Genomic DNA, 72089 nt, shown 5'->3' with positions numbered 1-72089 from the left:
AGCAATGTATGGCTTCTGTGTGCAACTTTGTGCGCAAAAAAGTGACTCAATAGCAAAAGAGCTTGTTTCAGCATAACATTATTTTCCATTAAAACGTTACTTTTAATTGCTTCAGAGGAGATTAAAAGCAGACCACTGTAGGGTACAAATGGCAGTGGTTTGAGCATTGGCCTCCTAAACCCAGGGTTGTGAGTTCAATCCTTGAGGAGGCCACTTAGGGATCTGGGGCAAAAATTGGTCCTGCCTAGTGAAGGCAGGAGGCTGGACTCGATGACTTTTCAAGGTCCCTTCCAGTTCTAGGAGATTGGTACATCTCCAATTATTACCTCTTTTAAAAGATGTTTGCACATAAATGTATAAATTGTCCTCTTAGAACAAATACAGAACTTGCTAGTGCCACCTACTGGTGGAAAAGTAAAACTGACTATAACTCTTGCTACAGCAAATGCTGAAATTGTTAAAATCAGTTCTTTGAATTGCAAATTATTGTTCTTAATTTTCATAGTACTAAAAATGGCATAAATGGAAAAACTACTGGCCAAATTGCCCCCTCATAAAGGAAAACCTGCAGTAGGAGGAAACCCCAATGTGGCTGCCCTTGAGGAATTTCTCCTGACTTGTTATATTGGGGTGGGGGAGGAAGGAGGGCAGGATCCCCTGAGAGGAAGAGGCCCTGGGTCCAGGCCTTTGGGGATGAAAATCACTAGAACATTTAAAGATTTTATCAGTTACAAATAAGGAACAAAGGAAAGTAGCCTGCAGATTTAAACACAGTTTTGAGCTCCAATGTAGTTGGAGTCCTAAAGTATCAGGACTAAGAAGCTAATGTAGGTAGAATGGGTCTAGTTAAAGAGCTGGGCCCTAGATATGCATAACAGAAGTGCCACTTTGTAAACAAAGAAATGTATGTCTAAAGTAAGATCAACATTAAATATGGAGAGGGGACTCTGAACTGCCTGGGAACAGACGAAGTGAAACTCTTCTAGGGATGGTCAGAAATGTTTTGATGAAATGTTTTGATCAGTGGAAAATGCTGATTCATTGACGCCAAACTTTCTGTGGAAATGTATCGGTTTCAGTGTGAGAAAAAGAAAGCCCCACTCCAGAAGAGGCAATAGTCCAGAGCCTGGGCAGTCACCTCTGATGTGGGTTCAAGACCCTACTCTGAACTGGGTAGTGCATAGACTTGAACCTGTGTCTCCCACATCTCTAGGGAGTGCCCTAAATATCAGTCTATTGGCTGTTCTTGAGCAGGTCTCTCTCTTGCTTTGGTTTTGTTCTGTTTTTAGTTTTGAAAGGTCTGTTTTATTCCACCTATTTCAAAACACTTCACAAAACAGAATTCCTGTTTTCGGGCCAGCCCTGCTTTCTGCCCAGTTGAGAATGGGACTTGAACAAGAGCAAGTTGAAAGACAAGTTCCATAATGTTTTTAAATGTGTTTAGTTTTCCTTCAAAAACCAAATAAAGGCAAAATGATAAAAGAAAGGAAGAGGGCAAAGCTGTGAGTTACCCATGGGATCGCTGAGCAAAACTAAAAATACAATAGCCTGTATAAAACACAAGAAGGAGAAGTGTATATGGAAAAGTGTCTCTTTCACAAACAGGACTAGACTAGACAAACAAAAAAAGACAGCTTTTCAGCCCCAAGTCGATGAATAAGAGCATGACAGCTTTGAACACATAAAAATAATGCAATGTCATTGGATTTGTGTCCAAGATACGTGCCACTGTTTGTTGATGCCTGAAAATGATTATGAAACAAGAATAATAAAAAATTGTGTTTCTTTGGATGATGAATCTTGAGACTGAAGATATGTATGGCTGAAAAGGAGATCCATCATGATGAGTTATTTTGCTAATAATTGTAAATTTTGGCATTAATTTATTCCTTCCCTATTTCTGAAACTTCCTGTGCCAGTTTCTCAGTTTACCTCACAGAAGATGTATTAGTCTGCAGTGGTTAGAATGAAAAAAGATACAGAGAGATTTAGTTTGATTAGATAGCTGTCACTTTTCATTTAAAAAAAGATTGGTTCTGACAAAGGCCCAGGGAGGGGAATGCTTTATTCTGCTTTCACTTACAATGCATTACAATGGTTTAATCAGTAGAGTTAATCATAATTTAGGACTAGATCCTGCAATGAGGACATGCAAATATGATTATCTACACACTTACTTAACTTGAAGCACTCATCTTGAAGTCAATAAGACCATTCCAATACTAAAGGTTTAGCACCTGCTTAAGTGCTTTACTGGAGCAGGAACTAAGTGCACTGGGACTCCAAGCAAGCACATCGGTCTGCTCTAAATGCAGGATTGGGATATTACACTGCAGTGAGATCAGAATCAAGCCCTGCTGGCTGGGTAAATTTTGAATGTCCCTGTCCCAAAGAACTAAAGACTTTGGGGAGTATAATATAGTTGCAGGTATTGTCTTATTGAGGTCAATCAGGCTACTTCCGAATTTAAGTTTAAGCCTGTACTTAAGTGATCTTCTGGATCAGGGTAGGCAAACTAAGGTGCAACAAATACTCCTGTTTTTTTATGGCCCTTCAGACATTTTAATCCAGCCCTCGAGCTCCCGCTGGCGGGCAGGGTTGGGGGCTTGGCCACTCTGCGTGTGCCATGGTTCCACATGGATCCCAGAAGCAGAGGAATGTCCCCCTTCTGGCTCCTACATGTAGGGGCAGCCAGGGGGCTCCACATGCTGCTCCCACCCCAAGCGCCACCCCCACAGCTCCCATTAGCTGGGAACCACGGCCAGTGGGAGCTGCAGGGGTGGTGCCTGTGGATGGGCCAGCGTGCAAAGCTGCCTGGCCGCACCTCTGCATAGGAGCCAGAGGGGGGAAATGGCACTGATTCCAGGAGCTGCTTGAAGTAAGCGCCCCGTGGAGCGTACACCCCTGACCCTCTTCTGTGCCCCAATCCCCTGCCCCAGCCCTGATCCCCCTCCCGCCTTCCTAACTCCTTGGTCCCAGCCCGGAGCACCCTCCTACACCCCCAACCCCTCATCCCCATCCCCACCACACAGCCTGCATCCCCAACTGGATCCCTCACCTCCTCTCCACACCCCAACCCAGGAGCCCAAGTTAAAGCCCAGAGCCCCCTCCCGCACCCAGAACTCCTCATTTCTGGCCCCACCCCAGAACCTGGACCCCCAGCCAGAGTTCTCACCGCCTCCTGCATCCCAATTCTGTGAGCATTCATGCCCCTTCATACAATTTCCATACACAGATGTGGCCCTTGGGCTAAAAAGTTTCCCCACTCGTGTTCTAGATGTAGGTCGCTGTGTTTGTTTTCATCACTATGGCTACCATAATGTTTTCTGAATTTTCTGAAAAAATGGGACCACTTGGATGGGACATAATCTAATAGAGGAAGGAAAGGAATTTGGAATCACCAAAACTCTTTCATTTGAAAACCTCTTCCTTTCTTATTAATCATATTATATGATTGCGAAAATAGGGGGAGGGAGTTCTGTTAGTTGTGTCACCCTTTGATGATGAAACTATTGTTATGTATCGGTTTTCTTGCTAATCAGAGGAAGTTAGACACGATGAGTCATCTTATAGCTGATGTCCACAGTTGCTATATAAACAGGGCTAGCTGAGAGACATGTATGTAGCAGCTATAGAGTAAGCAGTGTTAGTGTTACAAGGCACAGAAGTGACAATAAGAATGAAGACCCTTCTGCTTCTGCTGTTATTATACGTAGCATCCTCCACTGCAGTTCCTGTGGCTCAAGAAACAGAAGATGAAGACAAAAACATCCAACTTGTGAAGGTAAATATTTGCTATGAATTTCAGACACCCTAAATTAAATGGCAGGAAGGAACCTTCTTATCGGTTTTACAAAATTTTACCTTATAATTGTCAAACTGCAGTTGTATTTCTTATTTTTTAGAAACAGTCCTGATGTTCAAGAGGTACCAAGTTGCAGAAGTTTTAAGGGAAATATTTCCCCTTGGCACCAGCTTAGTTTTCTCTGAATTATGACTGTCATAAGTGATATAATAAAGTAATAAAATACTACAGAAACATGGCATTAATTATGTTATCTAGCAAGCAGATTGTGTTGTTCTATAAAAACATAGGCCCCAATTCAGCAATTTAACTCTGTGCCTAACTTTAAGCTCATAAATAGTCTCATTGTCTTCAATGGGTGTACTTAAAATTAGGCACATGTTTAAGTATCTTGCTGAATCAGAGCCTTAATGGAGCAGCAGAACAAAAAATAACTAAGTTATATAATCCTTGTTAAGATGTTATAACACTTTTTATTTTTTTTTAAATGGGTAACTAATGTTAGGCTCCTAAATTATTTGGTTGATAAGTAGATGGCTTCAAAAGTGCTGAGCATCCAGCATCCTCCATTGGTTTCACTGAAAATCATAACAGTAGTGGCTGAAGGATAGATCCTATTAGCCTTTACTGATTTGAGCAGCCCCAGAGAAGTGAATTGAATTACTCATGAGAGAAAGGGCTGTGGGAAGAGGTTGTAATATACAAATTTAGAGTAAATAACTGAAGAGTAAATTTTAGATTTTTAAAGATACATGTTGCAAAAGCTTTCATTGTAAAACAGGAAATCTAGAGGTCCGTCAGAAAATTGAACTGTATTATCTCTCACTGTTTAAATAAATCCCTGCAGAAAGTGACCTGTCTTGACTCCTCGAAAACACAGACCCTAGGCACATGGGTGTAATTTTGGAAATGTTTAAACTGTTCTGCAGGACCTAATGAATACAAATGACCCAAAGTTCTGTTCTTGTTTTTGTCAGACTTACCTACAAAATTTCTACAAGCTTGAAACAGACAAGCAATCTCACTTTAAGAGTAAAAACATTAAGCCTCTAAGTGAAAAACTCAAGGAAATGCAGGCATTTTTTGGGCTGAAAGTGACTGGGAAACCAGATCTTGATACTTTGGAGGTGATGAAGAAGCCCAGGTGTGGTGTACCTGATATCGGTCAGTATGTCCTCACTGATGGAAATCCAAAATGGGAAAGAAAGAATCTGACATACAGGTAACCTTTGTCTAAAGAATTTATTGAGCAAAAGAGTTAAGGCCAAAATTTTCATACGATTTGCCGAAAGTTTCAAAGTTAGGCACTGAATTCCATATTTAGACAGCTAGATAAGTGTTCTGTTTTTAAAGGGAGGATGAAACCACCATTAAAGTCTTTGGGAGTTGTAAATGCTCAGAATTTGAAAATCAAGTCACTTAATATGCTGCCAAAATGTGGCTTTAAGGTGTTTAACTTTAGGCTCCAAATTTCAAATATTTTGGCATAAAACATTATATTCTATGTAAACTAGAAGTGTAGATACCAAAAAGTGTATATTACTTTTTGGGTTATTTTAAAGGATTGTGAGCTACACACCAGATATGAATCCAGCAGATGTGGACAAAGCAATCCAAAAGGCATTTAAAGTTTGGAGTGATGTGTCACCACTAACATTCAAAAGGATCTATGATGGCAATGCAGATATAATGATGTCTTTTGAAACTGGAGGTAAGAACGTTATACTAATACAAACATTAGCCTTCATCAGTTATAGAAGTGCTTGGCAATAAGAATTGAGTTAATTATCCTTTTTTTTAGATCATCGTGACAATTCCCCCTTTGATGGACCTAATGGACTCCTGGCTCATGCCTTTCAGCCTGGCAATGGTATTGGTGGAGATGTCCACTTTGATGAGGAGGAATATTGGACAAAAGGCTCAAATGGTAGGAGCTTCATTACTACCCCTGTTTATACAGGATCAGATTGTGCAATCTTTGCTCATGTGAAGTTGTAACTTAGGCCCGGACCCACAAAAGACTGGGCTATAGGATATTCTGATGTGACTCTCTTTCAATGTCCCCTGTTGAAGCTGATCCACTGGGTATAAATAATTAAATATTAATAGGGTGGTTCAGAGGTGGGAAGCCCATGTTCAAATCCCTTCTCATCAGGCAGAGGAGGGAATTGAATCCGCATCTTTCACCTCCTGAGTGAGTGTCCTAATCAGAGGGCTAAAACTTCTCTGGGAAGATTCTGCCTCCTCCTCGTTCACTGGCCATTTTGTGTGACATTAGGCATGTTCTGAGAACACCTACTGGATTAGCCCCCACAGGTGTCTGGGCATCTGCCTGAAGCAGCCCTGTGCCTGCCCAGAGGTATAAACATAGGATGTCTAGGGGACTTTTACAGTGAAAATTTCAGTGCTGGGGGAACGTAGGTGCCTAGAGAGTTAAGTGCAGCTGAACAGGGATTTTGAGGATCTTAGTGACACCTAAATTTTGGATTTAGATGCCTAAAGTGAGATTTAGGCACCTAAGTCCTTACATGGACTGACCCTTACTCTATGAGCTGTTCCTTTGATGTCAGGGTGTGAATGAGGGTAGCAGAATCCGGCTCTCTGACTGGTTTTTCCTCTATTGCTTCTTCAGCAAACTTATCTGAGGGAAACGGCTCTGAAGGATGATATGTTTTGATGAGGTTCAGATTGGGTTGTTTCAGTCTGGCACGTTTTATGATGGGTTACACTAAAGAAATTGTGGTGCTTAGAAAAGTTAGTTTTCTTTGGCAGGAAGGAACATTAGTCCATGCTGAAAATATCACAGACTCTTCAAGACAGGGACGGTGCCATTCTATGCCCAGGCCTAGCACAGTGGGGTTTGATACTGACTGGGCTCTTTGGGCACCACTACAATTCTCCTCTCATATACTTTCATGTAAATAAGGGAGAATTTTATTAAAGTCAGTGACCCTCCATTTATTTCAATGGCATTTTTCCTGATTTACACCAGTCTAAGAAGGAAAATTGGGGCATTTTTGAAGGGTTGGGGGGTTACAGAAAGGGCAAGGGAAGCACTAACTGGGGCCTGATTGGTTTATATGTCCATATAAAAAAATCTTCTCCTTCTACATTTATTTATATTATAATGTTTGCGGATTACTGAAAGAATCTCGAGTGCCTCTACTGTGCTTGGGGCCAGCATGTATAGGTACTTAGACAGCTGTACTACAGATTCAAACACAGTTCATCTATTTTAAATGTACATTTTTTTTAATTCCTCAGGATACAACTTGTTCTTTGTTGCTGCCCATGAACTTGGCCATTCACTGGGTCTGTCTCATTCTACTGATCCTGGTGCCCTGATGTACCCCACCTATTCCTACACTGAGCCTAACGAATTTCGCCTTCCTCAGGATGACATTAATGGCATTCAAAAGGTCTATGGTAGGAAAAATAAACGTTTAGTCATATGCTGGGTTAATTTCACTTTTATGAAGAATGCTGCTTAATCAATAATAAATGTATATTTTAAGAAATATTCTACTAATCCTAGAAACATTCTAGTGTTGCTGCACACAGCAATTCTAGTTTTGCTGAGCGCCTGTTAACTAGATGTGGGCGATAGCCCTGAAGGTGGTTTCACTGAAGTTCAGCTCCTCTGCATGCCCATTCTTGCACACTTCAGTAGTTTTGTAGGAACTAAGCCTCACCTGTGCTGAGTTTAGGAGCTCTACAGACCTGAAGTTACCTGACAGAACCCTGATTAATGACCACTTCCCTACAATTTTTCATGAGAAGATATTGCGTGTCCACCAAGTCCTTCATAATGTTGGTTTTCAGCTGTATTTCTCCATATTATATAAAGCCAATTTTTCTTTAATCTTCATGTAGGACAGTCAGATACCCCTGTTCAACCAACCGGACCCACAACGCCAGTAACTTGCGACCCCAAACTGACTTTTGATGCTGTCGCTAGCATGCGTGGAGAACTGATGTTCTTTAAGGGCAGGTAACAACAAAGAACTTCTGAGTTACTTCTTTGAACTGCAGTACTTACAAGGAAACAATATTTCAGATCATTTAATTCCCATGAGGCATGAGGGGAAACAGTCACTTAGAAATGTAGCGCTGACAATAAAAATCACATACAAAAGGTGGCCCAAATTCTCTAATGATGGGTGCCTAGATTTACCTAACATTTCTCTCAGGCATGACAAAATGCTTTAGCTGTTTCCAAAGTGGCTGCATCAAATGGTGAGATGGCTAAAGGGCACCAACCATTGTACTGTAGTTGCTAAGGAATTCTAATTGTTTTCAATGGGAACTATGACCCAGATTCTGCTATACACAGCTCTGATCAGAGGAGAGGAACTTAAATGTCGGAGGTCTATTGGCTAAGGCTGGTGAAGATGAGTCAGGACTCCTCTCATAGATTCTATTCCAACTACTCTGCCACTCTAATCAGTGGAATGATAGGTGTGTTATCAGTCTAGATTAGTTGAAAAGAGGGCAGCTGCAAACTCATGTTTTGCAATGGTATGTTTATGTGACACACTGGGCCACTACTTTGTCATGACCCCACCACATTGTAGGTCATTGGCAGGGATAGAACCGGTGACCTCCAGCACCAAAACTACTAAAGGATTAGTTCTAGGAGATAGCAATCATAGCAGACTCTTTTCCACACTGTGGCTCAAACACTAATGGGAGACAGAATCAGACACACTTCACCTTTGTATTACATTTATGGTAGGTGCAGGAACAGTTTATAATACGCAAATTTTATTTAAACCAGGTATTTCTGGCGCAAGCATCCTCAGATGACAGAGGTTGAACTCAATTTCATTTCTTTATTCTGGCCAAATCTGCCATCTGGAATTCAAGCTGCTTATGAAAATGTTGAAAGGGATCAAGTTTTTCTTTTTAAAGGTAACGGAATCTGACATTTGTTAGTTCTTCTGATACATGAATTTACTGGGAATACTTTGCTCCACAGACTGTGCAATTCTCCTTAGGTGACACTGCACGAAACGACTCAAATGTTCAAATTACAAAAGCCCCCAAAATGTGTGAATAATGAAATTAAAGGTTGCTCATCTATTTAATATAAATGTTCTGAAAAGCAAGATATGAAAATGGCTTAACTTTTCCTTCAAATCTAGTTTTATCATAGAAAATAACATATGGCGATTAAGAAGCACTTTGTCTAAATTCAAAATGTACTGTGGACTAGGGCACTAGCAGCCTTGAATTAATACACTAATTCTCAGTAGTAAGTCAAAGAACTAGCAGCTGTTTTGAAAAGCATTCAGCAGAGTATTGGTTAATTATTGTTGCCGCATCCAAAGGTCTGCTAGGCACCTTACAGAACACAGAGAACAAAAAACCTCCAGAGCTTTTAGCATCTAGGCGAAGACAGGACATACAGGTGAACATAATTACTAGAGGTGGTCAAAAAATAAAAACCTATTTCTGTGAAAAATGTCAAAACTGTTTTTCTCTGGAAGTGTTAAAAGGGATACAAAATTTTCCACAATCCCCATTCCTGACCCAAAATGTTGACAATGCTGACACTTGTTTGTGAAAAGCTTTGTTTTAGTAAAAAGGCCGTTTGTTGATGAGAATAGATGTCTGTTTGAAATAGCTCAACCAGCTCTCATAACAATACCCTTAAGTGGGGAGAGGGAGAGAGAGAAAAGAACAAGGTTTTATACATAAGATCACCTGATCATTTAGATAAGACATATGCACTTATTAATAGTTAAGTTTCTGTATATACATCTACTTAGACATGTATATGCCTCCATCACCAAAGTATCTGAACACATCCCAAGTATTGTTAATCTTCTGCATCCCAATAAACTGCTCTTGGAGGATTCTTTAACAATTTGTAGAATTCAGGGAGTCTTCTCCCAAAATGTATAATGTGTATAAGTGTATGCGAAGGGTTCTTCTTGGACTCATTGCTCCAAGGTCTAATTCCTGACCATGAAAGACATCTCCCCTAGGATTTATGCTATGTTTAAAATACAAAGATCAGTGCCATTCCTTAATTTACTGAAAGTAAAGGGGAGAATGAAATATCAGAATCACTACTCAGCTATACATGTCTCTTGAAAATTAAGTTGCTTTGTTATCATCATTGTAATGAAAGTACTAAGCCAGAAGCGATTATCTGATGTTGCTTAGTATGAGCAGAAGCTGCTGGTGAAACATTTAATTCTATTTTTTCTTTGCAGAGAACAAATATTGGGTCCTCAGTGGGTATGACTTAGTGTATAACCACCCAAAAAGCATCTATGACTTGGGCTTCCCAAAAACTGTTAAGAGAATTAATGCAGCTTTCAGTGATGAGAATTCAGGGAAAACATACTTCTTTGTAGGTAACAAGTACTGGAGGTAAGATTTAATGTTCAACAGACTTAATGTATATTCTCTCTTTAGGCATGGAGGATTAATATGGAAATATAAAATAAAATGTAATAAGGACTAAACCAATTGGATTCCACAAAACTGAATAGGGGTCAATGGAAGTTAGTTTTAAAACTTAGGGAGTCTGATAGAAAATGCTAATCTTTCTATAGGTTTTTTCCAACCATCCTGTAGAAATCTGTGGCCGGGATTAATTACATTCTAGAGCAGGGATCGGCAACCTTTTGCACGCGGTCCACTAGGGTCGGGCCAGCTTGTTTACCTGCCACACCCGCAGGTTCAGCCGATCGTGGCTCCCACTGACCGCGGTTCACCACTCCAGGCCAATGGGGGCTGCAGGAAGCGACGGACGGCACATCCCTCAGCCCACGCCATTTCTCGCAGCCCCCATTGGCCTGGAGCGGCAAACCGGAGCCAGTGGGAGCTGTGATTGGCCGAACCTGAGGACACGGCAGGTAAACTAACCATCCTGGCCTGCTAAGGTGCTTACCCTGGCAAGCCAAGTGCCAAAGGTTGCCGATCCCTGTTCTAGAGGATGAAACACAAAACCTGTAGAAACATTGTTATCTAGTAAGTTCTTTAAGAATTACCCAAAGGATGTAATGTTCTGAAATTATACTCCTGTGTCTCTCGAACTTCAAGCTAAAAGAAGTATTAATATACTGGATTTTTGTTCCTTCACTGTGAACAGTCAAGTGGGTTTATGCTGTGTGATTATGCAGTAGTTTGTGGTTGCAGTTTGTCTATATTTCATAATAGCTCAGTAATCTTTTGCAATAAATACTCCACTGAACTAATACCTGCATCACATCACAATGGCTCTTCGGCTTCTCATCTGAAAACAGTTTAGAATTCAGTTGAATGGACTCTTGGAATCACAATATCAGGGGCATGGGGGAGCCACTCCAAAATTTGCCTTTGCCCCCCGGCAGCCACCCCATAGCTGCTGCTGCTCTCCAGCCATCCAGCTCTGAAGGCACAGTGGAGAGAGTGGCAGTTGCTGGCTGGGTGCCCAGCTCTGGCAGCAGCGGCGAAGTAAGCCCTGAAGGGATACTGGGGTGCCTGAGAGCAGTCCCCAGCCCGTGACCCTGCCTGCTGGGGCACGCTGCACAGGGCAGGTACAGTATCCAGGGCTACCCACAGTAGCCCAGACTGAACCGCTCTGGCCTGGGCTTCTGTTCCCAGCCCCCAAGTTGCTGCTCCCCGAGGGCTCTGCCAGCCCCCGAGCTGGGTCCCCCTGCCTGGGCAGCTCTTACCAGCTGCGAGCAGCCAGCACCCTGTACTGCCCAGCTCTGGCTTCCAGAGGAGGGAGCTGAATCAGAATCTTTCACCTCCTGAGTGAATACCCTAATCACAGGGCTAAAACTTCTCTGGGAAGGTTCTCCCTCCTCTTCATTCGCTGGCCATTTTGTGTGGCATTAGGCATGTTCTGAGCACCCCTACTGGATTAGCCCCTTCCAGCCTCTGACCTGGCCCCAGGGAAGTGCCACAGAGAGGGTAGGGCCTTGTGGCAATGTTCTATCTGGCCCACCTCAGCCCCTCCACTGGGAGCTGGTGCCACCCCTGCATAATATAATAGTAATCAAAGATACATATGACTTTTACTTAATAAATAATATATCTGCTAGGCAGTTGACACTAAGACAAATATGATTTCAGAGTCACACATACACACCTTCCGCTTCCCGGTGCTGGTGCTTCACTTTCCCAAGAAGCACTGATTGGTTAGGATGGGGTGGCCAAAGCTGTATCTAGGCAAGAAGAGTTTTATTCATTTGGAGCAGCCTTGCAAAACTGTCAAGTAAACTCACCAGCTCAGGCTCTAGCTTATCTTTACCAGACATGCAGTTTCTCCCTATCCCTGTGCATTCAGCCAAAACACCTATACATATGCACACATGCACTCCTGAGTTGAAAGCTCAATGGAAGTTTTGTACACAAACCTGAAAACAGAATAGCAAGGATTTTAAGGGTTCAGTTAGTTTAGCTCATTCTTAGTGGATTTTCTACCACAAATAGTCTCATTTATGTGTCAGGGTTTGTTTTCAACTTTTTAAATGTCATTTATTTACCATACATTGTAAATATATTTCTTCTATGCAGATACGATGAAAACAGGCAGTCCATGGATCAGGGTTATCCAAAGAAGATAATCAATGAGTTCCGAGGAATTAGCAAAAATATTGACGCTGCTTTCCAGTATGGTAGTAAGTAAAACAAATCTTTTAAAACAGTTTACTATGCTAGAATACTTGTGCTTCTCTAGGTTGAAGAAATCTTTTAAAAGACAATCATTATTCATATTTTCACTAGTGTACTAAGATCAGAAATTAACACAAATGAATATGTAGGTACCGCCAATGTTATATTTTGCTTTATAGAAATATTTGTTGGAAAACATTTCACCTATGAAATATAACCATTCAATTTATTTTTATTTCTAGGATACATCTATTTCTTCATAGGAACAAGACAGTTCCAGTTTGATCCTAACGTCAAGAGAGTTGTCAGTGTCATGAAAAGCAATAGCTGGTTTAATTGCTGATTAATTCCATTGATTTCCTTCTTGCATGTTACAATTGTTTTATATGCAGTATTATTAATCTATTAATTGATCTTAAAAAATCAGAACAATTGTACTGTTCTCTGGCCTGAGCCTCTGGGAGTTCAGTCTGAATAACTTCAGAATGTTTGAGTACTGTCATTATGTAATTTATTGTATTATTATGGGCTGGACTTCCGATTACCCATAAATATTTTATATTTGTCCTACCACTTCCTGTGTCTTGTGATCATTGCCACTGCTCAAGAGCTACACTCTGCTCCCAAGCACAGGCTAAGCAAATGGGCTGTGCCCAAGGAAATTACATGGAGTCTTAGGGGATAAAAATCTTCCCTCAACTCAAAAGCAGAGAATGGAGCAGCCACACTGCTCTAGGCTGCATTACCATCCATGGCCACTGGAAAATTTCTGTGGAGCCAATGTATCCCCTCTCTCATCAATCCATTAGTCATACTCAAACCTCTCCCGTTCCAAGCCCCAAATTTCTCTCTATGGCCAACTGCTGAGCTCTGCTTCTCTGATGCTTCATGTCATGCTTTTTGTCATACAGTGGAGCTGCATTACTCCTTCTACATTCAGGAACATTTACCGCCCAGAATTAATTCCTAAGAGAATCCACATTTTAAAAATAGAAAACAAAATGGCAACATAACTGGAGACCCTGATGCTTTATAGCCACCTACATATTACACATTCATCCATTCATTTTCAAGTAAGGTGAAACAGAGATGTTCAGAGCCATGAAAGGGAGAACAAGTAGCTTAAACTTGATACAGTTGGAAAAGAGAACTGTGATGGGATCTAAGCTCTGGACACACATAAAGCAATAGGAGAAGAAGATCTCACAGAAAAGCCAAGAAAATAGTGAATTCAGGCAAACCTAGTTGCCCAGAGTCTATTTCTACAATACTGGGGTGCAGATGATGTTTCTATGATATAGTTGTCCTCAAAAGTGCATATGTAATTTCTAGAATGGAAGAGTAATGAATACCAGATGATGAATAAATAGCAAATATTCTTGTTTAGATGCATACTTTTCTTTGCATGGAGTATGAGTATTCATACAAAGAATAGCCACTCCTCCTGGATAGGAGTGAAACCTTTCACACGAATGCTAGCAAATAGTGAAAATGAACAGCCATTCAGCATTTGAGGGAACACTTGCTGTATTTGCAGTATTCTACCAGTTCTACTAATAAACATGACATGTAGGAACTACTCTACCAAATCAAAGTAGTGATTCATGTAGTCTGGTACCCAGTCTCATTTATGGAATAAGTTGCACTTAAGATGAATTTCTATCTAATCTCAGGCATCTAGGGACTGCCATGTGTCCTGAAGCATGAGGGTTATGTTTTTTTAACTACATTGTAAAATATGGATGTTCTTCTTCCTGTGAGAACAGTACCATTAAGTGAGTAAAACACACATTGGTTAAGTAATTTTATTTACTCGGCTATCTATAGTATGTTCCTCAAGGATCTGTTGAGTTTCATATTAAAATAATTCTTATAGATTTTTCATTAATCAAAATAGAATTTAGAGATAAAAAGGAAATTACAGAAATCAAAACGAAGATGGTGATATGTAAGCGTGTAAAAACATTAATGAATTAATTTAACATAGGACATAAAAACTTATCAAACTGCAATAAACCAAAGCCCTTTATCACAAAGATGTAAATTTATTTTAATCCTGTTTCTCTCCTGTTCTGAGGAGTTGATTTAGGTCTAACTATGGATCCTTAATAGAGGTCTTCAACAATTTGCAAATCAACCATAGACCAACAAATATTATTAAAAAATCTCATTAACGATTAACCAAAAGTTATTTTAAAAACTCAGAAATGTAAGCTGTTACCTGCTTACTAAAGTATCAACTCAGTTCAAAATTGTCTTACTTTCTGGATTTCAAACACAAATACCGCATGTTAACCCACGTACATATTTAACAATTGATTTATCATATATTATATTTTTCCATATTAGTTTCCATCTTGTTTTTATGAACCCTAATATTTTATTTAATTTTTTTGGCCACTGCTTCACACTGAGAAGAGATTAGCATTGCACTGCCAGTAATGCTGGCCAGGGATCAAATCCTGGCCTCACTGAAGTCAATAACAAAACTTCCACTGATTTTAGTGGAACCAGGATTCCAGAATCTATCTGTGTGTGGAATTATTTATTCCAATGCAGGATAATTTGTCAACAGTTATTTTTTTATGCTACTTTGTACTGGTCCACAATTACTTTCATCTGCCACTTCGGTGCCTATTTTTCTAGCATTGAAAAGTCCTTATCATGTGCCTGACAGTCTTTTTTAGTCTTGACTAGCATAAATAATTTTGTGTTGTGCAAGTTCTACCAAATCACAAGCACCCCGCCCCCCACCACACACACACCCTTTCCAGATCATTAATAAACAAACATCACTGGTCCTACTATAGAACTTTGGGCACCCCTCTGTTAACCCTTTCCATGATGAATATTAGCCATTTATTCTTACTCTTTGTTTTCTGTCTTAGTCAAATCCAACCTATGATAGTACTTTAACTCTCAGCCACTCACTACTTCAATTCCTGAAGGGTCTCTTAGGAGGGATTTTGCCAAAAGTTTTGTGAAAGTTCAAATAAATTGTTCCAACCATTTCTCCATTATCCAGTATTTGTTGACTATACCCCCAAAATTCTAGTAGATTGGAGTGGCATGATTTTATTTTGCAGAATTCATATTCATTTGTCCCTATCACATCAAGTTCATTTAGGTGCTTTTGGGGGGGAGGGATAGCTCAGTGTTTTGATCATTGGCCTGCTAAATCCAAGATTGTGAGTTTAATCCTTGAGGGGGCCACTTAGGGATCTGGGGCAAAATCAGTACTTGGTCCTGCTAGTAAAGGCAGGGGGCTGAACTCAATGACCTTTCAAGGTCCCTTCCAGTTCTAGGAGATAGGATATCTCCATTTATTTAATTGTTGTTTTAACTAATTTTCCTGATACTGAAATAAGGTTCACTCACAGCATAGTCTGATTCTGGTCCTCTCTGGGCAGCTGCAGATACAGGCAACATACTGGGGAGAAGTGTGTGCAGTGGCATCTTGTTTTGTTAGGGTGTTTTGGTTTTTAGTATACATGTTGCTATGTACCCAGCTACTGGGACCACAGCAGGCTGGCACAGATTAGAGCACTATTGAGGTAGCTCTGACACAAAGAATCAAGGAGCTATAACTGGTTGCTGGTTTACATTTCTACTCTTTTTGTCCTCTGCTAGCCTGTCATGGGGGGTGGGGTAGAGGAGTCATCCCTTACTAGGTGCTCTCATAGGCTTCTACCCTGCTCTTCTTGGGGTTCCCATAGAATGGCAGGAAAGCAGGCTATGGAATACTGTCTCTTCCGTCCCCTGCCATGCAACAGGCAACCAGTGGAGGAGTTGATGAGAAACCATAGTGGAGTGGAAACAGCAGCTTCTCAGATCACTCCCATCTCACACCAGAGCTGCTGCTAATGCTATAAGGGAGAAAGTGGGGAGGTGATGCCCCTACCTCCTCCCTGTAGCTACAGGGCTAATTCAAATCTTGACAGTAATTCAGTTTTGAATACTTGTATAAAAGAGAGGCTCTTGCTCAACCATAAGTTATGTGCTTGATGCAAGAATCATTAATTCTATGGATTGTGTTCTCCAGGAGGTCAGACGAGATGATCACAATGGTCCCCTCTGGCCTTAAAATCTATTAATCTAATAAACTTTAACTTATAAATAGAAAGCGCAGCTGAAGAAACACAGCCTCCATGAATAGTTAAAGACTCATTTTCTTATGAACATAGCCATCTTCAAGGGCAACAATTCAGAGTTTTGAGGCCCTCAGGTTGGAAGTTACTGATCTAGCATAATGGACCCCCAATCTGAACTTGAGTCCTTAAGTGCTATCATAACATCAATTAATAATAATAGAGCAGGTTTTCACATTGAGGTTAAGTAACAATAGAAACTGCTCAGCAAACAATGTTATACAATGAAACTGGGATTTTGTCCATCATCCACTGACTTCCTCAGATGCTAGCTGAAAAGGACAGTGAAGCAACAAACATGAAACCAAGCGTTTCCTCAGAATGACACAGCCAGACACGGAGGATATTTGTCACAAGTTATTTTGCAAATGACGAGTGCTATCCTGTCAGAGGCTCTGCAGCTCCTGAGAAGTTCTGAACCTCTCAGCTCCCATGGACACCAATGGGACTGGGCGCAATTCAGCCCCTGACAGGTTCAGGCTCTAATTTGTTACGGTTTGTGTGATCCCTGAAATGTCCCTTCTTCTAAACTACTCAGAGATTAGTGTCTTGTGGGGAATGTGGTTAAAATGACGAACTAAGTTGTGAAACCATTTTGATTAAATGAAATAGATAGACAGACAGACAGACAGAGTACTCACATGAGACCCAGCCTACGGTGCTGAGCAATGTTGTCTCATTGTTTTCTTGCACTCCCCCATCTGCCTGTCTTAGTCATCTGTCATCTCTTGTCATATACTTAAATTGTAAGCTCCTTGGGGCAGGGATGGTTTTTTGTTCTGTGTTCCCACAGCACCTAGCGCAATAGGGTCCATGCCTAAGGCTCCTAGACACTATGATAAGTGGGCATTGCAAGTGGGCAATGGGAGGCTGATATAATGGGCCTATTGACAGCTCAATTACAAAAGAGAGATGATAGGAAGAGAGACAAGGTGGGTGGCATAATATCTTTTATTGGACCAGCTTGAAAGGAAAGAGAGTAGGCACCTGACCAAAAGAGCCAATGGGAAGGCTAGAACATTTTAAAATTGTGTGGAAAGCTTTCCCTTTGTTGTTCTGTGGTTGTTCTCCGGAGAGAGGGAACAGAGCAAAGTCAGGGCTATGACTATGCCGTAAATAGATTTTTGCCAGGTATGGAAATCATCAGATTATACCTAGAACTACCCAAATATGTAAGTAGATTAGGAAATGTCTGGGAAGACGTGATTAGGTTTATTTCTTTTATTTTCTGTAAGGCTTGTGGACTCCTCTGTGCTAACCCCAGATGCTTTTGTTTTGCTTGTAACCTTTAAGCTGAACCTCAAGAGAGCTGTCTTGATGCTTAATTTTTGTAATTGTTTCTTTTAAGATCTAGCAAAAAGCCTAAGTTTCAGATGTATTTCCTTTCTTTTTGTTTTTAATCAAATTTATCTTTTTTAAGAACAAGATTGGATTTTTGGTGTCCTAAGAGGTTTGTGCATGTTGTTTGATTAGCTGGTAGCAACAGCTAATTTCCTTTGTTTTCTTTCTCAGCTCTTCCCCAGAGGTGGGATGAAAGGGTACCCCACAAGGAGGAATTCCCAAGTGTACCTTCTTGGGTCCCAAGGGGGTTTTGCATTTGGGTGGTAGCAGGGTTTACCAAGCCAAGGTCAGAGAGAAGCTGTAACTTTGGGAATGTAATACAAACCTGGAGTGGCCAGGATTAATTTTTAGAATCCTTGTGGGCCCCCACCTTCTGCACTTGAAGTGCCAGAGTGGGGAATCAGCCTTGACACATGGTCAATCCAATGGGCTAGGAAAATGCTCTTTGTAGCAGCATTCTAAATGGATGTGAGTGGGGCAAGGTCACATTTGTTAAGACCCAAGAAGAGCAGCATGTTGCAGTAATCAACGCATAAGATGACAAGAGCTTGGATGGGAATGTTGGCTGTCTGGATATTCAAATCCCTGTTCCAATAAATATTTATACAAAGTGGAACAACTTCAATAGGACAAACTGAGTTTCACTTCCCAGTAGCCCAGGGGTTAAAGCACTCAGCTGGGAATTGAAATACCCAGGTTCAAATTCCTGGTTTGAAATCAGACAAATCGGAAACTTGGACCTGGAATTCCTATAAGCAAAGTAAATGGCTTAACCACCTAGATATTCAAGGGAAAGGGGGGGGTGTTCTCTCCTGGCAAGTCGGCTCAAAGTTCGTATGTTCCAGCAAAACGATTCCATTTTGACGAATCAGCTTTTTTGATTTAAAACTTTAATCAAAAATGCAGATTCATCAAAATATAATCGTTTTGCTGGAACTTACCAGTTTTGAGCCTACTTGCAAAGAGAGAACACCCCCCAAGTTTGATTAAAAACTTTAATCAAAAATTTCACAATCATCTCCAGTATTTACGGTCTTCAAATGGTTGCACAATCAGATGGTATTAGTTAACTTGTTTTGTGTCTTCCCATCTTGTGTTATATGATATCTGTTGCTAATTAAAGCATGTTAAACTGTGAGTCATTCTACAGCAGACTTTATGAAACACCCTATTAACCATATAAACTGAGAAGCCTGAAAGACATGTATACCAAAAGCAGAGCCTGACTCTTGTTACGCTAAGGCAGGAATGAGGATAAGAATGAAGAGCCTTCCACTTTTGCTGTTACTATATGTGGCATTTTCTTATGCTTTTCCTGTGTTTCCAGAAAAAAACAATGAAGGAGAAAATATGCAGCTTGTACAGGTAACTTCATTTTCTGAATATAAGATGCACTGAGCCCTTTCCATTTAGATTTTAAAGCATCTGCATGTTTGAATTGGTCAAGACATTGTTATCCCATGAGAATTCCCTGCACAACCAGACACAGATCTTTTAAGCGCACTTTGCTAAAATGAATAAAAATCATCATGAGTAGGAATTGTCAAGTGATTAAAAAAATGGAACGTGTGGTCTGTTTCTATTTAGCCAGATTCCTAAGACAAACAGCTGCTGGAGCACATGGAAATCAGAGGCATGAAAGCATAGTGTACGAATAATAGTGGTCCTAAGGTAATTTTTTTAAGATCTAAAAAAAAGTTGTAGCATTCATTTATTTATTTATTTGTCAGGAGTATCTAGAGAAATTTTATGAGCTTCAACCAGATCCAGAGCATCTAGCATGGAGAAGGAGCACTAGCCCCATGGTTGAAAAAATCCAAAAAATGCAAGAATTTTTTGGGTTGGAAGTGACCGGAAAGCCAGATCCTGAGACTTTGGAAGTGATGCAGAAGCCCAGGTGTGGAGTTCCTGATGTCGGACAGTATGGGTTCATTCTCCCAGGATGGAAAAAAAAACAACTGACATACAGGTAATATCTATGCAATTTTTTCTTGTGTTTAAAATGTGGTTCTTATCTGAAAAGTAGCTCAAAAATTATCCTGCGGGTATCCTTATTTATTTTCTTTTAAAAAACTTTCATAGCAAGTGTGCTCAGTTAACCCTGCCAGTCATGCAAATACACCCTGGACTCAGGGAGTCTAACTGGGTACTTTACCTCTCGGACATAATTTCTAGTAAAGATTCTGTAGGCCAAATATGAGCCTCACTTATGCTCGTTACACCCCTATTGTCTTCAAATGATGTAATCACTGGCAACTTAATATTGTCTCCAAAGTCAGTAGATATGACTTTCAATGCGCCCAAGGAGAAGATCTGTTGAACAGCAGCCATTTTGACAGAGGTCAGATATATATGATAGAACATTAGTATTATAAATATTAGAGATGGAAAAAACAAGTTATCACATTCGTGGCACACAGAATCCAAAGTGAGTTTTGAATGCTCAAGGATCATTGGTCAGGCCTCTTTTTGTATCTTCTAGTACAATATGCTGTCATTGCTGAATAAACTCTCTAGATAAACCATACGTTTTATTATTACAGCATATGCATCTGTTTCTTTATTCCTACAGAATTGTGAATTACACTCCAGATATGACACAATCTGATGTGGATAAAGCAATCCAGAAGGCATTTAAAGTGTGGAGCACTGTGTCCCCACTGACTTTCACTAGGATTTATAAAGGGATAGCAGACATAATGATTGCTTTTGGGACTGGAGGTACTGTAATAACTATGGAACTGGTAAGATGAATTTATATTGTTTCCTACAGCAAAGATATGGCGCTCTAATTTTTTTTCAACAAATTCCTGTTTAGCTCATGGTCGCTGTCCCCGTTATTTTGATGGACCCCTTGGTGTTCTTGGCCATGCCTTTCCACCTGGCAATGGTATTGGAGGGGATGTCCACTTTGATGAAGATGAACACTGGACAGAAGGCTCTGCTGGTAGGTCAAGAAGGTCTCTTGTACTACGTGTTAATGATACCTTATTGTAGTACAATGTTAATGTTAAAAATAATTAGGATATTAAAGATCATCCTCAAATTTCTTTCATAGTCCTGCTTCAAAAAGATTGTAGCAGAAGGGTACATACTTCTCCTGAGCAACCTGGTTTGTTTAGATTGGGGTATCCACAGTGACTGACGGCAGATATACAAATTTGGCCTTGTCTACATAGGATGGAACCAGTGGTAAATATAGCATTCTCTTAAGTACCAGCAGTATAGTGTGTCCTTGCTAATGCTGTAGCAATAGGGGCCACTGCAGTTTTGACCCATGTCCACACAAGAGCTGGAGTACATTTCTGCAGTACCTATCACACAGTTTCCAGCATAGCTCCCTCAAGTAGTGGTTTCTGGGATATTTCAAAAAGCCTTTTGGAATTCCCTGGGGAGCCATAGGAAATTGTGAAAGAGGTTAAACTCCCAGAATCCTCTGGAGGAACTCACATTCACCCCTTAGTTCCAATACAATTTCCTAGTCCTTTTCTTATGTTCCACACCAGGCAGAGTAGGGACTTGAATCCAGGTCTCTCATATATAGGTGAGTGTCCAAACCACTGGGCTATTGAATTTTCAAGGATGGCCCACTCTCTTTTCCCTCTCTCTCTTCTTCCATTCCTCCCCTTCAGTGAAAAGTTTCAGAAAGTCTTGCTTTCAATCCTCAATGGAACAAAAAGAAATGTCCAAACCTCACATTTTCTTTGCAAAATGGAATTATTGTTTTCCAGCCAGCCATGCTCAGGAGATCTAGGTTCAATTCACTGCTCTGCCACAGACTTGTGGTATTGGGCAAGTCACTTGACAAATCTGGACCTCAGTTTTTCATCTTTAAAGGAGAGATAACAATTCCTCCTTAGCTCACAAGGGGTTTGTGAAGCTAAATCTATTAATGTCTGTGAGGCACTCAGATACTGCATTGATAACTATAAGTATCAAGATAACTGAGCAAATCTAATTTCTCCTGTTTGTTGAGCTGACATTAAATCAGAGTGAAAACAGAGCTATCTTTGTCTGATGTGTTTTATTGGGGAATATTTTAAATAAACCATGGACCTAGAAAAATTCTATTTATAAAAGGGAAAACATTGAGTCAACACTATTTTTATATATATATATATATATTATATATATTTCCTGCCCAAACTGTGTGTACCATGTGTGCAGGGAAGAAAGTCCCCTAGAACAATAATTTAGTGCCTCAGGCATAAATATGAGTATTTCTCTTGTTCTAGTCCTCCTACTATTGATAGTTCTGAATCACGATACAATCAGGGGTAGGTAAATTGGAAAGCCTTTCCTGGCAATTCATCAAAACTGCTCCCACTCTCACCTCCAGCTACCTACTCATTCAGCTCACCTAGTTTCAACAACTACAGGAAAGAGCCAAACAGCCACTCCCTTCTTGACTCTGGAAGAACATTGCCTTCAGGGCTTAAATTCTCATAGATAATTTCCTGGAGCACCTCCCTCCACCCCATTCCTCTTATTCAGGGCTCCAGGTTTCAGCTGCAGAGTGGGGGAATCTCGGGGCTTTAACCCTATGGGGCATGCTGGGGCTCAGGGCTTCAGCCCCGTGGGTTGTACAAGGGCTCGCCCCACAGGTTTGAAAATATTTACCAGAGCTCCGCTTTGGACAGCGCTGGCAAAATTTAATCCCCGACCGCTTTGTTTATATAACATGTTTCATACTATATCCCAGAACCAGTTGTTTCAGGTATATACTGCGAGGCCATAGAACCATTAAGATCCTCTATAGCACTTTTGTGTTGAGCAGTAAGCTGGACTTCCCAGTTGCAAGCCTGTTGACACAAATATGTCTAAGCTGTCTTGCACCTATGCTTTTTTTAGGGTTCAACTTGTTTCTGGTCGCTGCTCATGAGTTTGGCCACGCATTGGGTCTCTCACATTCCACTGACCGTGGAGCCTTGATGTTCCCAAATTATGCCTTCATCAACCCCACTGAATTCCTGCTCTCCCCGGATGACATTAATGGTATACAGGCCATTTACGGTGAGTAGAATCCATCTCCTCAAAAAAACAGAAACAAGCAATATCTCAAACAAAGTGAAATAATTTAAAACTAACTATAGTTCCATATTGTTCCTCTGTGTGTGAAATACATGACTATCCCCACACATTTTGGTATATTCTTTTTAAACTGCTTTCCCTAGGACCCTCTCCTAACACCCCGGATGAGCCAGCCAGACCCACAGCACCTAAAACCTGTGACCCTATGGTGTCTTTCGATGCTATCACTACACTGCGCAGAGAAGTCATGTTTTTTAAAGACAGGTAAACCCCGTCCCTCTTCAAATGACATTAACCTTTGTTTGGCGTTTCGTTTACGTTATTTCTTAATGACTGAATGCAACAACGTGCGCCAGTGATCAGCACCATAGATAGATGGATTGAAAGAAAGAAAAGGAGATTTCAGAATTAATAACCCACAGAAATAAGAGATGTTTTATTGTTAACAGTGAAGCTATTTACAAACTCACCTACATTTATACTAGAGGTGAAGTGAGTCCTCTGGCAAGAGTTGCTTGTCTTTCCCAGAAAATATCTCAGGCCCAGCAAAGTCTATGATTCATTCCAAAATAAGCAGATGGTCAAATTGAGTTGTGAGATAAGTAAATTCTGCCATCATTTGCAAAGGAATGGCTATGCTCTGTAATACCTCTTGGGGCCAAATTAGGTTCTCAGTTATGCCTGTACAAGCCCACAGTCAGCGGGAACTCATAAATTAGCAGATCAGAATCAGACTCATTATTTTCTGTGTCCTGGATCCTCTAGCTGATTCTTTCATGTTAGAATGTGGCACAGGAACTACCCAATCCCTCATCTAGTCCTAACTTATATTCTTAGTCAGTCACCACCAAGGTTGGACCAGTCAGTCAACAAAAGGGGTTTTTTAGAAGTAGCTGACATATTTGGATATTTGACTGCAGCAAGTGACAGAATTTTCTTTCCCAGTATGGCCAATATTTTACTTTCTGGCATGGTGAAATCATTGACTGATTAATAGAATGCACATGGTATCCTGCTAGATTCCCTTGACAAGAAAGAGGTTATAAGTCCCATCACTGTTTACAGTCTTATGAATATACAGAAATGTATGTGGGTTTATTATTTACTGTGAAAATTGTATCATATTTAAATCAGGCAAATATGGAGAGTTTATCCTGGTAATTCAGAAGTTGAACTTGAATTAATTTCTACATTCTGGCCTTCTCTGCCATCTGGTATTCAAGCTGCTTATGAAAATATTAAAGATCAGATTCTATTTTTCAAAGGTAAAATATGTATGATTTTCTCTAAATTCTTCTTACATGTAATTTTTGGGAGGACATGTGAGGAAAGCACAAGGTGTGTAGTGTTTCAATGTGCTCAATACCTATGTACCTGGAATACCTATGTCAACGGGCAGATTTTCCCACTGATGTAGGTAATCCACCTCCCCAAGAGGCCATAGGTAGGTTGATGGAAGAATTCTTCTGTTGACCTAGTGCTGTCTTCACAGGAGAAGGGAGGGAGTAGCGGGGAGAGGTGAGATTGGTATAGCTACATCTCTCAGGGGTATGGATTTCTCACACCTTGAGAGATATATCTACACCAGTGTAAGTCCTTGTATAGACCTGGCCTGTATAGAATGAACAACGACAGAAAATTTCACCTAGTTTTTCTTACATGGGATTTCCTGAATTCTACTACCGTGCAGGCCCATGTGTTACTTCCATTAAGCAAATGCATTTGTGTTAGGGTGACCAGACATCAAGTGTGAAAAATCGGGATGGGGTGGGGGGCAATAGGAGCCCATCTAAGAAAAAGACCCCAAAATTGGGACTGTCCCTATAAAATCGGGACATCTGGTTATCCTAACTTGTGTTTGTTTGACTTGTCATAAACCACAGGTGAAACATTACAAATCTTATTGTTGTTTTTAACAGGGAATAATTTCTGGGTTATCAGTGGGTACCAGGTGCTCCCTGGTTATCCTAAGAACATCAACATATTGGGTTTCCCAAGGAGTGTTAAGAAAATTGATGCAGCTGTTTCAAATAAAAACTCAGGAAAAACAGACTTTTTTGTAGGTGACAAGTATTGGAGGTAAGATCAATGGCTAAAATTTTTGCTTTCTGGTTGACTTCCAGGCAACCTTCATGTGTGCATTTAAAGATAAGATTTGCCCTTTAAATATTTAGACAGCTAGGACACTTTAATAAGGAATATATTTCAATTTTCAAGGAAAGCATTTGTTTAAATGACTCCTGAACTCAGAAAAGAATATACCTTTGCTTCTCTTTCAAAGATCTGTTTAACAGGACCGTTAATACAGTACTCTGCATGTAGATTTCTTTTGGTGCACTGTACAAGACAATAAGAGTATTCAAGGAAAATGGTAGAAGCCTTAACACTTGGGACTTTTACAAATAAAGTGGACAAAAAACTAGAAAATGTACTATACAAAGCAATCCTCTGTTGGCAGGGAGATGGACTGGATGGTCCAACAGGACTTTACCTTCTCTAACTTGTCTACAAATAACAGTAAATTGAGTCACAGTGTAGGCCTATGTCTACTCTATGAGCTGGACGTGCGATTCCTCTGCTCACATACACAGACTCGTGGTTAGCTCTTGTTAAGAGAGCATGAGTATAAATAGCTGTGTAGTCACAGTAGCATGGGTAGGTGCAGTGGAAGCATGGCTTAGCATGGAACCTGGAACCGATAGGTACAATGAAACTAACTGTCCTTAACTCTCCATTATTTATCTGCTTTGTATTGGATTTGCAATACATTTAAGCCAAACCCTGCTCACCCTAATTCACAGGAGTGCCTTTTAGCACCCAAATAGAAGAGAAATAAGATACAGGCAGATAAGACAGATAATAAACTAGTCATGTGAGTGGCCCATTATGCAAAGCTAGTCATTCTTCAGAGATCCTTGCAATAAGTAAGGACCACGGTATGAGTCAATGAGGCTTTATCATCATTGTGTATTTCCTTAGTCTGATGATTCAAGTCAGCCACACAATGTTCGTTGAATTTATAGTTGTCTGTGGTTTCCTATTGTTTGTATTTACTGGTGAATAAAGTTAACCATGTACTTAAGTCTTTGCAGGATTAGGGCTTAAATTCTTGCAAATCCATTCCACCCTGTTATATCATTCAGGTATGAGGAAAGCAGTCAAACCATGGAAAAGGGCTATCCAAGACAGATAATAGATGATTTTCCAGGAATTGGCAAGAAAGTTGATGCTGTTTTCCAGCATAAAGGTACGTGGAATGAACTTTCAAGTGGAAGATTTGCACTGTTGTAAATTTCAGAAGGATTAAAAATATTATTAGTCATTATTATATTAGTCACATTATATGCCATTATTATTATTACCTTGCTAAGAGCAGAAAGTAACAAGAGGTTTTCTGTGCATATGGAAGATGTTATTTTGCGATTGTCTCCAGCATTATTTGTGAAACAGAGCTACAAACGACTTGTACAATATAATCATTCTTCTTACTTTTATTTCTAGGATTCTTCTACTTTTTCCATGGATCAAAGCAATGGGAGTTTGACCCTAATACAAAGAGAGTTATTCGTGTGATGACAAGCAATAGCTGGTTTAACTGTTAACATTAAATATTATTATATGCAACTTAAGAAAATAAATTCTAGTTAGCTAGCTTTCTATAAAATAGCCCATCACTATGATATCAAAGCACCTAGTATTTCGGAAAGGCAAACGGGCTGTTTTTTCATGAATGTCTACAATCTCAGTATTGTTCATATTTAGTGTATGTCCATCAGTCAAAGCAGAGCTACGGTCTTTGATTTCTTTTCATAACAAAGTATGACATATTCATGTGTGTTTTATACTCTGAATGGACTTCCCACTATCTTGGAAATAAAGTGTTTTATACTTGGTATTAACTGCCATCTGCTTCATCTGTTCATGACACTTCACATTTCTAAAACAGAAAAGGTCTGAAGGACTTGACACAAATACCCTGAATATATTTTAAAATTATATATCCCAATTTTTTCACTTTTTCTTTCACCACATTTCTAAGCACCTGCCTTGTTCTGTCCATATTGCCAAAGCTCTCACCCAGACCCTTATTGTTTTGTGTCTTAACTTTGTCATCATCTCCTCTTTGGCCTTGACTGCTTCAACCTTCACCCTCTCGTATCAAATCAGAATCACCCTCCTGGCTTGTTGTTTCAACCATGTCACCCCACTCTCTTGCATCCAGTGTCATCTTCTTAGAACATTATGTCCATTAACAATTTAGCCCTGTTCTGTTCAGTCAATCCATTATCTTACCACATGTAAATCTTTGTGCCATCAACAATGCCAGTCTTTCCCACCCATTAGTCTACTTCTAACTCAAATACTTGTGTGCTTTATATCATGCTGTCCCTTGTGCATGGAACAAATTCCCCACAAAAATCCATAAAGTCGCTCCCTTATCCTCCCTTCATATGTTTCCTTCAGACACCCTTGTGCAATAATGCCTATAGAAAAACCAGTTGGCAAGTTATACTGTGTTCTAGTCTATGCGAAAACATGCTTGCATTGATATTGGCTTGTCCTCCTTCTCCTGCATTGTCATCTTTGTTTCATCACCCATTGCATCTTTGGAATAAGGAGTTTCTTTTTACTACATGTGTGCACAGTGCTAAGTGCAGTGGGATCCTGATCCCTACCTGGAAACTCATAGCACTACTGTAAATAACATAATAATAATAAAAATATATAATAATGATAATAATAAATAATAATATTGGGATGAAAGTGTGACTGCTCCATTCCCATTGATCTGTTTGCTATCAGGAAATCTGACCCAATATGGGGCCAATCAGGGCTCCAACATTTCTTTCCCTTGTTCTGTGTAGCTCCACAGAATTTCATACTTCTCTTCTTGTTCTAGTCTCACTGCAGCCAATGGAGCAACACTGAATTACACCAGTTGGCCAATTGCATCTAAAAATGAGATAAAAATTCAACAGACCCTAGAGTCTGGTGCACTCAAGAGTACCCCGGGGCAACATGTCAGGTCCGATATTTCAGTTTTGTGACCGCGAACATGTAAATTCAAAAACAAAAGAAACACAGCTAGAACCATGCTGGTTAGATGCAGGTCCTTAATGCAGTTTAAACTAGAAGTGGCTTGCTGTAGAAAATATTTGCTAGCCACCCCCAATTTTGTGGGAGAAAAAACTTGTTGGGGCTGCCAGCTTCCCAGACTATGAAATGGGCACTTCTTGGCAGGAGGTTATTGTAGCCTTTCATCACCATTGCCCAAAGATGCAATTGTCTGAAGGTACCCTTTCTGACTATTATATACCCAGGATGTTGCTGACAGACTGTAGTGGAGGTTGGTGGGATATATAAAATGACTCAGCTACTCCCTGTTTTGACTCATCTCTATCACAATTTCAATAAAGAGTGGCTAGAGGACACAGCTTCACGGCACGTTTACAGAAGCTGCCAAGTCAGTCAACACCCCGACTTACAAAGAGAGGCAAGACTATTATCAGACACTGTACTCTGCCTTGGCTGTTTAATAAAACAATGTTTGGGTTTTTTTACCTGCAATAAAAGTTTAATCATTAAGCTAAAAAAGAAATTATACCACATCCCACAGAATGTAGGTGAGGTTCCCATCTCTTCAGGTAAAAGCACAAATAATTGTAATAAATCTGTACCCTGTTCTATGCCCAGCTGAAACATTGTTTGGTTACCAGAATAAATCCTTTGTCTAAATGAGAATTTACCTTCAATAGTTACATACTTATTCCCTACGTTTCCTGACATGCAGCTATTTTCAGTCTGTTAAACACACACATGTGGAATACGTTCACAGCTTATTAGCAAAGGAAAAGATAAGTGGGTGTCCTTCTTTTTCTTCTTCTTTATTATATACAAAGAAGTCCTGCAAATTGCTCCCAATACCCACAAAGGCATGATTTTTACTTTAGAGATACCAGTACTATCAAATCGTGTCTTCCCTGTTTGACGCTGGATGTTTCCTTGGAGGACTAGAAAACTGGAATGGGAGCTTCATCAGCCCTTTACTTAAAAGGAAGGGGAGGTGAGTCTTTACCAAGGACCTTTCCACCCAACTCTTTGTGGGGCACTACAGCTAAATAATTGTAAAAAAAATCTAAATCGTCTGACTCAAAGTCCCAGATACTCTCAATTACTTAGTTACTTCTGCTGCCATATTCCTACTCATTGGTGACTACAGACTCTAGAAAGAAAGACAGGATGGAAAAGACATATGAAAACAAGCAGAAATCTACTCCACACATGCCTTTTAGGACATCTTACATGGCAAAGAAACAAAGGCCATTTGTTTCTTTGGCAGGTCATATTTAATATTTATTTTAACCAATATTTTTCAAAGGAGACCATATCATAGAACTGTGGAGAAAGTGAATTATATAGATTATATACAAATCATGTTATACAAAACCATGTTTCCTAATGTAATGTACTTTTCACATATACAGTGGAGTGGCAATCAAATTGGTATACAAAATGTGACCTTTTTATTCAGTAATATACATCATAGAATCATAGAAGATTAGGGTTGGAAGAGACCTCAGGAGGTCATCTAGTCCAACCCCCTGCTCAAAGCAGGACCAATGCCACCACCAACTAAATCATCCCAGCCAGGGCTTTGTCAAGCCGGGCCTTAAAAACCTCTAAGGAAGGAGATTCCACCACCTCCCCAGGTAACCCATTCCAGTGCTTCACCACCCTCCTAGTGAAATAGTTTTTCCTAATATCCAACCTAGACCTCCCGCACTGCAACTTGAGACCATTGCTCCTTGTTCTGTCATCTGCCACTACTGAGAACAGCTGAGCTGCACCCTCTTTGGAACCCTTCTTCAGGTAGTTAAAGGCTGCTATCAAATCCCCCCTCATTCTTCTCTTCTGTGGACTAAACAAGCCCAGTTCCCTCAGCCTCTCATCATAAGTCATGTGCCCCAGCCCCCCGATCATTTTTGTTGCCCTCTACCAGGATGGCCCAGAGGGGGGGGCAAGAGGGGCAATTTGTCCCAGGCCCCGAGCCCCACGTGGGCCCCCACCAGAGTTTTTCGGGGCCCCTGGAGCGGGGTCCCTCACTCGCTCCGGGGGGCCCAGAAAACTCTTGTGCGGCCGGGCGCAGGAGCTTCTGCCGCTTCCGGTCTTTGCCGGCGGGGGGTCCTTCCGCCCCGGAGCGGAAGGACCGCCCGCTGGCGAATTACCACCGAAGACGGAGCGGGACCCGCCGCCGAAGTTCAGCCCGGTCTTCGGCGGTAATTCGGCGGCGGGGGGCCCTTCCGTTCCGGGACCCACCGCCGAAGTGCCCTGAAGACCCGCGGCGGGGGCCCCCCTCCACCGAATTACCGCCGAAGACCGGGCTGCGCTTCGGCGGTGGGTCCCGCTTCGGCGGTAATTTGGCGGCGGGGGGTCCCCGCCGCGGGTCTTCGGGGCACTTCGCCAGCGGGTCCAGGAACGGAAGGGCCCCCCGCCGCCGAAGACCCCAGGCCCCCGGAATCCTCTGGGCGGCCCTGCCCTCTACTGGACACTCTCCAATTTGTCCACATCCCTTCTGCCATGGGGGGCCCAAAACTGGATGCAAGATGTGGCCTCACCAGTACCAAATAGAGGGGAATCATTGCTTCCCTCAATCTGCTGGCAATGCTCCTACTAATGCAGCCCAATATGCTGTTAGCCTTCTTGGCAACAAGGGCACACTGCTGACTCCTATCCAGTTTCTCGTCCACTGTAATCCCCATGTCCTTTTCTAAAGAACTGCTGCCTAGCCAGTCAGCCCCCAGCCTGTAGCAGTGCATGAGATTCTTCCCTCCTAAGGACCCTGCACGTGTCCTTGTTGAACCTCGTCAGATTTCTTTTGGTCCAATCCTCCAATTTGTCTAGGTCACTCTGGACCCTATCTCTACCCTCCAGTATATCTACCTCTTCCCCCAGCTTAGTGTCATCTGTGAACTTGCTGAGGGTGCAATCCATCCCATCATCCAGATCATTAATAAAAATGTTGAACAAAACCGGCACAGGATCGACCCCTGGGGCACTACACTTGATACCAAAATATCCCCTTTTGTCACTTTTGTTTGCTTACATCCTGAAATCCTTAATGGACACAATTTCCTTTGATGTCAATGTGTATGAACTACAGGATTGGGCCCTAAATTATAGCATTGGCACAGGTATCTCTGCTAAGCACCATTTTGAAAATGTAATTCCATATACTTAAGGCAAAATACTGTCTGTGTATTTCTTAGACTGCAGTTGCATGGCTGGTTACACATGCCTCAATCTTGAGACTGGGGCTGGCTTCAATTTTGGATTCTCAGAGCAAAACTGAACATTTGCACAATTAGGAATTTCCTTATGTTTTCCTGATTTTGCAGTGAATTTGTTCCAACTCCCTGGTTTCAATGGGAGCTTTGACAGTAATTTGGAATTTGGGTGGGGTGAAACCCCCATTTGAAAGAAACTTGTGACAAGAAATGTCTCATTTCCTATTGTGTGTTCAAAGGGACCACAGTGCATTAATAGCTGATTGGCTACTGCTTCTGTGCAAGTAATTGCCCCTTTGACACCAGCTTTCCCACAGTAACACAAACCCCATACAGTTGTGTTTGTGTGCACAGTGGATACTTACCATCATATTACTCCACACTTCATTTTTAACTTCTACTGAAGCTTAGTTGTTTTTTATCCCTTCCCCACATATCTACTTTATACAAACAGGAAAAATGTCACCACCACAATTTGTTGTTCCAGGACATATGCAATAACTTCTCGCCCAGGCCATAATTTCATACTCACTGTGGTTAGTTTTCCCAATAGAAAAGGAAACTGCAAGCTCTGCATTTAAGCAATCAGAACAAAGAGGCCCTTAAGCAGTTCAGTGTGTTAACTCCTTGATTCCCAAATCCTCAGTATAGTCAGAACCACATCAAAGAAGACAGCTAAAATTCAGTACAGTGCAGCTAATTTCATCATACCTGTTGCATAAAGTTAAAACAATAAATAACAGAGGGAGGGAGACACAAAAAGGACTAAGCAAGGGAGAAAAGGTATATGAGATTTGAAAAGACATGGCGAGTGAATGAGATAGAGGTTGCCTCTATTTGTTTACTGGACACCTTCAAAAATGTGACATTTATATCAGCACTCAAGGAACATTTCCTCAGAGGAAACATCTCCAACTACCAGTCGTCTTCTTCAGACACTCCAGCAGTGCCTGTTCTCCATCAGCATTTTAAATTATTTCCAGTCAGGATTCAGACCTGGCACACATCTGTCAGATTGCCTAGCTGAACGCTCTTCTCATGGCTATGGAACATGTCCAACAGGGCTGTTAGACCAGGGAGAGAGGTTACGGGCTACAATACCATTAATAGCTGATGATACTTTGCTCTATATCTTCTGATTGAGTATGTACAATGCTGTATCTCTCCCCAGCAACTCCAGTGTTTGAATGAAACTGGAATATGGGTAACATAAGAATTGGCTCAGGTTCAGCTCAAATAACAGACATAATGTTGGTAAGAAGGAAAAAACATTTTGAGGAAGCTGTGACTGAGAAAACCTCTCCCTGAGTAAACCTCTGCCACTGGTTGCCATGGTACTGGCCAGATTAGTATTCAGTCCTTATGGACTCTTTACTGCCCTTGGATATCCACTGTACAAAAACCAAAAACACCTTATCCCTCTTTTACAGCTATTCTGGAGCCGGCATCCTCTCCTCTAAGATACAGACCTAGCCACTGTGATCCAAACTGTGATCACCTCCAGGCTGGTTTGCTCCTACATGCTGGCAGTGAAGGCCACACAGAGGTTACTAAGGGCACAGCTACACTGGAGAGTTTACAGTGGCACAGCTGCACTGATGCAGCTGTGCTGCTGTAAGCTCTCTAATGTAGCCACTCTAAGCTGATGGGAGAGAGCTCTTCCGTCGTCATTAACTACTCCAGCCCCCATGAGCAGCAGAAGCTATGCCGGAGAAGCTCTCCCACTGACATAGCGCTGTCCACACTAGCACTTATGTTAGTACAACTTATGTCACTCAGGGGGATTATGCCAATATAAACTGCAGTGTAGACACAGCCTCAGCAGTGCCCAGTTGCTAGGTAAGAAAGAAGTACAGGAATGTATCACACCAATTCTCCACACTCTCTACTCGCTCTTTGTTCAATTCATGGTTCATTTTGAAATCCTGGTTTATGATCCCTATTTTGTAGTCTCTCACTGAGCCTTACCTTAGGAAATGCCTCTACCTTTACACCCCACCAGGAGAGCTGTGACTGACAGGAAACTTGTACCTAACAGTCCCCAGATACAAACCTCTTGGGCCTGGAGTCAGTGTGTTCTCAGGGAAAAGGGGACAGGACAAACCTGAATCTTGCCTCTCCAAGGGCATGATGCAAGACTCATCTCTTTCTGTAGGTCTTTCCTAAGCAGCGGATGGTCTGGCAGTATTTCTGCAGGAAAATGACAATAAAGATCAATCCTGCCGGGGGAAATAGTTTTTAAGAACAGAGCGGTGGAGAATTCTCCCAAAAGCAACATATTGTAATATGTTAATTGTACATACTGTGATACGTTAGACTCATAAGTATAGATATGAAGCAAAGGAAGAATTGAAGGCTAATTTGTGGCTTAAATATGCATAATGAATTTGGTGCTGTTGTATGGAGCTGGACTGACAAATTCTTTGTGCAAAAAAGTGGGAATATTTTAAAATATTTGTATGATTCTGATGTGTGCCACACTAGTGTTTAGGATTTAGTATACAAATACTAGTCTAAAAACACTTCAGCTTTCATCATCCCAAGCCATAATTATTTTCGGTTCTTTCAGGGTTATATATGTAGAGCTATAAATGCCACCTAGTGGTCTTAACTGATTTGACAAGCTTTTATCAATTTGATATTCAAAAGCTTAGGGTTTGCTACAAGCGTCTGTGGCCCTACATAAGTCCTTTTGAAGTCAATGAGATTACTCACATGATTACACTGAGTATGTGCTTAAGTAATTTGCTAATTTAGAGCCTTGGCAAGTTATTCTGCAGGAAGCAGGCTATCTAAAGGGGTAGACACAGACAAGAGTATTATTTTGGGTGGTACAAATGAAAACAAGATTGATGGGATGGAAATAAGAAAAGGAAGATTTGGAAATAAACATTTTATTTAATTTAGTATACTCTTACCTTTCAGATAGATATGGTGTGTGTGTGTGTGTGTGTGTGTGTGTGTGTGTGTGTGTGTGTGTGTGTGTGTGTGTGTGTGTGTGTGAGTGAGTGAGAGAGAGATCAAAACAGCCACGAGGGAATAAAAAGAAAATTTAAGCTGACTGTTAGTGCAAATGTCTTAGAGGGTGAGATCTATTAATTTGTGGGAAAGTCTCAAGAGAAGTGGTAGAAGACCCATTATTTTAGATAATTAAAATTAGACTCGTCAAGGTTTATTCTCTATACTTAGGTGTCAAGATGCCTCAGAGAAAATATATGTTACAGACAGCTTTGGATAATATTGCTATTTAAGAGGAGTATATGGTAATGCAAATGAAAAAGATGTGGTTGGCTAACAGCACTGGATACTACTTTTCTTAACCACTAACTATATTCCAGATTACCCTCAAGGCATTTATAACCATTATTCTCCTCATGATCATCACTGAAATTATTACTCAGGAAATGATTTATAAAATAAATCAATATTAATAGTCTTTTCTTAACTTATGGTACAATTAGGGTCAGACTGATACATTTTTCTCCAACACCTAAATTGCACTTTTGACATTCAAGTTTTATAGTTATAGTGCTCAGAATGCTAGGATGAGTAAAATGTTGCCCTGACAACTTCTGGGGGCTAGACGTAATCCAGAGGGATTTTTTATAACTAAAGATGGTCTCTTTCATCTCCTGGAGTGACAGATTCCTTCTTGTCTTTCCATAGCATGGTGCAGTGATCTGAGAGTGCCTCTTGTTTGATTCATCATTGGTTATGATCTGGTGATTAAGGTCCCAGTTCAGCAAAGAGCTTGAGCATATGCTTACTTCAAATGTGCTTAAACAACACTGACTTGAATGTGCCTTTCTGAATCAGGGTCTTACTAGGGATATCTGTATTCCTTATTACTGTAGAAACTTATTCACAGAATAATTGCCATATAACACCTGTTTGCACAAAGAACGGTCATTCCCCAAGTACCACCCACTTACATGAATGTGCATAAACAGTAATGCTCCAAGATATAATTAAGTCATCCAGGTAACAGTAAGAGATCTCTTCCCTGTCATTGCTTTCCCGGAAGATGTTGTGATACTTGTGTAGACAAGCTTCTATATACTAGTTTGTACTATGATTTCAGATACAGTCAAATGCTTATGCTCTTTTAGTCCTTCCCACCATTTTGAGACAGACAGATCATAAAAATGTCCTTGTTTTTAGGAAAAATATGATGGGTTGGGAGCTCCCTGCTATCTGGATGATGCGTGACTATTTAGGAGCTGAGTTAAGGTTGTTTTTTGGAATATGCAGTATGATGTTTTTAAATATGTACCTTTCCTTAAGAAATTGTTAGGCATCTGAGAGCCTTAAAGGAAAAGGGAAACAAAACATTGGTGGAGAAAGGGGCTTTCAAACTCAGGGGAGCTACAGGATACATCCATCTTCTAGGACAAAAAAGAATTGCCAAGGATTAACCATTTTAGTACCAGAAGTATGTATGCTGGGCCAAAATCCCCTTTTGAATTATTTGCCCTTATATAATTATGTGCATGGAGTTTTGAAAGAGAGGAGTTTGGACCGTAGGAAATGTTTCTATCAGCAGCTGTTTCATAAGTGTAATTACACACATCTTGAATCACTCTTGAACAACGTGGGTGTTGTGGCGGTAGAGGGAAGCAACCAAGACAGTGGCCTGAGTAATTAGCCGTAATAAAATTACTGTATCTATGTATGCTGATTGCTAACCACAATAACCTAAATAGGAATTATGTGTATAAACCCCCATCCACTTCTTCATATACTATTTGCTTAGAAATTACAAAATCAAGATCATATTTGCTGCAACAAGACTGTAAAGTGCAAGGTCGGAGTAAATATTTAGTGCAAGGCACAGATGTTTAGCAGCATGACTTCCCAACATTATTTCATGAAATACCCTGATCTGAGTTTGCCTGATGATCACCCGGGGTTGGCAATTTCAGTGTGATTTGATATAGTTATCTGGAAACCTATAGATGATAAACGCTGTGCTCTGTTTTCAAAGTTTATTCCCTCTCCAAAACTGAGGTAATAAGACATGATGGGGGCTAATTAAGCTACAACAAGTCAGGAAAAAGATCTTGGAGTCATCATGGATAGTTCTCTGAAGATGTCCACGCAGTATGCAGAGGCGGTCAAAAAAGCAAACAGGATGTTAGGAATCTTTAAAAAGGGGATAGAGAATAAGACTGAGAATATATTATTGCCCTTATATAAATCCATGGTACGCCCACATCTCGAATACTGTGTACAGATGTGGTCTCCTCACCTCAAAAAAGATATTCTAGCACTAGAAAAGGTTCAGAAAAGGGCAACTAAAATGATTAGGGGTTTAGAGAGGGTCCCATACGAGGAAAGATTAAAGAGGCTAGGACTCTTCAGCTTGGAAAAGAGAAGACTAAGAGGGGATATGATAGAGGTATATAAAATCATGAGTGATGTTGAGAAAGTGGATAAGGAAAAGTTATTTACTTATTCTCATAATGCAAGAACTAGGGGTCACCAAATGAAACTAATAGGCAGCAGGTTTAAAACAAATAAAAGGAAGTTCTTCTTCATGCAGCGCACAGTCAACTTGTGGAACTCCTTACCTGAGGAGGTTGTGAAGGCTAGGACTATAACAATGTTTAAAAGGGGACTGGATAAATTCTTGGTGGCTAAGTCCATAAATGGCTATTAGCTAGGATGGGTAAGAATGGGGTCCCTAGCCTCTGTTCGTCAGAGGATGGAGATGGATGGCAGGAGAGAGATCACTTGATCATTGCCTGTTAGGTTCACTCCCTCTGGGGCACCTGGCATTGGCCACTGTCGGTAGACAGATACTGGGCTAGATGGACCTTTGGTCTGACCCGGTACGGCCGTTCTTATGTTCTTATGTTCTTACCTCCCAAGGGGATAATTAGAGTATCTAAAATGACCTACTGCAAAGGATATATTGCTGAATCTTGTGCTTTTTATCCACAGAACCTGAAAACTGAAAATCAAAGTTGTTGTTTTTTAAAAAGTAAAGAATCAATGTGTAAGTTTCAAAAAATAAAACTAAGCATTTTCTGTCTTAGGTGACACACAGACGGGGCTGATGGGAGTGGGGGAAAGGGAGGACAATTGCACTGGGGTAAGAGCTTAGAGTCCCCCATAAAGCTCTATGGGGGACTCTAAGAGGGAGGGGCGGGGCCCCAGCAAACATGATGTTCTGGAGCCCCAATTATCTCTAGGCAGCCCTGCACACAGAGCACAGTTGTGTTGATTATAGTCAGTGGTTGACAGATACCAGATTTTACACCTTGGCACTGCACTGGTTATCAGAGTGAAGTCATGTACGTCCCAGCCCACTACAGACCCTTTGCTTCCCCTCCACTGCAGAAGTGCATGGGGATAGAAAGAGACTGCCACAAAGGGAGACACAACCCCAGCAGAAACCTGTAGGGGGCATCTTGGAGGTGTACCCTGTGCCTGGGAGAGGGGAGCAGACAGCAGCAACTTGGGGGCTTTGTAGATGCAGCCTAAGGTAGGACTGGAAGGGTATATATGGTAAGAGAGGAGAAAGAGCTTTCCGGCCACTCACACACAGCACTCGGGCACATTGTGGGGCACCAGGAGTATCTCCAAGAGGCAGTCTGAAGCATAGTTTGCTCACTCACTCCTGGCACGGCCTGGAGAAGGAGTGAAGAACAAATGTGCACATAGCTGTCACACTGTGAGGGTGCCTCCCAGCCTTGGAGCCCTGCAGGTTTCTCAGAAGTCAAACAATATTATGACTGACATACTATGTTCTGTAATCTCCTAAGAGTGCATGACAGCACTTTACCAGGTCAAAGTGTCCACGTGTTATTTGGCCTTCAGACACAAGTTCTACTCTGAAAAGCTACGTTTTCAGAAATGTGTAACAATGTACCATGCACTATAAAAGGATGGGCAGTAGCACTGAAGTGTCATTAATCACGACAAAGTCTGAGATTCATAGACTCCAAGGCCAGAAGAGCCAGTCTGACCTTCAGTATAACTCAGGCCATAGAACTTCCGCAAAATAATTCCTTTTGAACTAGAGCAAATCTTTTAAAAATTTAATCCAATCTTGATTTCAAAATTGTCAGTGATGGAGAATCCACCTCAGCCTTGGGTAAATTGTTCCAATGGGTAATTACCCTTGCTGTTACAAATGTACAACTTATTTTCAGTCTGGATTTGTCTAGCTTCAACTTCCAGCCATGAATTGTGTTGCACTTTTCTCTGCTAGACTGAAGAGCTCAATGTCAAAAAAATTTTCCCCATGCTGGTACTTACAGATTGTCAGCAAAGCACCCCTTAACTTACCCTTTGTTAAGCTCAGTAGACTGAGCTCCTTCAGTCTATCGCTATGTCATGTTTTCTAATTCTTTAATCAGTCTTGTGGTTCTTCTCTGAACCCTCTCCAATTTATCAGCATCCTTCTTGAATTCTGGACACCAGAACTGGACATAATATTGTAGCAGTGGTCACACCAATGCCAAATACAGAGGTAAAATAACCTCTCTACTCCTATTGGAGAGTCCCTTGTTTATGCACTCATGGATCTCATTAGCCCTTTTGGTCACAGTGTCAGCCTGATAGCTCATGTCCGGCTGATTAGCCAACAACACTCCAAAACCATTTTCAGAGTTGCTGTTTCCCAGGATAGAGTCCCCCATCCTGTAAGTATCGCCTACATTCTTTGTTTGTAAATGTATAAGCTTACATGTAACCATATTAAAACACATATAGTTTGCTTGAGCCCAGCATACCAAATGATCCAGATTGCTCTGTATCAGTGACATGTCCTCTTCGTTATTTACCACTCCCCCAATTTTTGTATCATCGGAAAACTTTATTAATGATGATTTTATGTTCTCTGTCAGGTCATTGATCAAAATGTTAAATAGGGCCAAGAACCAATCCCTGCAGGACCCCACTAGAAACATGCCCAATTGATTATTCCCCATTTACAATTATATTTGGAGATGTATCAGTTAGCCAGTTTTTAATCCATGTAATATGTGCCACGTTAATTTGGGGTTGTTCTAGTTTTGAATCAAAATGTCATGCAGTATCAAGGCAGAATGCCAATGTAAAAATTACTATTTGAATTTAATTACAGGGCTAGAGACTAAAAGATTGAGATTGATCCTATCATAGACATACCAGACATTAGTATTTATTATTTGCATTGCAGGTGTTGTACAAACAGTTCAAGAATAGGAGAATTTCCTGTGTTGTGTACAAAAAAATTGGCAATGGTTAGGCCACTGGTACATTGAGACTGCTGCCTATCATGTTGGCCAATATCGTCTCATTGTTTCCTTGTACTCTGTCTGTCTGTATCCATCGGTTGTGTGGTGTATTGAGGACTGTGTTGGAATTGCAAGTTATCACTTTAAAAGAGTGCGGCAGCAGGACAATTTTCCAAGCCAACACTACTTTGCTCACAGGGCTAGGAAATTGGCCAACATGGGTGCCAGAAATCTATGGCACCAAAAAGAAGGTCTGAACATCTACTGTGATGCTGTATGATTGAAATATGACCATGTATATCATTAATATTGCCAATGCAACAAATCTTGTACAAAGCATGTCATGTGAGGTGTCAATGGAAAAGTTATGATTTGCTAAGTATGATTATCCTGTTTATATGCATATATCATGTTTGCATTTGAAGTTATGAATATTGGCTATATACCTGTACCACCATTGTGTTTGTTCCTGGGGTAACACCCACAAAGTAGTTTACATCCACATTGTGAATGGACTTTTCAAGCTTGATGGCTCATTAAGGACACTTAATTCTCACAATGGGCCATAGAAGAAACTCATTCTGCCCACAGAAGTCTTCCTGTGGACACCTTAGCACAGATATGGCCTATGGCTGCCCCCATGAGTCAGCAAGACATGTAAGTGCATGTGACCTGCTCATGTGACCCTAGACTCCATCTTGTGCCAGTAATTTTTCACAGACTGCGTCATGAGCTTTGTTTGGGACAATAAAATTCCAAGCACATGGTGGAGGATATAAAAGACCCCTGAAACATCTCCATCTTGTCTCTTTCCTGCTCTGATTCGCTGGACTGTGGATTTACAACTAAAATGAGGATATTGGACTATTTGAGGAGCTTCCAATCTTTTGGCAGTTTCCAGAGACTTTACAAGCCAGCATCACTGCTACTAACCTGAGATAAGAGCTTTGCAATGATTGTATGCATATGATCTATTAACCATTCTTAACTCTTGTCTTCTTTTCTTTATTAATAAAACTTTAGATTTTAGTTACTAAAGTTTTGGCAGCAGCGTGATTATTGGAGAAGATCTGAGTTATATATTGACCTGGCTATATGCCTGATCTCTTGAGATCAGAAGAACCCTTTTTTTTATCAAATTGGTTTTCAATAACCACTCATCATAAAGTCTAGTGTCTGGGTGGTGAAATACATACTGGAATGCTTAAGGAGACGGCATTTTTGGCTTCTTGTTAACCAGTGCGGTGAGGCAGAAGTTTACTTTTGTTACTGGCTTGATGTAATCTAATGATAGAATAACCACCAGATTAGGGTGAATCTGCCCTCAGCAGTTTGTCCTGAATCTGGCATCCTCCGCTGTGACCCACTGAGGCACGGTGATAGCTACCCTTCTGCAAGATGCCCTCCAGCCCACCTTTCAGGTTGTGATGGGTTATTATGATATGTATTACAGTGGTGCCAGGATGAGGCACCACTGTGCTGGGCGCTGATCAAGCATAAAATAAAGACAGCTGCTGACCATAACAGCTTACATGCTAAATCACGTACTAGAGACAGGCTCATGCTGCTGCTTTTCAGAGCAGCACTAAGGCACTCCCCTTTCAAGCATTATCCTTCCTCCTCTCTACAAGCCTAGCCTACCTATTCTGCACTGAGCAGGATGGTTCAGGGACTGGCTGCCTGGCCAGCACCCTTCCCTTCCAATGCAGCTCTTAGGAGTAAGAAGTTGATTTTAGTCCGAGTTTATATTGCTGCACCCCATCTCTCTCTACTGAGAAGTTCCTTTGAATGGTAGAGAACCCTCCAAGCTTGTTCGTTAGCTACACATTTACCATGCAGTTTTTATTAATGAGCTGTCTGCAGTTTAAAACCATGACAGTGTTGGGATGCATGTGGGGGATGGTAGGCAAAGGGGGAAGATAATCTGATCTAGTCCCATCTCAAAGACACTAGAAACCATATACATTTAGAAACCTAAAAGGGCTTTGGTTATGGAAACACTACAGTTCATTTTATTTTGTCAGAATAGAGTTGGCCCAATCTCCCCCCTTTTTGCTGAGTCTCTCTACCCCAGGGGTAGGCAACCTATGGCACGCGTGCTAAAGGCAGCATGAGAGCTGATTTTCAGTGGCACTCACACTGCCTGGGTCCTGGCCACTGGTCCGGAGGGGCTCTGCGTTTTAATTTAATTTTAAATGAAGCTTCTTAAATATTTTAAAAACCTTATTTACTTTACATACAACAATACATTATAGACTTATAGAAAGAGACCTTCTAAAAACGTTAAAATGTATGACTGGCACACAAAACCTTAAATTAGAGAGAATAAATGAAGACTCGGCACACCACTTCTGAAAGGTTGCCGATCCCTGCTCTATCCATGTCCTTCTGTGACTATGTAGTTGTGCTTAACTCTGTAGGAGCTCTGTCACAACTTAAGAGGATTTGTGCTGAGAAACAAAGGCAAACCCTTAGGAACTAGAAGCATTTGTTTTTAAGAAGCTTAAAACAAGAACTTGCCCTAGAAAAGGACAAAACTGTAAAGCTGAAACATCCTGAAATCTAAAGGCATCTATAAGAGGGAGCAGCCACTTATGTTATGGCTTTTATGGTAGAAAATTGCCAGCATGACAGGAAATGAAAGGAGGGTGGGGTGAAGCAGTTAATTGGTTTTTAAAAACATTGATAGAATAGGGTAAACACTATTTAAAGGCTGTAATCCCTATGGAAGGAATAATTAATTAAAAACAGAAAGGAAAAAGAGGCCTGAAAAAAGGAAGATAACTGAATCAGGTGACCTGAAGGGTGAAAGGTCAAACCTTGGGGAGTTATAAAAAGAAATTTTTTCATTCAAAAGACAAGAAAAAGGTTAGCTATTTACTTAGTGTTGCAAGGAGTATTTTTGTTGAAAAGTTATAGAATGTTTGTTGTTCTCAGTTTTTATTTCTTTACTTGGTTTAGATTTATTGTCTGCTTTTATATATGAATAGCCAATTCTCGTATATCTGAATTGTATCATTGCTGAAGTCATTTAGAGAGAAGATTAGCCAATAAGAATAGGTGAGAATCTGAACATGATGTATACTTGTTAGCTTAATGTCTGTAATGCCTAATGGTATTTGCAAAAGCGCTCTCCTGTCTTTTTTTTTTTCTCCTCTGTTAGAATAAAGGCAATTGAAAGCACAACACTAAACTAAAAGTTTAGGAGATGATGGCTTAACACTTACTTCTATATAATACTATCACATATAAACACAACTTAATATCCTATCTATGGAGAAACTTATGTGGAAACATTCTTGTTTGTCACAAGCACAAAAATAAGGCAAAGGATGAAAATCACCCTATACAGAGGGCCAATAAAAAGCTTATGCACTACTTAAGCTCTCTAGGAGAACTGAAATGGTCTATCCTTATCCTTGCCTTCTGCAAAAGAGGTGAATTTCACCTAGTGTCAGACTTGTGTGAAATGCTGCATATGTGTGTAGATTGTGATATACACCAGGGACAGAGCATGGGAACTCTATACTCCAAGTTTTTCAGCTTATTTAGAGACTTGTTTGGGGAAAACCTCTTCAAATGCTGGCAATTATGGTAGCAACCACCCATGAAAGCATCTGAGTTCTGCTCCTCCTGTGGCAGAAGATGGTGGAGGTAGCAGCCCAAAGATTCTTGTCTCCCCGTCTTTTAGTTGACAATTTAGACTGGATCATTCTTATCAAAGTTTCGGAGTAGAGCTGGGAGGGAAAAAAAACTATTTATCTGAAAATTATTTGCTGAAAAAAATGCACTTTCAGTAGAAACTATTTGTGAATTTGCCCTGCTTAGTTTGAGCTTGGAAAAAGACTTTGGGGCCAGCTTCAAAAAAGAGAGAGAGAGGGTCCTTTTATAATGTTTAGTCCTGGGCTTAGGGCACTCTCCTGGACTGTAGGAAACCTAGGATTGAAATCCCCCCTCTGGAGCTGGGACTTTAACTCAGTTCTCTCCTCCTAAGTGAGTATCCGCGTCACTAGGTTGTAGGGTATTCTGGGGTTGGTTGCTCTCGATTTCTTCTGTTGAAACTATTCTACTTTGTATAAGCACTTTTTGGAGCAGGTACTTGAAGTCAGGTCTACCCCCTGCTAGCTGAGTGCCCAAACCAACCGGCTATAAGCTAGTCTGCAATCAAGCTTTTCTGTTGAAACTGTTCCAACAGAACATAGCTTATTCATTGGGCCAGAGAGAGAGAGAGCAATGACTCTATAGTTTGGTGATTAAGTCACCTGGGAAGAAAGAGATGTGGATTCAAATCCTCTCTTGTCTGTTTCAGAGAAGGGATTTAAATCCATATCTCCTATCTCAAGGCTGAATGTGTATACCACCAGGCTCTAGGGTCATTTCTCTCTCTTTGGCCCAATGAATTTTTCAGTATTGTTCAAAGTGGAAGCACTTCAACAGAAGAGCTTCAGCCTAACCCATCCCCTAATAGCCTCATGGTTAGGATGTTCTCCTCAGAAGGGGAGACCTAAGTTCAAATTCGGGCTCTAGAGTGGGGATTTAAGTCTGGCTCTCCCCCAACCCAGTTAATTGCCCTACCCACTGGGTTAAAAGACAGTCACTCTTTTGCTGATGCTGGTCATTTAAAAGTGGCCCAAATGAAACATTTTGTAGGACCTGAAACAGACTTTTCCCATTTGGTGACACATTCTGAACATTTTCAGGGCTGAACTAACTGATTTTTTATTATTATTATTTGCCGGCTGAAGGGAAAAATCAAGTATTTGCCAAAGCTGTATTTGGGACCATTTAAAAGTTGAGTGGTCTTCCTGACCCTACAACCCATGCATAGCTTTACAGCCAATTAAAAGCAGGGTGTGGTTATTTAGAGCTATGCAAGTGTCATCTATGAAAGAGGGTAGGAGCCTTTACTTTGGGAACACTATCAAACTAAGGAAAACAAGTTCTCAATGAACTCCTAGACTTTAAGGCCAGAAGGGACTATCATGACTAGTCTGACCTCCTGCACATCGCAGGCAACAGAACCTCAACTACCTACTCCTGTAATAAGCCTGTAACCTCCAGCTAAGTTACTGAAGTCCTCAAATCTTGATTTAAAGGCTTCAAGTTACAGAGACTCCACCATTTACATTAGCACAAGCCAGCAAGTGATCCTGGTGCCCCATGCTGCAGAGGAAGGCAAACCTCCCCCACAGATCTTTGCTAATCAGACCTGGGCAAAAATTCCTTCCTGACCTCTAAAATGGTGATCACTTAGACCAGGGATCAGCAACCTTTGCCACACAGCCCGTCAGGGAAATCTGCTGGTGGGCCGGGATGGTTTGTTTACCTGCAGCATCCACAGGTTTGGCCGACTGCAGCTCCCACTGGCCTCGGTTTGCTATTCCAGGCCAATGGAAGCTGGGAAGCGGCACGGGCCGAGGGATGTGATCACATCACTTGGTTTCATTGTCTCCTAAGCCTGATGGATAAAAATGTAGTCTCTCTCTGTTCTTTATATCCCCAAAAGTCACTTAAAAGTCAGAGAGGCCTCTGGGGGTTCAGTCTCTTATACCCCAGAGAGACAGCTAATTTTCTGTCTCTCGAGGATAAAATCAGGATAATCCCTGCTGGTTTAGCTGGATAGCTTTGTTTACTGCTAGTATGTAAACTGAGATAAACCCACATTCCTTTGTCTAGGACAGACTTGTTTATCATCTTTATCTAGACTAGGCTGTCTAGTTTTTAACATGTTCTGGTAACATCATACAGAGAGAATTCATAGCTTCACAATTATATTAATAGTCAGCATATTATCAGCTTTCATATGATACCTCATAGGCATATTTTATGCAAATATTATTCAATAGTGTGTGTCCAGGGTGGGGTGACTAGACAGCAAATGTGAAAAATCGGGATGAGGGTGGGGGGTAATAGGAGCCTATATAAGAAAAAGACCCCAAAATTGGGACTGTCCCTATAAAATCGGGACATCTGGTCACCCTAGTCTAGGGGTCACAGAGATCATGTGAGCACAACTGCTTTGTAGTCACACTGCCTTCCTGCCAGTGATGCCCTCAACACACCTTCTTTTCCAGGGGCAAGGAGGAGGATGTCATAGTACCCAGTCAACCAGAGAGTCCCCCAGGCCAGCAGAATCCCCAGGTAGCTGATTATGCAGCTTTCTGGCTGGTTTACACTGCCACACTGTGGTGGAATTCTGGACCGAACTGGCAGCTACCTCTTTACCCAGGCAGCATTCTTAGAAATTAATATGTGCAATACACTGGAACAAATGTAATGTAGTGTATTTGTGTATGTTTAAGTCTGCCCAAACCAGCTGTTTTTGAGTCTGCTGAACAAAACCTGAATATTGGGAATTTGGTTTGGAAGATCACATTTTAAATATTTGTGGTATAATGTAACAACAAGAAAAAAGGCTGTTCCAGAGGTTAGGATTTTAGTTGGGACTTGAGGGAATGCTGTTCAACTCCTATGCCTCAGTTTTCCATCTGTAAAATGGATCTAATAGTACTTCCTTACATCAAAGGTGTGTTGCGAGGATGAATATATTAAAGATTACAAGGCACCCAGATACAACAATAATGGGAGACATAAATACTTAAGATAGCAGGATATGTTGGCATTCTAACTGCTCAAAAGAAACCTGTGATTCTGAAGCATATCATGAGGAGGAAGAGATACCCAGCCACATCTACAGCTGTCCCAAAATAAATCATTCACAGATTGAGAGGACCATTGATATAGAAAAAGGAAAGTTACATTATGTAGCCAAGAAAAGTGTATTAAGGAATTCAATCCAAGAAGTTTTGGGAGCAACTGGGTTCACAGGAGAATGTGCAGCTACTATCTATGGCCTTACTCTGAGATACTCTTAGCCACATTGTTTGTGTTGATATTCCTGAAGTGCCATTGCTAGGACTTTCTACCATCCACATCTTCAGCCCTGTACAGAATGTGTGTTTTGTTTTATAAGCTTGCACAGCAATTTTCAAAAATTAAATGTCAAATATAAACCATACATGTATGACAATGTCATCAATGAAAGTAGAGCACATGTCAAATAGAGAGCAACATTTGACTGTCTCTTTCCATTCTTAGGAATACCTTGACAAGTATTACATACAGAAAGGAGGACACCAGGTTGGGGCAATGGTAACAGATGACAGTTCCCACGACAAGAAAGATTAAAGAAATGCAAGAATTCTGTGGTATAAGAAATGCAAGTATTCTCCAGGTTACTGGGAAACTGGACTATTGCTAGGGCCCTACCAAATTCATGGCCGTGAAACATGTCACGGACTGTGAAATCTCATCTCCTCCAAGAAATCTGGTCTTTTGTGTGCTTTTACCCTATTTGATACAGATTTCACAGGGTAGAGCACCATTTCTCAAACTGGGGGTCCTGACCCCAAAGGGGGTTGTGTGTGGGGACGGTGTTACTTCTGTGCTGCATTCAGAGCTGGGTAGCTGGAGAGCGGCAGCTGCTGGCTGAGTGCCAAGTTCTGAAGGCAGCACTGCCAGCAGCAATACAGACGTAAGGGTGGTGATACCATACCATGCCACCCTTACGTCTGTGCTGCTGCCTTCAGAGCTGGACTCCTGGCTAGCAGCTGCCACTGTCCAGCTGCCCAGTTCTGAGGGCAGTGCCTCCTGCCAGCAGCAGAGCAGAAGTAAAGGTGGCAATGCCATGACCTCCTACAATGACCTTGTGACCCGCCCACTACCCATTTTTTGGGTCAAAACCCCTAGTTACAACACCATCAAATTTCAGATTTAAATATATGAAATCTATGATTTTTAAAATCCTATGACTGTGAAACTGACCAAAAGGAACCATAAATTTGGTAAAGCCCTAACTATAGCACTATGGGTATAATAAAGAGGCCACACAGTGGTGTCCCTGATATAGCAAACTACCACCTGTTTCCAGGAAAGCCCAAATGGGGAAAAAATACATTGACATACAGGCAATGAGATTAAGTCTTTAAATTAACTAAAGGTATTTTAAACTCTCTGATCAAAATTTTCCTCTTCCGTCTTTACTTCAGCTCTCACCTCTATTGTGTACTCTGATTACATAACTCACATTGCTGTCTGTAGTATTTTGCCAGAGGGGAGGAGTATTTAATATCAAGGAAAAATATATTATAAAGATGCACTGTACAGATCCAACTGCAAGGTTTTTTTACTGTGTTTTAATTACAGGGTGACTGAGAAGCACATACCCGTATATACATTTTGTAAACTATAAAAATCTTGTTCTAAACGTACAGCCTAAATCCACAAAGTGAGATGATTTTCACATGTCCTGACGGCTTTTTAAGATTATTCCATTACGTTTGACAATTCTGACTTCATGCATCCATGACTTCCAAGTTTTCATGACAAACCTACAGCCCTAGTTGCTATTACACACTTCAGCCAGTAGGTGCCAGCAACCACACATTAAAAGAGGTTCCAAAGAAAATTTGATTATATAGCATAAGCAGTTAGCAGATGAGCTAGATTTAAGTAATACACAGAAGGTCACATAGACTCCTAAACCCTGGTATACACAGAGGGGGGAGGGAATCGATCTAAGTTACACAACTTCAGCTACTTGAATAACGTAGCTGAAATCGATGTACTTAGATCAACTTACCGTGGTGTCTTCACTGCGGTCAGTCGACTGCTGCCACTCCCCCGTCGACTCTGCCTGCGCCTCTCACGGTGCTGGAGTACAGGAGTCGACCGGAGAGTGCTCGGGGGTCGATTTATCGCATCTAGACTAAACTGATAAATCAATCCCCGCTGGATCGATCGCTTCCCGCTGATCTGGCAGGTTGTGTAGACATCCCCTAAAAGACAGTTACATACTAATGAAAGCCAAGAATTTACAGTGTGATTATTGATCTTTTCTGAAAAATCCCACCAACACGGTGCATCAACCCATGTAAGCTCTTTAGGTCAAGGACCATCTTTTTTGTTCCGTGTTTGTACAGCACGTAACACAACAGGGTCTTGACCACGACTGGGGCTCCTAGGCTTTATGGCAGTGGTTCCCAAACTTTAACAACCTGTGAATCCCTTTCACTAAAATGTCAAGTCTCATGAACCTGCTCCTAAAAATGAATATTTCCAGGGATTTTCTCCTTTACCTGAGTATAAATTATAAAAGCAGTGATCTTGGAAATATAAAATTTGTTTTTATGACATGCTTATTACACACTATTTATTATTATTATTATTTATCATTGCAGTATTTTTATTACATTATGAAAACAGCAACACTCTTCCAAGATCTCACTTTCGTAGCTTGTATCACTTTGAATAAGCCTGTTATAAGACAAGGCTCCTATGTTTCATCAAGGAGTATCAGATGTGAAACAACATGAAGGTATTTAAGAAGCCAACTCAAAGAGTTCCTCCTATACAAGCATTCAGGTTTTGGGCAGCCCAGGCAAACAAAGCTTAAACTTGTTCTTCATAATAATTTAAAAACAATACTAGCTGCCTATATAATTTTAAAAACAGCAAAAATATCTACTTCCCTTTCCTTTTCTTATAAGGAGTCTTGAAATTTAAATCTCCTCAGTGTGATAGATACGCTTGCTTTGATCTGCTTAGCTCTTGGAAGTCCAGGGGCTCTGGGCTGCTGGCCCCATGCTGCCCAGGGTCCCTAGGGGCAGTTCTGTCCACCATTAGGGAATTTTTTCCCGAGAACCCTCTGTAACATTTCGCAAACCCTCTGGGGCTCACAAACCCCAGTTTGGGAACAACTGCTCTATGATAATACAAATAATAAAAATGGATGAATGCCACCCTAGAAAAAGCAGATAAAATATGAGTAAATGTCATTTAAAAGAAACTAAAAAGCTTGTAAGCTTGGCTTTTTCCCCAACAGAGTAAAAGATATTACTTCACCCAGGGGCGGCTCTAGCCATTTCGCTGCCCCAAGCACGGCAGCAGGCCGCGGGGGGCGCTCTGCCGGTCGCCGGTCCCGCGGCTCCGGTGGACCTCCAGCAGACATACCTGTGGATGCTCCACCGAAGCCACGGGACCAGCAGACCCTCCGCAGGCACGCCTGTGGGAGGTCCACCGGAGCCGCCTGCTGCCCTCCCGGCAACCGGCAGAGCGCCCCCCGCGACACGCCACCTCAAGCACGTGCTTGGCATGCTGGGGCCTGGAGCCGCCCCTGACTTCACCCAACTTGTCTCTCTCATTTAAACAGCATGTAATTTGACCAAATCTGACTCCCTATATAGATGTACATAAACACCTTAAAAAAATCAACGAGCCAAATAGCCACACACTGTCAGCCTAACATTCACAAGAAACAATGTATCTGGAATAATGTAGAGATGGGCCTGAGCAGTAAATCTTTTGCTACATTTACATTTAAGTGGGACGACAAATTTACAAAAAAACCAACAGTACTAACGATGCGCAGTGCAGCTGAGTTGTTGTTGTGGAACATTCCCTTTGGGTGTTTCACATCTTTTTACAAGTTTAACTATGCAACCTTACTGCTGTGTGAACAGATTTTTGAATATAAATATCTTGGTTTAGTGAACAAAAAAGAAGTTGTCTGTGCTTAATAATGCTGATATTAAAATGGCACAAAACGTTTATGGTTCATTGAGATGATTTTGGGTGGGGATGAATTGAGTTCTCACCAACTGAGGCTATTGTTTGGCTGGAATAAATATATGGCAAGGCTGGATAAACAGGGCAGCAGTGCATAGATTTACATACTGAAAGCTGTATCTTTTAAATGGAAAAAGATTGGTCGATAGAATCTAATTCTCTTCTCATTCCAGTTTTAAACTGGTGTCACTCTATTGACTATAAACCAAGGCCAGTGAGAAGAAAATCAAGCCCATTATTTTTACTAAGTGAAATTTTATAACTTGAAGAATATATAAAGCAAAAATTAAGAAAGACCCTATAATTAAAAACTATTATTTCCACATGTACAATTTTGGGTATGCCTGCCAGGCTAGAAAATGCCACCAGACTAATATTGCTGTTAACTGAAAAATTAATCACGTGCAAAACCTTATAGTAATGACAAATAAATGAACTCATGCCAGGACTCCCCCTCTTTTGAAGTAATGTTTGCTTCTAAATTCTTGACCTTCTCTTCTAGAATTGTACAGCCCCATGCAGCCATACTAACATTTATTATTCTTACAAAGTAGTAAAGTACAGGTCCAGTTTGAGTCATGCAGATGTCAGTAAAGTTGTAGAGATGGGGTTAAACGCATGGAATAATGCTGCCCCATTGAAATCTGTCAGAACAAACACAGAGGAAGCAGATTTGATGATATTATTTGAAAGTGAAGGTAAGTATTCAAACCAGTGACAACACCACAATTAAGATCAAACACATCCCTGTATTGTTGTTAGAGGATAACACCTTTTACACCCTGAAATAAAATGAGTAAAACTGTGAAAATCATTAGTTATTTGCTTGAAAATGCAAGATGTTTTAATTTGCACTAGACCTATAACATAACATTCTTTGGTGATGCTGTTTTATCTCTATATCACACTGTATAGTCTCTAGGTGAACCTGTATCTATGCATAATATTTTCATTGAAGGGGGTCTGAGGGCTTTTCCTAGTCTGGATGAGTTTATCCCCTATCTGGATGCAGCTAATTCATCCCCCTTCCAGAGATATCTTTTAGCCTTTGTTCGTACACATACTTGTACAAAGGAACTTTGTCATTGGAATGGCCCTTTAGTAGACATCAGATGGGAGGTTTGTCTCGTGTTTTCATTTTCTGAGGAAGGGTACCGACTTACAAGGATTTTCCTTCCTCGTCAGCAAATTTTTCATTTGGACACTGTTAATGAGATCTACTGTAGGGACATAGGGCTGGAAGGGGCCTTGTGAGTCACTGAGTCCAGTTTCTTGCTATCGGGGGCAACCCCATTACATAATCCTGTTCATAAATTTATCAAGCTCCACCTTTAAATAGTTAGGCAGTTTGCCCCCCTTCCCCCACCCCTCCACACACACACACACACATTTATACTGAAAGGCTGTTCCACACCATCACTCCTCTGATGGTTAGAATCCTTCATCTAATTTCCACTCTAAATTTCTTCGTGACCAGTTTATACCCATTGTTCTTGTGCCGACATTGTCCTTTAGTTTAAGTAGCTCTTCTCCCTCCCTAGTGTTTACCCCTAAAGTATTTATAGAGAATAATCATGTACCCTTTCAGTCTTTATTTTGATAGGCTAAAGAAGCCAAGCTCTGTTAGTCTCATCTCATAAGATATGGTCTTCATTCCCTTTTGATTTTCCAAGACTGGATTTGCTGACTCCACAGTAGATTTGTCAGAAGCCTGTGAAAGTGGGGACAAGCGCATGTTTTCTCTGGCTGAGTTTCAGCCTATGTTGATCACTGATGGTGTTAGGAGAGCTTTGGGCTGCAAAATGTTATCTGGCTCCATTCCAAATTTACCATGGAGCTGGTAAAATTCAGGTTGGTAGAACCTTAACTTCCCTCAGAAGCTCTGCCTTTTTTTTCCCCCTGGCCATCTTGCCTGTGAAAACTCAGATACTCAGTAATTAGGCCTGGGAACTGAATCCTCCACTCCTAATGTGTTGAGTTACATGCTCTATTTTCAGTATTGCTATTAGCCCAGGTTTCAGAGTGGTAGCCATCTTAGTCTGTATCAGCAAAAACAATGAGGAGTCCTTGTGGCACCTTAGAGACTAACACATTTATTTGGACATAGTGGGTTCTAGTCCACAAAAGCTTATGCCCAAATAAATGTGTTAGTCTCTAAGGTGCCACAAGGACTCCTTGTTGTTTTTGCTATTAGCCCAGACCACTTTGCTTTTCACTTCTCCTTTTCCTAGAAGAACTGCAAAATGCCCAGCCCATTTTGAAAGTTACTGTAAATGGCCTGTGAGTCATCAGCCTTTTCTGCGCCAGGGAGAGATTTGAAAAATTCCCACTGCTTCTAACATCTGCTCAGCTGCTTTCAGTAAAAAAGAGGGGCATGGTCATGCACAGTACATGCACTGTATGTACTTATGGGGGAGAGCTATCTTCATTTGACACTCCTGCAGTGGCAAGATATTCCCTTGACTTCAGACCAGACCAGACCGAGTCCTTACAACAGTACCTGACTGTTCTGCTGCGGCCCTGTTGGATTGTGCAGCATTTTTGGCAGACACACAGAGTACAATTTCAATTGAGCCTAAGGAAGTTAAGCACACAAATGCCAGTATTTGGGTGCCTAACTCTCTTGGGCTCCTTTGCAATCCCATCTGCAACCCTTGGTATGATAGCTTTGAGTTGGAGTGAACAGGCAGAACACTTTCTCCCCCTCCTGCCATCCTCTTTTCTTTTTAATTATTTTCTTTGATTCCATTGTCTGCCTTCTTTGGAGGATTTAGATGCTTTTAAGGAAGAATCAGAATAGGAACTGCAGCTGTTGCAACTCCTCTCACAAAGAGACAGAGTAGCAGCCGGCTCACAAGAAGCCACAAAGTCACCAGGAAGCTAAGAGGAACTTAAAAAGGAGAAAATCCCTTGATGGTGGCAGCTGCCCAATTAAGAAAGATGTGCAACACATTAGACTTAGATCTTGGGCATGGGAGCTGCAGGATAAGAGCTCTCCCTGAAAAAAGGGCTGATTTCCCCCATATATGTTTATCCAGACAGTAGTTACAGATATAGATACACACACACACACACACATTTCTAACTAATGATAAAACTTTCAAAGAATAATTCCTATTCATTAGAGTCATCTGCTTCCCCCCAGGACCATGTTACAGGAGTGGGTGGGTGAGATTCTGTGGCCTGCATTGTGCAGGAGGTCAGACTAGAAGATCATAATGATCCCTTCTGAACTTAAAGTCTATGAGTCTATGTTGCTTGTGGTTGAGGCTAAGACAGAGAGTTGGTTGAAGAGTATGCAAAGAGGATTCTCCACTGAAGCTGCTGGCCAGACAGGGAGCCTGTAGTTTACCCTGGCTTTCTATTTGCCAGACTAAGGCCCTGATCCATCAAAGCACTTTAGTATGTCCCAATAAGGGCACTTGCATGCCTAAAGTTAACCATGAGCTTGAGAACTTTGCTGGACCAGGGCCTAACTAAATGCAGCCTGTGATGTTTCAAGTCATCATGCAGGGTCTCCCTAACAGGGGCGGCTCTACAGTTTTGGCCGCCCCAAGCAGTCATGCGCGGGAGGCGCCCCGGAGCCGCGGGAGCAGCGGACCTCCCGCGGGCATGACTGCAGAGGGTCCGCTGGTCCCGCGTGGCCCGGCTGGACCCCCCGCGGCTGCAGACGGTTCGCGGATCCCGCGGCTCCGCTTGAGCTGCCGCAGTCATGCCTGCGGGAGGTCCAGCCGAGCCGCGGGACGAGCGCTCCCTCCGCAGTCATGCCTGCGGCAGGTCTGGTCGTTCGGGGCTCCGGTGGACCTCCCGCAGGCATGACTGCGGCAGGTCCGCCGGCGCAGCCTGCTGCCCCCTAGATTTGGCCGCCCTAGGCACCAGCTTGTTTTGCTGGTGCCTAGAGCCGCCCCTGCTCCCTAAGTCTTGGCCTGAACATGCCAAGAGCAGAATCTGTAGCATAGACAGGGCACTGGCATTGTCCATCCCAGCTCACACTATGTTTACATGACACTGTGTAAATAACAGAGGGAGCCCATATTTTCAATATTTACAAGTCAAACATTTTATTGTGACATCTGAATACAAGATGGTTCTTTCTAGACCTTTAACCACAGTTGAGGAGTTGACCCAGGAGCAAGCTGGAACGAAAGATTTGATTTCTAAGATATATACAATTTTGATTGAAACAGTTGTTGATAAGAAAACAACACAGATGAAAAGATGAGAGGGGGATTTGGACAAAGAAATTGATATATATGGGAAAAGGATATACATCTTCAATCTGTATTGCTCAAAGAATTTTTTTTAAATTATTGTATTGAAGGCATTCAACTCCAGTTAAGCTTCATTATAGTTTTGCTGCTAGGAAGGTGCTCTGTTGGAGGGCTTGCAGGGAAAGGGGAACATACTTGTACAAGTGGTAGTTGTGTCCAGGAATTAAAATGGTTTGGGGAGGAAATTATTAAAGAAATTCATCTTATGACAAAATACCAGCTTCTTAGAGATCCCCTGACCTGCCTACTTAATGTTCCAGTAATGGAACTACATTTTAAACAGAACAAATTAATTTCTTGTTTATTGTTAGCATCAAGACTTTGTATTGCACATTACAGGAAACATGTGACTTCTTCCATGGTATTTTGGTAGAGTAAAATATGGGCTGCCCTTTTAATGGAAAAACTTTCATATCAAGTAGGTACACAGGAGAAGTGCCTAAAAGAACAGGCATTTAGAAATTTGCTCACCTGTTTTAGCATCCTCGGAGGAGGTGGGCTCCCCAGGCAGTGAGCCAGAATCTTTAGCCAGGTTCTTTCAATATTAACCTGATCCTGAATAAGTAATGTAGGATGTAGGATTGTGACGTTTAAAAAAATATTGTGCCCCATCAATAGTGCAGTAGGAGCAGACTTCTAGAAAATTGAGAGAACTGTAGAAGCCAGGGCTAGAGAGTGACCTGGTTACAACAGCCCTGGAAGGTCAGGCTGAGCCAAGAACCTCAATATTTGGGAGGCAGGACTCAATTTTATTTCAAAATTTTCAAAAAAATTGGTTTGATTTTTTTTCTTCAGACTTCTGGGGGATTTTCCCTTCCAAAGGAAATTTTGAAAATCCTACTTATTCCAAAAATCGAATATTTTTTTTTTCAGAATTTTGGAATTTCTTATTGAATGGAAATTTGAACTTTTGACAAGCTCTAGCTATCCCCCATATACACCCAGAACAGTGGTTTAGGATTTGCGGCGCACCATAGGATGTACAACCCCTCTCTTTGAGATCCAAAAGAAAAATCTATAGGCAAGAAAACCCTTTACTGCAACTTTCCCAGTTCAGATAATGGAGGGAAAGATATCCAGTCTTGATCTAAAGACTTCAAATGCTGAAGAATTTTTCATTCTCATTGATGAGATGTTTCAGTAGTTAATTATCCTCACTTTAAAATGTTAACAGCAGACTAAAAATTATGAACGATGGGCACAGTTTTGTCCCCCTTATTTATTTAGATTTAAATAATAATGATAAAAGATGACTATGGATGGCCTAGGCACCCTGATACATCGTTAATAAACACCATCATTAGAATGACCATTTCAACAGGCGCTCAGTGAGCCACATATAGAAACATCTTTCCTGTAACAATGTAAGGGGTGGAATCATTACCCTCGGCCTAATTAAACAGGTGTCTATTGCAGCATGCCTGAAAGGTCACCATGTTTGGACTGTCCTGGACCAAGAGGGAAGCAAGTTCTAGTCATGGAGCCCTCACAGACAGTGCCCTGCCAACCACCTCCTCCTTTTTATAAGAGGGGGATCCGCTTGGGCATCCATGCTCACTGCAGCAGTGGCATATTGCACACGGAAGAAAGCAGTCCCTCACGTAGGCTGGTTCCAGGCCATCAGGACTTTTTAGGTCATAACCCATACCTCATACTCCAGCTGGAGAACAATGGGCAGCCAGGGCAGCTGCTGGAGTGCTGGTGTCAGATGATCCCAGTGAGTCAGCCCACTCAGTGAGTGAGTCATTGTGTTCTGCACCAGCTTCAGCCTTACTCATGCTGAGAGATCTCACCGGGATTTTTTCATGCAGTTAGGAGGAAAGAATTGGGTATTTCAAGAGTATTTCAGGGAAACTGATAATCCTTGTACAATATATTTCATGTTTTTCAGGCCCATGTTAATGGACAACTTGAGGGTTTCAAATTCAAGGCCCTCCTCAGCCCATCTCTGATTTTGGGTTTTTGAGAAATGTGCAGCACACTAATGAGTTGTCTAAAGATACTCTTCTTTATGGGAAATGAATATTACAGGTGCATTCATTTCTTTTTAGAAAACATCTTGCTCTAACAACAATAGTTTATTCTCCAGTACAAAAAGGTAGGTTGTGAAGTAGATTGCAAAGCCTGGGGTGAAGGGAATTCCACACCCAGATGCTAAAACCTGGTGAGGATTTCTGAGAAGTAGCTGTACTAGAATACAGATGCATATAAGGAGAAGGCCTCCAATACACCTAGGCCTATATCACTAATGGTTTTTAAAACCACTGGTTACACTTAAAATTAGAGCTGGTCAAAAAAACGGTCAGTATGTTTTGCCAGGGGAAAAACAGTGAAACCTTTTCATTTTTCTCAATTATAGAAAATGATGATTAAAAAAATTGATTTTTGGTTTCTCAGTGTTTTCCCCCCCATTCTATATCCATCTTTTCTCTTTTGCCACCAAAAAAGCAGGGGTGGGGAGAGAAAAAAGGATCATGAAGGAGAAAACGGGAAAACTGGGAACATTTTAGTTTTCTTTTTTCCCCTTAAAAAAACCTCAGAAATTAAAAAAAAAAATCTATAATTTTTTTTTAAAAATGAAAAGGCCTTTTTTGTCAAAACAATTGTTTAACAGATTTCAACCAGACCTACTTAAAATCAGTCCACACTCTACAAACAGACAATGTAAAATATGCAAGTTGGATGTAATATTATCACAGTTGCTCAAACCAGTGTGCAAACACATTGCTTCATTCTGAACAAACTGCACGTAGCAAAACTGCCCTTCTGTAAGTCCTGTGAAGAGGATATTAAAGTCATTAGACTTTGCAGCCAGAAGGACTTGTGTCTATTTTACAAGGTCATGGACAATGGAATAATTAAGGGTAGCCTGGGAAAATCGTGCAAGTGAAAAGCAATCGCATGTATCTGATAGAAATGGAAACCCAAGTGAGAATGGTCAAAAGTGACACCAAAAACGTTTAGCCTGACTGACCAGCTCTGATTGCCATGAAACTAGGGTGCAGATCTGAGGGAAGTAGATACTTAGTTGCCCCTGCCATATTTTTTCCACCAGTCCTAGTACATTTTCAGTTGGCCTCGAACACTCCCTATAGCTCAGCAGTTAGGCTGTGTTCCCATGAGTACTTGCTGTCCTTCTCATTTTAGTCTTACTAGCAAGCTTGAACTAAAGGAAGGTGTAAACTTGACTCTGATCAGTGATGAAACAGCAGTATCAATCAATTCCTCTGGAGGGTTTCCCTTGTGGGGGCCTTCCCAGCCTCTTTCGGTCAATCAGTTTCTTAGCCCTACTTTACTATTTTTTCTAGTGTGCATTTGTTCAAATTTTTCATATGTATAATTATCCGACACAGTCCCATCTTGCAGCTCTGTGTGGAACGTTTTACTGCAATCCACATACTGCAGTACATTAGCAGCGTTCCGGTTCGCCACTCAGGGCGAGACTGTGCCGAGCCCTAATGCAACTGCATAGGGGAAAAGGAAAGATTCCCACGCACTCACTAGATGTTAGAGCTACCTGGGTCTTAGTCCCAGCTGCTGAGGGAAGTGCATTGACTGCACTCCAGATGCTCTCCCTATGGATACTGTAATTAGCGAGAGGCAAGGAATAGGTAGAGTTATATCCCCAACTCTCTCCCTAAACTGACCAGTGGTGCTGGCTAGCTATTGGGGGGGGGAGAGTAAGCAGCACCCTGAAAAAGGACTGTAGCGAGATCCTCTGTCCCAGTCCACCATACTCCAGTTTTTGCATAAAATGCACCACCTAGTTATCAATCAGTAATCACATTGAAGAATTACTACTGTTCCAGAGATATTTTTAATATTACAAAAAGAGACCTTGGCCTATTGGCCTTGGCCTATTCATGGCAGGTGTCTATTAATGAAGTGCCCATGATGATATTCTCTCCTAAAGCTATAATGAAGAAATGCTATGATATGCTCCTAAAGCTATAATGAAGAAAAAGAAAGGTGGGAAAAGACTTTCCCAAGAGCACTGATGAAGAGTCTGCAGGGATTAGTGGCAAAATAGATGTAGCAATAGAAGTGAATGGTGAGTATTACACACACACACACACACACACACGTAACAGGCCTGATCCTATTGGTCATGCCTGAGAGAAAACTCTCATGTACATCAGTGGGAGGAAGACATGTAAATAATAGGCCCATTGTCAGTCTCTATAAACAAGTGGGTATTTTTTAATATTGGACCAAACCTTCAGCTGGTTTGAATTAATTTAGCTCCGTAGAGAGATACTCCAGTAGACATCAGTTATGGATCAGGACTATTATATTACTGTACTAATTTCAAACCCCAAGATTTGATATTCATTTTAACTGGCCTTTTTTCACTTTTAATTTTTAAATATCCTGAAACTCTCCAATTTTCTATTGGAAAAATTGCAAAATGCAAGAACTGTAAATTTCCAGTTAAGAAAAATTCTTAATTCTCTTCATTGCTTAAGGTAAATTTTAACCCTCTTTAAACACAAAGAGGAAAAAAACTATTCTTCTAACAATAAGTGAACTGAAGACCTACACATCACAGATAGAGTAGAAAAGCTTCAAATCCAAAATATCATTTAAGTTTGGCTTAATGTTAGAGTAAATGTAATGCAGGTAAGTGGCTGGTTCACATTTAGAACAGCCTGCTACTGTTCTTAGCTAAGGGAGTTGCTCCACCAGCTCAAGTGGTGAAGGCCAATGTTTTAGAGCAGAAGGACGTGTTCAATAACCATAATAAAGGTCCATTATATAAGCAACCCCTTGTCAATAGAAGAAATCTACCCATAAAATGACTAATGATTAAAAATAAGTCATATCTTCAAAATGTAATTTCCAAATATAAATTTGTTCATGTAAAAGGCACGAAACCAACAGTACAGAGACAAAGACAGAACAAACGTCTGCTATGACAGGTAGCAATAACTATGATAGTGCATCCAATAGGTTTTGGTAGTTACAGGTAACATTTTTGGGAGTTTTGTATATGTCCCAGTCAACACCAAACAAACAGACTCACATACCACTGTGTCCATTGGACCACAACAAATTGCTGCAGCATCAAGGAAATGTCTCAGGGAGTTATGTCTATGGATTATTGTGAAAGCCTTCTTAATGACTCAGTGAGAAAATGTGTTAGTGGGGACCAAATCCCGAGTGGAGACTCTGGACACTACTGTACGGCAAATATAACATTGCTTGAACTTGACACTCTAGCTTAGAGACTCCATGGTCCAGAAGGAGTCACTAGCTGATGTATCATTTCATGACTCCTGCTATAATTCTGCAGTAAACAAAGAACAGGAGTACGTGTGGCACCTTAGAGACTAACAAATTTATTTGAGCATAAGCTTTCATGGGCTACCGCCCACTTCATCGGATGCATAGAATGGAACATATAGTAAGAAGATATATATACATACAGAGAACATGAAAAGGTGGGAGTTGCCCTACCAACTCTAAGAGGCTAATTAATTAAGATAAGCAGTTATCAGCAGGAGAAAAAAAACTTTTGTAGTGATAATCAAGATGGCCCATTTCAGACAGTTTGACAAGAAGGTGTGAGGATACTTAACATGGGGAAATAAATTCAATGTGTGTAATGGCTCAGCCATTCCCAGTCTCTATTCAAGCCTAAATTGATGGTATCTAGTTTGCATATTAATTCAAGTTCAGCAGTTTCTCGTTGGAGTCTGTTTTTGAAGCTTTTCTGTTGCAAGATTGCCACCTTTAAGTCTGTTACTGGGTGACCAGAGTGGTTGAAGAGTTCTCCTACTGGTTTTTGAATGTTATGATTCCTGATGTCAGATTTGTGTCCATTTATTCTTTTGCGTAGAGACTGTCCAGTTTGGCCAATGTACATGGCAGAGGGGCATTGCTGGCACATGATGGCATCCCCAGGACTGTATTCAATATTTATAAGTCGCTGTGCAACATCTTATGCCTAGGCTATGAAGCAGCTCCAAAAAATTCTAACAGCTATAAGAAAGAAAGCCAGAGTATCTACCTGTGTTGAACCAGCCAAACATTCTCTAGGACCCGTGAGAATGTGCACATGTAAATACAAAATGTTGTAACAGAGCCCTTACAACAAATTAGTTTCTATAATCAGCCTTTCCTCTTTTTATTTTAGGATTCATTTACTTCTTTTCTGGCCCTAAAGCCTATAAATACCACAGAGAGAAGAAAGATGTGGTTAGTGTTGTGAAATCCAGTTCTTGAAAGCTGCAACAGATCATCAACTGCAGCTGGTAGGAACTGAAAACTGGAGCACAAGGACCAGAGTCAAGGATGTTCCCTTGCTGTGATTTTCCCTTTCAAAGGGCATTTTGCATTGTCATTGCTATCACTCAGCTCAGAAAACACAAAGCTGTTAAAATAGTCATGTTGTTGCAGTATTTCAAAGAGCCCCAGACTCATCTTAAAAATTCCTGCTCACATGAATTTTGAGTCTAGCCCCAGCTAGAATTAACTCTAACAAAATAAAATGATAAATTGTCTGACAGCTGCTTGGTGGCCTATGTTAAATAAGTTGTCCCGTGGACAGGTTCCCTTCCAACATAAAACCCTATTGCAATGGGAACTAACTGGACCCTTTCCTGGGCATATCAGTAGAGAGGTCTCTGGATACAATGCACATGGAGAAAGAATTACTCCTTCATTGTTAGATGTGACTCTTCAAGGTCAGGGCGCAGCAGGAGAGCATAGGGAAGATTGCACTACAGTTGCTATGATATGTCTAAATAGAGGACTTCAGTCATCCAGGCCTTTAAATTTAGCCCCTTTCATCAACAGAAATTTTTTTAGCGGAGAAGGGGATGATGAAGGAACATATTGGAATCTACCCTTCCCCATCTAAGTTCAATATAATTGATTTTGGGCTGTTTAGTGAGTGAGGTTAATTAGCGATTATAAAACTGTCCAGTTGACAGGAAACATTAGAAGGTTTGCATATGGTAGCATATGGATTTGCAACAGCATCATTCTGGTATTTTCTGTTGCCAGTAACAATCATCAAGCCCAAGCAGATTGTGTTTAAAGGCCATGAGGATAAGTGGTGTCGTGGGTCACATTAAACTTTCACTTTTCTCCCCCTCCATGAAGCCCCATGTACATCACAGGTAAAAACCTCACAACCACGAAGGGGAGAATTCCTCCACCCCAGGCACTGTGTTGGGCTGCCTGTGGCAACTCAACCTTTCAGAAGCTGTGACCAAGAAGTGTGCTGGATGTCTGGTGGGGTGGTCCATAGTGCTCTAGGGATTCTGGAAAATATTGCTACCCACAGGCAAACTTCCAGGAGCTCTCCCCTTCCACTGCCCAGACTAATTTAAATTACACCAGTAGCCATTTGGCCCCAATAGCAACCTAGAATCAGGAGGTGCAAAAGTGGTATTAATCCGTCTTTGCCTCTCCTCTCATGACTGAGATCTGTGTAAGAGATGCAGCACAGGATGTCTTCTTGGCTATTTGCAGGGTATCAAATGGAGTTCTCTGGTTTCTCAGCCTGCTTCCTACTGAATGAACTTTCCACATTCTCACTTATTCAGAACAAACGCCAGCAAGAAAAAATAATATTCACAATTTCCAGAAGTTGTGAAGTGAGGTGCTGGCACAGATGGCTTCTCACTCCATACGCACAGCTATTGCAAATGAGAATTGTGCACACAAATCTGCTAATTTGATATTTAATTACCCAATTTCTGCATGCAGTCTTTCATCTGAAGTACAAATGCTGAATCTTTGCATTCTGTTTATAAATAATGGACCCTGGTTTGAGGCCCCTTTGAAAATAAGCCCCAAGACAAGTGTGCTGATGAAAGGCAACAATCTTTCATTCCCTACGCTAAACTGAGTTATTAAATATAGCAGACAACTGAGTAATCCTGATAAACAGTACAAACAAAGAAACAGATTTTCAGAGGCTTGGCCAAGGCCACAAAGGTGTAAGAAATCATAGGGATGCATTCCAGCAGTATAAGCCAATCCTGTCCCGTATTCATCTTTAAAATATTTTATACAGAACTGACTAATGGAAGGGATAATACAGTAGTTCTTTTAGTGTTCTGAAAAATAAAAGGGAACATAGAAAATGGGTGTCATGCCTTTCATTACAACATGTGAATACTGTAAATCACAATTCTCTGTGGTTGATAGTATGAGTGATTTTTACTAATACACACCCTAGATTTAAACCTCTGGTGGTTGGAGACAGGCTCTTTGAGGTCTTGAACTCAATACCCCCACTGGATTGTCTGAGTCTGCTGATTTTCAGGACACACTGTGTTTAATCAGACGCTTGCTTGTGTGGGTGTAGAAAGGATAGGAAGAGAGTTATTACATGAAGGAGATGGAAATATTTGGGGAAGGGAATATATCCATTGAGTAGTTTATTGTTTTAGTTTATATACATCTTAGGTTGTCAGCTAAGTGCATTCTAATATGTTGGAATATATTTAAGAATATAGTTATTAATTATACAATACCAAAACATTACATCTTGCTTTCACAGGGGAGTGTTCTTTCTATCTGCTAAATTGCAAGTTTCTTTTTCAACTGATTAGTTCACATCTATAAGTCCTGTATTTAAACACATCATCTAGAGCTGTAAATACTCCAGAAATGTAAGGAAGTTAACCAGATGGATTACCTGCAGCAGTAAATTTTTGATTTAATGTAGAAACATACTTTGGCACTGATGCCCAGTATTTGCAGCCTTGGGGCTTCCTGTTAGTTCTGTTACTAAAAATGAACTGAGAACACAAAAGCTATCTGTTATTTTCTGTGTAACTTCTCACGTGCAGCACCTCAATTAAGTTCTCCTGCTCACGTTTATTAATGGTGGACTGCTCCCAACCCCCCAGAACCACACCTTAAAGAAGCTCAGACCCAGATCTGAACTCCACCTCTGGACCCACCCGTCAGGGCCGGTTCCAGATACCAGCGTAGCAAGCAAGTGCCTGGGACAGCCAATGAAGAGGGGGGTGCCACATCTGGCCGTTCGGCGGCAATTTGGCGGTGGGGCTGTCACTCCCTCTTGGAGCGAAGGACCTGCCGCCGAACTGCCACCATAGAAGAAGCAGCAGTAGAGCTGCCGCCAGATTGCCGCTGATCACGATGGTGGTGCATTTTTTTTTCTTTCCTGCTTGGGGCAGCAAAAACACTAGAGCCGGCCCTGCCACCCGTCTATATCATATGCCAGCCAAAACTCTGGATTCAAACATCCTGAGTTTAGCAAAAGTTTAAATCTAGGTTCAAACTTCACAAATGGAGCCCATCTCTAATTTCTGTCATTGTTCTGCAACTTGATTGTGCACCTAGAGTTTTTAGCTATAAAGACCTATGATTTAATGAAATCAGCATATATCATCCATGAAAACTTTTCTGCGGTTCTGGCAAAACTAGTTAAAAAAATTTCCCTCTTTTTTTTTCCAGTTACATCTTGAATCAGTTACTGTTTCACAATAAAACAAAAGAACTAATTTTTGTTGTGGGAATGGTGATATTTTGCATGCGACAAATTTATGAAGAATGCTAAGTGAAGGTGAAATGTTGCTATTTTTGTTACAAATAATAGTCTAAATTCTTCCAGGTGTTATTGGGGCGGTAGGACAAGGTCCAACTTTGACCACTGCGTTCAATGGTTAAATGGCAAAAATAAATAAATTTTGAGCAAATTTACAATTCTCCTAAAACACTCAGATTTTGTAAATGCAACGGATAGCGTTGTATAAGTCTAGATGTAAGAGGTAGAAGTATTAAAACTCTGCCTCAGAGTTCAGTGCAGCTACACCCCTTTATGCCAGAAGTGAATTGCTCTGTTTTACAAATATATATTCCATGACATACTCAAAAAACATTGAAAGATACTGTAACAAAACACTAATGAAATAAATGTGTCCTTTAGGAAAGGAATGTCTTGGCTTTGCTACAATATTTAGTCCTAATAAGTACAGTATTTTGTTACAATGGTCCCTTTCATTGATGTTTCTGACTGAAGCAGGAGACATGCATGGGCTACATTGAGATATTTCCTTTTATTTTTATGTGGGGATTCTGGTAGTTCCATGGTCAGATTACAATTCTATCAAATTTAAAGTGACATCCTGGCCCCACTGAACTCAATGGGAATTTTGCAACTGACTTCAGTGGAGTCACTATTTCACATATAGGTGGTGGAACTAAGGGTGCTGCCACACCCCCTGGCTTGAAGTGGTTTCCATCATACACAGGATTTACAGTTTGGTTCAATGGCTCTCAGAACCCCCACTATACAAATTGTTCCAGCACCCCGGATTTCACCCATGATGTTTAAGAAACCACATAGTCCCAGTTCCAGTTCATGCCTATTATCTTCTGAAATCCTTTGTAATCCAGTATCCCGATGCATCACACATATCTATTTCATTGTGAGGCTAAACAAAGAAAAGTTGGAATACCCCAAAAGTATCTATAACTTGTGTATTCAACATTGATAGAGAATTGCTATATTCAGATCCATATCCAGATTTAGATTCTGAACCATCCCCTTTGTCCACTAAGTGATGGTGTTCAAATCTAAAGTCTTGGTTGGATTACATCTCCAGACTATAGGCAATTGCAGAAAAGTCCTGCTCAGCCATTAAAGCTTTGGAGTGTGCTCAGTGAGGCCTGTAGGGTGGAGCATGCACGTTTACACAGAACTGTGGGGCTTGAGGATTTTGCTGCTTAAGTTTAATGACCTTCTGCTGAGCATCTGCAAACAGTGATTTTCAGATGCTGAAACTGCCCCAGTATGGGTACAGCAAAAGGCAGCTTTCTGGTCCCAGCCCAAATTTCAAGTTTCCATTGCAAAGCATGGAGGCATTGGATTTCCCAATTAAACTGTTGTAAAGTTTTCATTGGAAAACAAAACCAATACATTTCCCCTCACCTCATCCTCAGAAATGGTGACGGTTTTGGCTGAAACCTTCAAGAAAAAAAATCAGCCTAAGACAGAACCCCAGCACAGATTTGACCCCTCATAATTTCTAAAACAAAACTGTTAACATAAACTAAGCATTTCTGTTCTGACTTTTCACAGCATATCAACAGATACCTCATGACTGCAATCATCCCTGATTTCTTCAGCTTTAAAAGTTTGGAGTGATGTTAGTCAGCTGATGTTTGTCCCATCTAAAAACGCTGATAGAGGGGTCATTAAAAGTGTTCAAGGGAATGGCAGGATTTGCATTTTCTTTAAACTGGCTTAGGCCTCAATTCTGCAAAGTAGTGAGCAGACAGGCCAAACCTGCAGGGGGGAAATGCGGAAATTGGGCTGGTTTTTGGCTTAATTGGCTTGTAAGTTGCTTGTTGGCTAGTTTTCGGCTTGTAGCTTGTTGCTTCTTTTTATTGATCAGCTCCCAGCAAGCAGGGGCAAGGTCCAGGGTCAATGGGCAAGCAGGGGCAAGGTGGGGGAGAGAGTCAGGGGTGCACAGCGGGCCCACCATAGTCCCAGACTGCACACCGGGGGAATCGAATCACATAGAGTGTTGGGGTTCTTGGGGATTGGCTTGTCTTGGCCTTGTTTTGAAATGGGATGAGCTTGATTTTTGGCTTATCGTGAAAGTTGGGATACTTATTTACCACGTGAAAATTGGCAACAATGGCAGTGAGGCATGTGCTTAACTTTAAATCAATGGACAAATACACATATTACAGTTAAGTGAGGGCCAGATCTTCAGAGGTATTTGGGCACCTAACTCCCATTGATCTAATGGAAATTAGTTTTCTAAATACCTTTGAGGATCTGGGCTTACATCCTTTGCTGAATCAAGGCTATAACCCGCACTTGATTTACATGAAAAGTCTATGTGTCAGTGTATATTATCTTGATGGCTCATGGAGAATCACATCCATTTGATGGTCAAGGAGGCACTCTGGCTCATGCACTTGGACCTGGAGAAGGAATTGGATGGGACACTCATTCTGACAGATGAAAAATGATCAGCAGAACATAATGGTGAGTAGTTTGACAACATATGAAAGAGGGGGTGGACCTCAATGAAGTGTTACACCCCCATGACCCCCTCCCTCAGGGGGTCCCCTGGGAAGGCAGATTAGCACTGCCTGTTACTAACGCTGTTGCAAGCATCACAAAGCATTTTGGGGAGGGTCAAAGTGTGTGTGGAGTGAAAGATTATTTTTGCAGGCTGCGAGAGGCCAAAGTGGGAGAAAGGAAGAAAGCAGAGAACAGGTTAACTCAACGCCTAGCTCTCAGCTCAGCCCGAAGATAAGATGTGGGCTCCAGTCCAAGGTCACGGTGTTGAAACAAACTTTATGCAGCCAAAAAACTTGCAGTCACAGCTGCTTCTTACCCCACCCCAGCCAACCGTGGGAAAAAGGGGGTCAGCTGGACAGGGGATCTCAAAATTGGCAAGACGGAAAAGGCCAGCAAGGGGAAAAAACAAACTTTCACATTCCTGGATCTGGTGTGTTTTGGGAATGCTGAGGAGGCCACAGAAAGCCAGTTTGGACTGGTACAAAGAGCACGTGGAACAGAATGAATGAAACGCCCCCTAAAGATGCCAGGACTTAAAAACCCTCCTAAGGGTTGAAACAAGTTGGAGATCACAGTGGACCCTGGACGACCTGTGCCTGGGACAAAAACTCCCGTCCATACCTCCCCCCCTTCTTCTTATGTTACACCCAGGCTTGGTCAGCCTTGTATCATGCATGTGTGAGTATGAAATGGGTTAGGGCTGGGGTACTAATGCTTTCTTGCTTCCTTTGAGTAACGTGGGAGCAGTCCCAACATTCAGCACTGTTATTTTATTATTTTATTAATAAAGCTTTAAAATTTAAATCCTTGGTGTTTTCCTTCATCCCCTCCCCAAACAATCCTGCGGCCTCAGCCTGATTACCTGATGCCTCAGGCAGATTGGTAACTAAAATCTGTCACCGTTTTGGTGAAGAATTGCAGAGCAGGGGGGCCCTGTGGGGTGCACCAACTGTTCTGTTCTGCCCTTGGCATTTCATGTTTGCTCTGTCCAGCTCTGTTGGTCTTTCATATTAAAAATTTTATAATTAAAGGTAAGCCCCACCCTCAGTCATAGCAGGACTGAGAAATGGAGGGAGGTTTAGCATTCCCCTCTCCACCTCGGTTGGCGGGGGAAGGGTGCAGGTGGGTCTACCCCTGGTCGTAGGAGTACCAGGCAATGGGAGGAGGGCTTCGAGCCCTGTCTCTGAGCGGAAGGGATAATCCTTGGTGCATGTGTCCTCAGTCGCAGTATAACTAAGCAAAAGAGAAGAACTTAGGGTTTCTCGCTCTGCCTGCAAAGGGTTTTGGATTTGGTGCATGAACCCTCGGTGGTAGAGAACCAAGTAATACGAATGGAGGCTTAGCGTCTCTCCCTCCGGCCCGGGGTAAGCATTAAAAGTCCCGGTGCCAACGTGGGCTGCGTAAAATCTCAAGTAATTAAAAAGCCTTTAAATTAATATTATCAGGAGTCCCATAGCTGTGGGCATCGTCGATGGGTTTACAGCTGGACACAAGGGCAGGAGGCAGCCTGGACACAGGAGTCCCACCACCTGGCCTGCTGGGGTCAAGGGAGACTGGTAAACTGAATGCCTGTGCTACGGGGGAGGCAGCAAAGAGGGACCCTGCTGCGTCTTTCAAAGCGGGGTAAGGACCTCTCCTGGTTGAAGAGGGCTCTTGCCAAGGTGGGATATAATCCCTGAGGTTTCATGGCGGAGCTTCAGAGGAGCATGGATACTTGGCAGGATTTGTTGGACCTGTATGCCAAGTATAAAAAGCAAAAGGGTAAAAAACTAGGGGCAGCTGTGAAATTAATCTAAACTTCAGCAGCCATGTAGTATCAAATGTTGTTAAAACAAAGCAAAAAAAGTTGGGGAAAAGGTGTGTACCCAACAGCTGGTAAAAATTAAACAACTTAAAGTGCAAATCACTAACCAGGCAGCAACCCAAGCCTATGCGCAGAACTTGAGACAAAACTACCAGGCAAAAAAAATGAAACGCAGCCCCCTGGAAGTACTGGCTAAGCATGTACCAGTCCTTCAAGAACTTGTCAAGAATCTAACCATTCATACGCAGAATATGCTGCAAAGGCAGTGTGCTTGGCATAAAAAGAAAATTAAACAGTTAAAACGCCAATTGGCCGTGCGTTCTGTCCAAGTAGCGAGCCTCACGGGGGATATATTGGGTAACCCTTGGGCTTTAATCTCTCCCTTTGTAAGAATCCTCAATTTGGGGCAAAACATTCTTGCACCACTATAGCGGCCCTCATTAAGGCTAAGAAAAGGTCCACCAAACAACTCCAGGATGGGGCTTGGGTCCAGACTCAGCGTGTTACAGCCAGAATTCAGAGTCCGCTGGGCCCAGCAGATATCTCCATGCTAGCACGTGAGCTTGGCCCCTTCAAAACAGAAAAAGCCGCCACCTGGCTCCTTTCCCTCTGGATTATCATACATGTAAATACTTTGTCCCAGCAAGAAATTGAGCAGGTGCTCACCACTGCCAGCCCAGAGCTGGCCTCCACCCTAAAAACTGTGGTGGCTCAGTTGCAGGGAGAGGGGTTGCTTGTTGTGCAAGCTGTGGCAGAAGTCCTTTTTTCCGCCAAAGAAAAACAAAAATATCTGTCTAACCTGAATCAGGCCCTGGGGCAAACTGGGTTAAATTAATTTTATCAACAAAGTTTAATCGCACTGTTCCTGGAGCAAATCCAGCTGGCGAACGCGGCACAGCATCGCTTAGCCCAGCTCCCCTAAACCATTGCTCAGTTACAAAAGCTTACTAAAAATAAATAACTGATAACAAAATAAATTGGGTCTCCGGGCCAAGGGCAAACCTGTCACCTAAAAGGCATTAAAAAAATAAAATTATGCAAATTGCAAACCATTTTGGGAAACCAATTAAAAGGGTAAAGGTGGCCGCCCTCCAGGCCACCCAGAAGATGGGAGGTACCCCCATGTATACTAACCGGGTATCCAAGAATGATGAAAAAAAGCCAATTAAGAGCCAGTCAAACCTCACTTAAAAACTACTTGCTTAGAAAATCAGATATAAAAATACAAGAGTGTCACAGCACACTGTTACCGAAAAAAATTGCTTACTTTCTTATTTTTAATCATATAATATAAAATTAATCAATTTGAATACAAATATTGTACTTAAATTTCAGTGTAAAGTGTATAGATCAGTATAAACAAGTCATTGTCTGTGTGAAATTTTCGTTTGCACTGGCTTTGCTAGTGCTTTTTATGTAGCCTGTAGTAAAAGTAGGCTACATATGTTGATGTACCCCTGGAAGACCTCTGCATAGTCCCAGGGGTACACGTACCCCAGTTTGAGAACCACTGTCCTATGGCATCCACTGTCATCCTGTTGTTCTTAACACCTTTTGTGCAGAGATTGTGCTCCCTCACTGGTGAGCAGCAAGATGGGAGAATGGCTGCTATGGACTTCCATGGAGTTCTATAAAATTGGATAAAGCCATGGTGAATCAGGCTCTCTACTTCATTCACCATTCCCAGACCCTTGGGAGTTGAGGAAGTTAAGACTGACCCAGTCAGCAATATTTTACTTACAATCAACTTTAAACTCTTATCTGAGATTGACTGGGGGCAGCAAGCAGTGGGGGAATCCATGCAGCTATTGCGCCACTGCTAGCATTGGGGGCTTCCACCCATGGCAGACCACTGCAAGTGAGAGCAAAACTGGGCCTGCTGACTTCAAAGGTAGCTCTACCAATTTATGTGAGAGCTGAAAATGGCTCCCATAGATACCATGTTACACTTACTTTGTAAACCCACTGAATGCCAAACTGGTGCAAGTCGCACAGTTTTGCCTTGCATGCCCACTTACTGACCCATTCACTCGCATTGTAACTGGTTCCTCATTTATGGCATCGGTGAGTCAGTGGCAGAGGCAGAAATAGAATCTAGAACTACTGATGCCGGGCCCTGGCCTTCAGTTACCAGAAGCTCCCTTCCTCCTAATGAAAGATCAGTTCAAGTTTCAATCAATACCAGTTTCCTAATCTGCACAGTCACCAACCAGGAGGTAGCTGGTAATACGTCACCCAAGGGCATGGAAGGCATACATACATGGCTGCTATTTCCTGTCATGGAAGCTTGCCAATAGAGATGTCACAAAAGTGCAGCACAGGGACCTTTACTCACCGTTGGAGCACCTCCTTCGGGCCGCATCTGAGGATTCGCTTGGCCAGCCCAAGTTCCTCTTCTCACAGTTCCTGGGTCCATCGTCTCATTCTCTTGCTCTGCAGCACCCCCACCCTCTGCTCCTCAGGAGCTGCTGTATCTCTTCTTCGTGGCTTAGCACTCCAACCAAGTCACAACAGTCTTCCCCTTCCAGGGTGCTATCAAAGTCTTCCACACCATCTCAGGCACTTCTTAAATCCACTGCCCTGGCTGACCCACTCCCTCAGTGACTAGAATGAACAGTCCCAGACAGTCTTCAGGTTCACTGTCCAAATTGTGCCATTCATTCAGTGGCTGGTAGGGGAACCTAGGCCCACCCCCTACACTGGGTCCCAGCCCAGGGGCCCTATCTCCCTTATCTTCCTGAAACTCCCCTGGACTACTTCCTACCTTGCCTGGCCCAGGCTTGCATTCTCCACCCTTCTAGCTAAACCCTTGTCACCTGGGTCTGCTAGACAAACCCCATTCACAAATTTGTTCCAAGGAACGTGACTGCACCTCTCTTCCCTGTAGTCTTGTTTCTACTGCCAGCTCCCTGGTTTTATAAATGCCCCCACCTGTTTCTGCACAGATGAGCTTCCTTTAATTAGGGTTTTCCTCTCAGCATAAATGCCCCTCCCCCGTTGCAGTCTAATAGGTGAATTGGCCTATCTGGCCTATGTTAACCCATTCTGGGACAGTGTGGGGCTCGCATCCCATCACAGTGCTCAAAAATAATTAAATGAAATACTTATTGAAATATATAAGTGTTATATACCTTGAAATATACATTCACTTAAAACATATGGGACCAGATTCATCCCTAATTTTAACTCCAGTCACCTCTACTAGTCATGGCATTGAAGTCACCTCTACTAGTCATGGCATTGGCCAGTGTAATCCTTGATTTACTGAAATTATTTATCAGCTGAATGGTACTCTGTGGATTTATTGCATTGTTTGTATTGTCTAAGAAACCTTGTTAGTTTATATAGTTGTACTTTAGTAATGATCAGTCTACCTTACTATGGTAAGTAGTGGACGGCCCTTCTGCTGCCACCCCCACCTCAGGAGGTGAGAGGGGCACCTACCGATGCTCCTGGGGAGGAAAAAGGCAGCCACTGCAGCTTCCCCTGCCGCCATCACTCCAAGGGATCAAGGCCACAGTGCAAGGGGTGGGGCTACAGAAGATCCCCTGTCCTGGTGTGCATAGGATGCTGAATTGCTTTAATCCAGCCTTGCAACCTTAACCTGACCTCTACACAGACTCAGACACACACACACACACACACACAGCAAGCTGCATGGAATTTGGAGGGAGGATCACGAGTTGCAGGAGGGAAGAGTTTGGAGGAGGCATCAGGAACCAGTGTGTGCACATGACTAGAATGCCACCTGCAGTTGCAGCACCTCTGTAAATAGTTCTCTTAATAAAGAGATGGTTTAGTTATAGAAACCTGGAGTCCTGTTATCACTCAGCATGTGGTATATGAAGCTATCCCCCTTTCCCCCCCCCCAAAAAAAGACCTATTGTATCTCTTCCAGATCCCCATGCCCAGTTT

At 41.6% G+C, this 72089-nt stretch overlaps 2 protein-coding genes across 5 annotated transcripts; both read left to right on the top strand.

The window, feature by feature from the left end:
* Positions 1–3585: 3585 nt before the first annotated feature.
* On the top strand, positions 3586–12994 carry LOC120375402 (interstitial collagenase-like). Its single transcript, XM_039496058.1, has 10 exons — positions 3586–3784; positions 4783–5027; positions 5368–5516; positions 5607–5732; positions 7070–7231; positions 7679–7796; positions 8583–8716; positions 10027–10186; positions 12323–12426; positions 12664–12994. Exons 1-10 carry the CDS (start codon positions 3680–3682, stop codon positions 12762–12764), a joined length of 1404 nt encoding a protein of 467 aa, XP_039351992.1. The 5' UTR covers positions 3586–3679; the 3' UTR covers positions 12765–12994.
* Positions 12995–17589: 4595 nt separating this feature from the next.
* Positions 17590–26836, top strand: LOC120375111 (matrix metalloproteinase-27-like). Of its 4 annotated transcripts, none has more exons than XM_039495844.1 (11): positions 17637–17700; positions 19061–19275; positions 19641–19879; positions 20483–20631; positions 20729–20857; positions 22762–22923; positions 23085–23205; positions 24076–24206; positions 24861–25020; positions 26085–26188; positions 26443–26836. In XM_039495844.1, exons 2-11 carry the CDS (start codon positions 19159–19161, stop codon positions 26541–26543), a joined length of 1413 nt encoding a protein of 470 aa, XP_039351778.1. In that variant the 5' UTR covers positions 17637–17700; positions 19061–19158; the 3' UTR covers positions 26544–26836. The 4 variants fall into 4 exon arrangements, with proteins under 4 accessions (XP_039351922.1, XP_039351778.1, XP_039351850.1 ...); XM_039495916.1 differs by having other exon boundaries at positions 17662–17700; positions 19238–19275; XM_039495973.1 differs by lacking the exon at positions 17637–17700 and adding an exon at positions 17724–17741 and having other exon boundaries at positions 19238–19275.
* The last annotated feature ends 45253 nt before the right edge of the window (positions 26837–72089 follow it).

This window comes from Mauremys reevesii, linkage group 1 (assembly GCF_016161935.1).
Source record: "Mauremys reevesii isolate NIE-2019 linkage group 1, ASM1616193v1, whole genome shotgun sequence".
Classification (NCBI taxonomy): domain Eukaryota; kingdom Metazoa; phylum Chordata; order Testudines; family Geoemydidae; genus Mauremys; species Mauremys reevesii.
Note: the sequence above shows the minus strand (reverse complement) of the source record. Positions and strands in the feature narration are given on the sequence as shown.

Excerpts from the sequence above, each read along its gene's own strand:
- LOC120375402 (XM_039496058.1), top strand. The coding sequence starts at position 3,680 with ATGAAGACCCTTCTGCTTCTGCTGTTATTATACGTAGCATCCTCCACT. Across the intron at positions 5,517-5,606 it reads GATGTCTTTTGAAACTGGAG|ATCATCGTGACAATTCCCCC; the intron begins GTAAGAACGTTA and ends CCTTTTTTTTAG. Across the intron at positions 12,427-12,663 it reads CGCTGCTTTCCAGTATGGTA|GATACATCTATTTCTTCATA; the intron begins GTAAGTAAAACA and ends TTTTATTTCTAG.
- LOC120375111 (XM_039495844.1), top strand. The coding sequence starts at position 19,159 with ATGAGGATAAGAATGAAGAGCCTTCCACTTTTGCTGTTACTATATGTG. Across the intron at positions 20,632-20,728 it reads GATTGCTTTTGGGACTGGAG|CTCATGGTCGCTGTCCCCGT; the intron begins GTACTGTAATAA and ends ATTCCTGTTTAG. Across the intron at positions 25,021-26,084 it reads GTAGGTGACAAGTATTGGAG|GTATGAGGAAAGCAGTCAAA; the intron begins GTAAGATCAATG and ends TATATCATTCAG.